A 72,089-nucleotide genomic window follows, 5' to 3' on the forward strand; every position below is an offset into this window, starting at 1 on the left:
TGATAATCCATTAAACGCCCTCCCTTACGTCTCCCCCCCCCCCCTTTCTCAGCGGAATTCTGTGACGCACTTTGTATCAAGAGTTGTCAGCGTTGTGAACAAAGCCCTCGTGCGGTTGGGCGTATGTCAGAATAGAATAAATACGAGCGTGCTAATTATCACGAAACGTTAAGGAAGAGGAGAGGAGACGCAAGATGTTAACAGGTGCTTTTTTGTATAATCAAGATCGACCTTATACAGATCACCTAGGCACAATACAACGAATAATTTCTTTTACAGAACGGCTCATTGCAGACCACTGATACGACCTGACGCCTTATGGTAATCGCGTGACCTAGTATTTATTTTTGAATCTCTGAATTGTTACTTAGAACAAACTGATCAACCAATTTATTTTTATTATTGGCTTCAGGTGTGAAGTGTCAACAAAAAGCGGTTGCTGATCGTCTTGCAAGACAACTGACTGAGATGCCAGTGTCCCCACGTCGTGTGTATTTGCGGGTACACACTGGACATGTTGTCACCCACTGATGAACATCCTGGATGAGCGGCCGGTCAGAAGCTCTTCTAATTATGTTCCCCCAAGCTCATGTGAGCCATAGTTTCAAAATGAGGACCCAGCGTAGCAGTCTCATGCGCATATATAACACGTGACCAAGGTCTAAAATAGAATCATATTCATTGACTACACGACAGTTGCATAGCAACAACGGACACGTAGCGGCGGTGGTCGAGCAGCAGAATTCAGTCCTATACTTTCGTTTTGTATATACCATTCCAATCTGGCGAGCACCGACGTCTTACTAGTGTATATAAACGACCGCACTTCTCCCTTCTCGGTGCCACGCAGTGACAGAAGGGGAGCCAGGCAACAGGTCCTGTCTATCAACTGTATACCGCCGCCGCCAGGCAGCTGCGGTAATCCCAACGATTGCTGCACGTGATTATAGTGTCAATGCTCGGTAATTGATCAATGCATCAGCATTGCCTCATTTTTTTTTTCAAGTGCATTCCGCTGCCATCAGTCGCATCTACCATCGGGCTATGCCCTCCATATCATCCAGCCAATAATATGGATGATGGATAATCCGTCGGTGCGCCTACATGTTGCCGGGTACAGAAGAATCTATATGGCGCGAATTATTGGGTTCTAACAACTACTCTGGCGTACATCTGGTTAGAATAACAGAACTATACTGACTTTTACACTGACGAATCAATGTCAGTACAAGCATCGACTGCAGCCGTGGCGATGCGATAGCCGCCCAGATGGCGACTCTCCGGTTCTTTTTAGGGCATAACTCTACCTCAACCCGCTGCTTAGGTTGTAGCCTTTCGGGGATCGATTTGCTACATTTGTGGGGAATCACCTCAAAAGTGTTGTATATTCAGTGTTTCAAAGCTTGCATTGCAAATTTTAAAGTATCTCCTGCGTCATACGGCCTACCAATCTCTGGCACTAAACATCGCCGAGCGCCTTACGCCTATGCATGCTCATGGTCGCAGAATATATTTCGGTGGATACCTGCACACTGTGGGCTCGACGGAAATGAGCATGCAGACTGAAGTAAAGATCGCCCTAAGTAGTGGTCTCCTAGTAGTTGTGTACATTTCAAGAGCGGATAGAAGGCGTATTCTTTCTAACTGTATAAGGAGTGCGACAGCGGCTTACCGGGTCCAGCGACGCCCGAAACATTCATCTCAGACGAGTAGATCGGACACTTGTTTTCTGTTCCGCGTGTGATTTCACGCTACCATGCTTGCGTGCTCCTCGTAGCTTTCACGAGCAAATCATTGCATTTATTTGGAGAGGCAGAATACTCGGAATGTTTCATTTGTGCAATCACGAAGACCATTCAGCATACTATATTAGTGGTGTTTACAGGGTATACGCGCGAAAGGATAACGCTAGCCACTTTCTTGAAAAGTTTGGACGGCAAGTCTGTCTCGAAGGACTTATTAGGGGCAAATGGAAAGCTGTGCAGGCAGTGCGGGTTCCTTGCTTTTCCATGAGCGACACGGGACTGAACTCGCACTTTTCAGACAAGTTACTGGACCAGTCTATTGGCATCATACCGTCTATCACCACATCTTCATCAGTAACGTTCCTCTTTTTTCCCATTTCCTCCTCCAGCGCTGAATAGCGGACCAGATATTAAAATGTCGGACTGACCTTTATGCTTTTTCATTCAATGAACACATCTGTCTATCTATCTCCCTTAACGCGTGATAATTATGTTGTCGTGAAATAGGGCATTCAACGATATTTAGTAAAATAGTTCTCTCTGATTGTGTTTTAGGTGGGTAAGAAAGACATTCACCTTCTGGAGTGGCAAAGGCATCGTACACCTTTCTTTATGGCAGTATCTCCGTTTTTCATATGACATCTTTACGAAGGCGAGATATAAAATTACGCTTGCCTCGGGGAAGAAAAACAAATTTAAGGGAATTCATATTAAAAACTTACTTAGTGCATGAAAGACGTTTGAAGTCAAAATGGTGTGAACGGCATATTGATGTGAGAACGATATGCTTACGGTAAAATGCAGATATCTTATATGAAGAGCCACTTTCTTAAGCTGCTTTTTTACAGAATGAAAATGAAGGTTACGGCATTACATTATAGCATATATTGCACTTGAGAGAACTTGAAGGTTTTCAACGATATCGCAATCTATTTAGCCTTCAGTACACAATTTTCTAAAATCATATCATCATAAACAATAATAGTTTAGGTGTAGTATTGAGGAGATGCGCGTGAAAGGACATGGACAATATTTAGGAATAACAATGTTAATGTTGCTATTAGGGATGTAAATATGCACCAGCCTTGTGTAGAGCGCTCGGGCAGGGAGAACCACATAACCAAAATGTCTTGTAAAACCAGCACCTGTTTTTCGTGTAAAGTGCGAGTAAACAGCTTGCCTGATCTTTTGTTTTAGTCGGCTCTGCGTCGATGGAAGATCTTAATCTAAAAGGTGGAAGCGGTGACGGGTTATTGTTTTTAATCAATTGTAATCGAGAGAAATATATATAGGCCGCTCGAGCGCTCTGCCGAACGCTGATGGAGACTGTACACTCTAGCACTGTAATAATTTACTCAGATATGTAGGAGTGGATATTTTGAACAAATATTTGGCGGATTTTTATTCCTTGCTTTCAATTCCAGCCACTAAATGAGGTGCTTCTCCGTTACTACAAACGCTATGGTCGTGTTTATGGGTAAGTGTACCACACCCTAACATTCGTACATTTCATAGATAACTAATATCAGTGTGTCATTGCCACTCGTGCACTTCAGAAACATGAGGTCACTTTTCACTGTCGAATGCTCTGTGAGAGAAGCTTTTTGTTTCTTAAGTATATTGCGAATTTATTCGGTTAGAGTTAATCATTTTAGAAACACAGGGACTTTTTATGGCGGCAACTTCCTTTGCGACTTAAGCATATGATATCCTACTTAAATGCACTACTTGCTACTTTGAACAGATCCTGACTTTTAAGTTGCTACTACTGAATCGCTGAGGAATGCGTTGAATTCGACATCCTGCAAAAGGCCTCCTACCATAACGGGCAAGAAATTACAGTCAGCGTGGTATCAAGAAACAAGAAACTTTTGGCAGTCACGACTTATTCACAGAATTTCGCCTCAAAATTCTCTCAACAAAAATATGTTATAAAATAGGCCACAATCAAATCAAATCAAATCAAATCAAATCCGCGCGGCGAAAAAGGAAATAACCAGGATTTGATCCATTATGCTTCCACAAATAGTATCGATTATATTGGTAAACACTGGAGAGTGTGTGCATGCAAGATTTCAGATAGGGTTTCTGTTTGACAGTAACTTGTTCATTATGTTTCAAAACTGTGATTCAATAAGTTATATAGTATCAGTCAGTACGAACCTGTATTGCAATAAATTCCACTTTATCTAAGAGCAAAACAGCGGAATTAGTTTTTGTTCAGTAATCTTTAACTAGGGATTACCCTTCCGACAGCTCGTACCAAGGTCCGGCGCCGAGCCTTATGGTGGGAGACGCCGAGATACTGCGAGAAGTTCTCGTCACGCAATTCCGGAACTTTTCCGACCGATCGGTGAGTGTTTCAACTCTATTTATAAGCCCACAATTTAATAAGGCGTCTGTGATGATTTACCTTCTGTTACTTCGTAGGTCCTTATTAACTATATTTCTTGCGGGTGCTGTTCGATTTTTTTATGTATTGTAACAGTGTTTGTTAAAAAGTGTGTTGAGTCTTAATGTGGCTTTTTCCGCTATGAAAAAGAAAAAAGTAGCTGGACCCCCTGCCAAGGATCGACCCCTCCTTGCGTGCCCTTTTAATTTAAAGAATGAAATTTCAAAGAACCTCCACGCCATACACATCGGGCATCGCATCTCGTCTTAGGGACAAGCCTTCTTCTTATGTATCTAACAGGAATTCTTCAAAGATCATTTCAGTGCCAGTGAAGCAGCCCTAATAAAAGATGTGTACTGCTGACAAACGATCTCCTCTGGGGACATGGTTTCACTTTCTTATACTTGTATCGATAGAAAATCAAACTGATCCTAGGAAGGAATTCTGATTAAGGAGCACGTTACACATGAAAAAAACCTGCACGCGTCTTGAAGAAAAATGCGGAGTAAAATTTTGTTCAAATTTCCGTAAAACAGAAAGCTACCTTAATGTCCGGGATTATTCTTTGCAAGCCGTAATCGCTGTAATAGGATAGCTGAAGTGGTTTGGGTCATTGGAAGCGTTTTCGCGGTTAACCAACAGCGACATCAACAGACCAGTGCTGTCGGCTGTGTGGCTAGGAAAAAACGCGAGACTGGTCGCACAGCCTGTAGTGTGCGTTCAGGCGTCGTGCGGGTAAGACTGGGACGGGAGCTCTGTGCCGCATGAGGCCTATTGACGTGCATTCTCTTGCTTGGTGAGCTATTTACATTATTGCGTCAATGAAAGCCTTCATTCCTTATTACTATAATTTTCTATTCGAGGAAGGAGCAAGCTAAAAAATGAAAAACTGATTCTTTGAGCAAGGAAAGAAAAAAAAAAAACGGATTTCTGACTGAACAAGTAGTTTCTTCCCCCAACTCCTTTTTTTTTTTTTTTTTCATACTTCTGAGCTAACAATTGCTTCTCTCGAAGATTAAATGCGTTGAAATAAGCATAGGCCTCCTCTAGACTAACTAAAGGACGGTTAACCATTAGTCAGCTACGAATAATTCCTGGACGCCGCTGTCGTTTGGAGCCGTGTACCTTTAGCTTCCTGCAGCCGACGCACTGATTGGGTGCAAACTTTCACAAAACGAAGTGGGCCTAAATAATTGAGGGATTAGGTCTGGGCCGAGACGATCGCGTTTCGACGAAATGAAAACACAAAAGGTGTCCCTAGCAATGCAATCACAAACAACCTCAAAGAACCCTAGGTGTTTTAAATTAACTCGGAGTTCTCCACTACGGCACCACAAGAGCCTATACGGTATGCCTTTTTTAACGACTTGAAGCAACTCAGGTTATAAGGAATACTGTTGCGGAGGGTTCCGAAGTAATTTAAAGCATTTGGGGTTTTTTGAAGGCGCCCTAAAAGGTTATAATGGTCACGTTCTAATGAGATAGCGGTGTACAGATGGTCGTGTGATTATTCAAGTTAAATTTAAAAGGTCTGCGGTGACAGCATACTTTACAAATATCTTTTTTGTTTTTAGTTCTTCTTCACATTCGCTCGCAATCGACTAGCGCGAATCCTCACCACGTCTTCGTACCCCCTTCTTTTTCACATCAAACTGGACTTGTTAGTGAACCCTCTCTCATTGAACCAAGTGCGCGGGCGACCTTGATCCCGGATAGTATTTTTTTTTTTTTCCCTTAAGAGTCGCAGTATGCTGAGGTGAGGTTGGATAGGAGGAGGTTTATATTCGATCGTCGATATGTCCAATGTTAGTGAAACTAGTTTAAATATTCTTGCTTTGTGGAGACCACAGAAGGGATATCAACTGTGGCTCTTGCGCGTTTTATAACCTTAGTCAACATCTCTTCATGGTCCTTTTAACGCGCACTAGCATCGCACAGCGCGCGGGCTTTAAACATGGGACCTCGTTTCAGCAGCCGACCTTCTAACCACCCCTGTGCCACTTCAGGGCGTTCCCTCATCCCTCCAGGAATGAGGGAACATGCGAAGCCATTGCGGTAGCGATTGGCTGCTGCGTCACTTTACTACGGCAAATCACTTTTCCGACAGGCACCTTGCGCATGCAGTAGGAAGCCCGCAAGTTTTCGGTGGTGATAACGGAAGCTACGGTACCACAGAGGATTTTGTTACACACCCCGACAGACTGTAACTATGCCGCTGTTACAGAGTGGAAAAAAAAATGTAATTACACCTGCAGATCAAAACGGTGTTGTGAGTAGTATGGCTTAATAGTAGGGCTTCAAGAATATTTACGTACGTTGAAATACCTACTTTAACGGAGGAAACAAATATTCTAAGGAGCAATTGATTTCGAATATGATGACTGCACCTCTCAGCGGGGCGACGGCGGCTGAATAGAAAGCTAGATAAATATTTCCTCGAATTTTGGCTGCAGCAACGCACTCTTGAAAAGCATGAGGGGACTGAGACATGATTCATAAGCATCCAGGACGTCAGTATCCTATTTAGGCTTTTCCGTAGCAAGCCACATCGCATTGGCCAACCTTCCATGAGGCATGACAATGTGCAAGTACCATCGTGAGACTTCGTTTGCTGCGATAGCTTTAATAGGCTAGCGGAATGGACTTGAGTGTAATCCTAATGGAGCATCCGCCGAGCTTAGACGAAAAACACCGTCAGAGTGCAGTTGTATCTAGGAATTTTTCTTGGCAGCCGGGTACGGAATCCCGTATCTCTCGCTGTAAGCGATCACCCTGTGTTTTACAGCCCCTCTCAAGCGCTGTCCATTTCATGTCTTCGTCTTCATCGATTTCTATTCGTGCTCAGTGGACACAGACACGCTGCTATTACACTGCTACCTTAAGATACGCTAAGCGGCCCCAAAATGTTTTATAGTGTGCCTCCGCTAAGCTTCCCAGTCATGGATTTCGCCTACTTTTGCCCGAAGTCTAACCTTGAAAGCCTAGCTTCAAACCGAAACCGAAAGGGACCGTTACGTACTCTTGCAAATACTTCGAATTTGACCAACTTCCTAAATGTGCTGCAGGTTTTAGAACGTTAACTCTACTCCTCCAATGCACAAGCATCAAGATCAATAGTGGTTGTTGTGGTTGTTATTGTTTAGCAAATAACATAAATTGCACAAATCCACACAAAAGGATCGGACAAGAATTGGACAGCGCAATTGTTTCTTTGAATTCTCGCGCTTTACAGCAAACATCTTCCTCTTCATTGTCGGGCCCAGGCACGACAGCACTATATGCTTTCGCCGCAGCTAGTCACGCCTCGTGTAAAGCTGCAACACATTCTCGCGCTGCCTAGTAAACATCGTCGTCATCAAGTTCCAACTGCAAAGCTATCTCGCGCTGTGCTTTCAATGTCGTCGACTTCATAAAGTTCCATCTGCTCCGCTTCTACACTTGACCTAGGTAAATACGAAGTTGGAAATGTAACTAGAAATGTTAAGCTTTCCATGAGCGAGGGCAGCTCTCGTATAAGAATGAAAGCAATTGGTCCCATGTGTGAAAAACCATGTAGAAATTGTGAAGCTAACAGGCAAAAATAAAAATAAAAAGAGCAATGCTGGTTAATACCACTCCTGTATAATGGCTTTTCTCACTTCTGCAGGAGAGCCAGCGTTTCGGAAGTGACATCTGGCAGAAGTCCATTTTTAATCTCTCAGGCGACGAGTGGAAGAAATCAAGGAGCATATTTACACCGGCGCTGACAGCCACGAGGCTAAGAACGGTAAGCGCCTTATGAGGGAAAATTTCTCCAATGAAACAGCAGTGAAATCTGCATGGCCAATGTTTCCTTTTACCGTTCGGATGAAGTTTCGTTAAGCTGAAGGATTTTGCATGCGTGGACTCATTCTGTATGTAATATTTTTTCGCCTCTTATATTGTTCTATGTATTAGAGGTTTGGTTTAATATTCAAATAGATGGTCGCTACTGAAGAGAAAATCAGCGTTGGCGCAATGGCAGCTGGAAAAAGCAAGAAATTGACCGATAGTTGTCATATGATAAAAACTTGCGAGATAACGCAAGGAGGCTTTGCATAAATTTCGAACTGGTATAATGTGCGGCAAAGCAATTATCGCAGCAGGACGGAAATAAATTCTAAGATTTCAGTTTGATATTTGGAAACCAGGAATGAAATGCTTGCTTAAAATCATCAGTGACGATAACGACGATAAAGAATAGCGCAAAATACTTGAATTTCGTTCACCTGTATTGAACCTCAAGCCGCTTCTCCCATGGTGTCCAAATAACTTCACTTGGTATTAAAGCGAGCCTTGCTTTCCCGTCAGACGAAATTCCCCTCAACGAACGTTGTTGTTGAGGCCGACCAGTGGTCCCACAAATATGGCGTCGCCAGCACCGTCATCGGACCCCACCGTAACCGACGAATGCCTATGTTTTACCCAACCCGAGAAGGCCTAGCGCCACCTCCTTCTACGAGCTCCTACTCGCCACTAGCTCGAACGGCATAACTGCCACCCATTGATGAGGCTTCAGTTTCCACATTTGTAGCATCAAAATTGTGACGATGTAGTCAGATTGTTCCGGGTAATATCACACAATTTCCAGTTGCGCACAGCACTCTTCTTCAGTGAACTTAGATGCTAGCGCGCGACAGACATTCCAACCAACAGCACATAAATTCAAGTTCCAGGCTCTGAACCTGGTCAGGTCAAGTACGCACCTTTTTTTCGGGGTCCTTTAGTTTCTGTATAAGGAAACTAAGAATAAACTTCAAATGAAAACGAAAATAAAAAAAAAATTAAAATTGGTTTTAAAGAAATGTAGCCATATTCGCCTCACTTATAGGTGGAAACTGAGCCGCACCTTGATGAAAATGAGGCGCGTAAAAGGAGTAAGAAAGACGGAAAGGTCAAGGTGCCATAGTGGAGGGCTGCGAAATAATTCAGGCCACCTGAGAATCTCTAACACGCACAGGTATCGCAAAGCACAGGAAGGCTGTTTGCATTTCACTGTGATCCAAAACGCGGCCGCCGTGGCCAGGTTTGAACCCGGGTGCTCTGGGATGCTCTGGCTCAGCAGCTGAGCGTCCTCTGAGCCGCCGCGGGGGTGACAAAAGTCATGCTTTCGCCTTCATAGCACGAAAGCACCAATTAGTGCTCTCTGTATTCTCGTTCACTGGGAAATGCGTCTCTTATTACCGCATTCTTACGCAGCGAAAGACAATTAAATGAGCTTTTAATTGTCTAAAAGAGCGCCCATTTCAGATCGTGATGAAGGTCAAAACCATCGCCGAGAAACTGACCACTCGCATCGTTGACGCAGCCAACAAACACGAGCCTGTGAACTTCGGCGAGTAAGTATCGGTGCTGGCCTGCTTTTTCGCCACGTACTGCTTAAACTGAAAAACAGGAAGGTCGCATTCATCGTTTTCTGCATTACTATGAATAGTAATTAGCAATTAACAATAGTTCAGACAGTAAGTAAATGGGTTATTGTACTTCGTGGATAAAGAAGCCATCCTTTGGATTTCAGGGGTTTACGGAGCTTCTCCCAAACGCAAACCCCTGGAAAAGCCGAGCGCCAGGCCGGGGGACGCTTGTCCCCATTTTTACCGGTGGGTGTCCGGCGGTGGGTTCCGAACTAACCACCTCCCGCAGCCGAGACGGGCGCTCTAACCACTAGGCCACGGCTGCGGTTAGAGCCCATCTTAGTTTAACGTATCGTTGGCTCTGGTGATCGTCTTCTAGCGTGGACCCTACAACAAGCGGTAGCTTTTCTAAGACTCATGTTTGTAAAACAAGACATATTAAGTTTTGTGCTTCGTTCTTATGAAGTAATTTAGGAGGTAACTGTGAGGCCAGGACTCATAGCTATAGCAAAATGATGTGTTAAGCCGGACCACAGTAACCAAAGTCACTGTGCGGTGCAAAAAAAGGTTGAAGAGTGAATGGGTCAATGATGCGCCACGTGCTGTCTCGGGTACAAATCGGCAAAACTCTGCTCAGGAGCGGTTTCTGAACGCAGTGTAGAGGCATTATATGTGTCGTTATGAAGACAAATTGAGCCAATTGAAGTGTCCTTCGAAAAACAATATTGGTCTCTTTTAACGATATTCACAGTTCTTCAGGAAACCAAATTCGTAGCATGGACAGAAGAGGTGGCGTGTAAAAAAAAAAAAAAAAAAAGTTTTCTTTTTTTTTTTTTTGCAGATTGATCAGCTACACGGCTCTCGATACTACAGCTGCTTTGAATTACAGTATTGAATTAGACAGCAAGAATGACCCCAATCATCCACTTATTAGATGTCTTGAGGGCATATACGTGAACACGGCAGGATGGAAAGCTCTGATGCTGTGTGAGTACTCGCTGAATTCCTCTCGGGGAAGTACCACTTTCACGGTTTCAATATTTGATTTATGTGGGAATCAACTATTGAAACACTGAATTGAAGCCATTAAAGCTTTCAATTCACAATTGTTGTATCGCAAGGTAATTTGAACCACGTACGTAATGCATAGAGTGATCGCTCCAAAATTATATACTTGTAACAGCAATTTTGAAACTGGGCAACCTTTAAGTTTGTACTTTAATATTTTCCCGTCCTTGAGACGTTGAGTGCGTCATTGTTCTGTAAGAAAATTGAACAGATGTCAATATTGCGACGGCCTAATAAAAGGAATATATTGTATCCGCCAGTATGGCAAATTCTAATCAATAACGAACAAGCCAATTAAGACTATTAGACGCACAGAAGTGCAGTAAAATCTAAAGGAACAGTTGGATTAAAGAATGTAAGTCGCATGCTTTCATATTAATTACTTCAGTGTGCAGAGATTGATGCAACCTTCGCTGCCGCGAATTTCCGCCTTAAGTCCCCTTTGTTGAATTTTGCATGTATGTTTGAATAGCATACAAATATATGCTTAGATCACTGTACAGGTATTTCGTAGTTTTTGGGATAAAGCTTAATCTCTACAGTGTTTTGAAGAATTGTCTTATACCGAATTTCAGCAATGGAAACTGTATAACTGATTTTAAGAGGGCACCTCCAGCAAGAATGTCTCAGACAAGCACATGCGAGCAATTTCTTTCAAAACTTCGTATTGCTTGCAACCTTGTGGACAATGAAGTTTTGCAAATGCGTGTTCAGCAAGTAAGGGCGGAGTTACGAGGTTCTTGGTATGGAATACATATGAAATAAACCTATGGGCATTGACGCAACTGAGACCGTTGGCTTCTTTAGATGGATTTATTGAAAGGAAAAGGCAGAGAGGTTGGCCCGAATAATTCAAATCTGGCCTGCTACTCTGCACTGGGGAAGGGGAAGGAGAGAAGAAAGAAGGTCATGATGGGTGACGATGTGGGAGAAGGCTTCTTTGATTTGTATGGGTGTTTCTTGGTATTTCTTGCTTTCCTTTTATCACTTGGTTTTCTTGTTTTCATTGGCGCTTTGATTTTAAAGACTTCTCGTTTCCTTCATATCAAATATATATGAAGCTTGAAATAAAATAGAATGGTCTGAACAAGAGTTTCCACCAAAGAGAAACAAATAACGAAGATTCTACTTTTTGGTTTTATTGCTGCAGTCCTCATGCCAAGAGTGTACAAGGCATTGCAGCCTGATTATCCAACGAAAGCGAGCACAGATGTGTTCAGAGCATTTGTTTCACATTTGATAGAAGAAAGGGAGTCCAAAAATAAGGTAGGTGATTTCAGGTTGTTTATGCACAATAAATTATTACTGTGTGACTTTAAGGAGCTGAGCACTTCAAAGAAGGACGAGCAGTTTTTGAGTTCAGACACTATCCGGATTTTTCGGCCCTTAAGCATAAAATAAGAAGGAAAGAATTTATGGCAACAAACGCAATTTGTACAGATTTCAGCCAGCGCACGAGGAAGAAGAGGGCATAAAGCTCACGCAGCACTTCAGCCGTCGTTACTGTAGAGATAAATGCTGGCATTTCCTTCATTAAACATTGAGTGTCGTCGTGAACACAGCATGGCGCATGCATATTTGATATTTATTGCTTGCTTACAACAGCTTACAGGGGTAGGAGAATTTCTGCAGAGTACCGAACCACTTGTTAGGTAAATTGTTAACTTCGGCCTATCACGTGCTCCGCATTTCGCTCACTCTTTTCAGGAAGAAGACGACTTCCTTCAAGTATTCATGAATGCAGATTATGACTGGGAGCGAGCTGGAGAACCCAAATCTGAGAATGCTGAAAGAAAGAGTGAGATCAGACACTTAATTATTCGTCTATTCTCTTTGACCGACCTTCACTGTCAAAAACACTTTGTGCCATATAGCACTGTTTTTTTAACGCTCCCTTCGCGTTATTTTATTCATTATTATCATATTTAGAAACATTTTACTTTCGGCTAGTATACGGAGAGAGGCATTTGGTTTGCATCGAAAGTAACTTCGTTGATGAAGATGAGTGTGACTATTAGACAATCATCAGCCGAATTATGCCAACTGCAGGGCGAATGCCTCTCCCATATTTCTCCAATTAACACGGTTCTGTGCTAGCTGCATCCACTTGACCCCTGCGAACTTCTTAACCTCATCTGCCCACCTAACTTTCTGTAGCCCTCTGCTGCGCTTTCCTTCCCTCGAAATCCAATTTGTTATCCTAAGCATGCATCGGTTACCCTCTCTTCGCACTACATGCCCTGCCCATGTCCATTTCTTCTTCTTATTTCCACTAGAATGTCATTGACTCGAGTTATTTCCCTGACCCACTCTGCACGCCTCATATCTCTTAACGCAGAACGTGGATAAAACGTGAATAGAACGTGTAGAACGTAAATAAAACTTATGGAATGCCTGAATACTCTCAAATTTGGGGCGATATAAATGCTGCATGGACAATACGCACTGTTTCTTAGTAACGGCCCTAATTATTTGCTCCTCAGTATTCCCATTGGCAGTGTCAATTCCTGCTAATAAACAGCTGAGGAAAGTAGCAGAGCTAACTGGTAGTGGTATGCAAGAGTGCTGTTTAGTGACGCTAAATATTAGTCTTAATTAAAAAAAATATGCCGCAATGCATTGTCTGGCAGCTGTCAACTCCATGGTACGCGAGACGATTACATGTGCTGGCGCAGTGGACGAATGTTCCTCCGTGTTTCGCCGATTGACATTGAGGTTTCGCTTTATATAGAACAATTCCTGGCTTGCTAATCCAATTGTCAAAAACCGTCATTTAAGTTTCAGAACCCCTGCAGGTTTATTGTGACCAAGGAACTCATGGGGGTTCTGAAACATCAACTGTTATGTAACAATTGGTCAGCGCCTTAGGAGTTGTCAGACGGTAGTATGTAAAACCCCGTATTAGATCTCACCTTACATTATAACGGCGATTTCTGCTGGTCGGTTGGAGCTGGGCGCCCGAATCAGGACAGAGTGATCTAAGCATCTACAGAGCGAATCAGCCTTGGTCTACCAGCGGAACATGCATAGTGCACGGCAGAAATAATGCCGAACCGCTTCCGCAAGTTATCCTAGCTCCAAAATTCGTTGCGATTGATAAAAAGGCGCGGGGGCGCAGTAATCGGCAACTTGCTTTCGTGCGCTTTTAACGCAGTACATGTTTTTAATACATGCACTACGATATATGCGCACCAAAAAAACAACGGGGATTCCGAGTGATGTCTACCGATATTTCTTAAATTACTATAAAACAGTCTAAAAAATCCCGCAATCTCCGGAAGTGACGACAACGCCAATTACAACTTCCGACGAGTTTCGGCTCTGGTCGGCAAATTGAGCTATACGTCTCTTTTTTACTCTTAACAACCAGCGGAATATACGCAATCTAGCCTGATTGACCAGGGGAATTCGAAATCGCCATCGCGGAATAAGAACTGCTCTGGCGCGACGGTTCCAGCCGCTTTGATGTGCAGGCGGATGTGCCGGCATGGTTATGCTTTACTCGTGTATGAAAGGCATTTAACCCCCCAGCCTGACTGATATCCCATGCCATACTAAAAAAACAACAACAACAAAGCTGCTCCGTCGTGCAGGGCACCCACCACTCGCAGCTTGTGACGGGAATGGTGGCGGTTCGATTTGGCTTTGCCACCTTTTCTTTTTTTGCCCATTATGAGCACTTACATTTTCTTTCTATCCCGTTTAAACTCAATAATTTAAATAAACTGCTGAAGGCAGAATAACTGCGTCATTTCTGCTGCTCGAAATGAAATGAAAAAATTCGTTGAGGTTACTTAAATCTCTTTTAAGTGATGTGAGGCGAAATCCATTCCCGCGACTCTTTGCACTCCTTTGTCGTTTCTTCACGCGTTTACTTTTTTTTTTGCTCTTTTTTTATCGTTTTCTCTCTCTCTTTTTTTGTTTTTACTCATTTATTTTCCTGTTTTAGTTGTTTGTCTCTTCTTTTACTATATTTACTGTTTTTCGCTTTTACTATTTTTTCCCTCTTTTACTCTTGAGTGACTGCTTGCGATGGTGTAACGCAGTGACGAGGCCTGACATAAAGCTTTGCAAAGTTTTTGCACATGTTTTGCGCAAATTTGACATAATTTGCACAATTTCGACGTCCGTGGCTGTTTTGATGCCGGCACACTATATTTATTTATTTATACATGCTGCAATCCGTGGAGGGGTTTTAGAAGGGTGGGAATACATAAAGAATACCATTGATGAGACGGAGATAAATAAAAAAATACCGTAGGTTTCAAGAGCACGAAACAAGATAACATCAAGCCCAGTAACACATGTCTTGACAAGAACCTACAGAGGACCTACAGATGGCATTCAAATAATTTCAAGATGGCTGAAGAACTTGACCGCTGCTCAGTAGATTCCACTCAGTGACATTTCTTGGGAAAAATTAGTACTTAAAAATGTTATTATTTGTGCGAAAAGGGGTTTTTGTGCGATTATGACGCTGTCTTGTGGCATATCCTGATGAAAATGATATTAAGTTTGCAAAATCTACTTTGCAATGTTCGTTAATTTTTTAATACAGAAATTGACGCGACACTCGATATATGTTAACTAATGAAACTAAAAACGTGCTCTTGTTCGTACGCTTGCAGATGCTTTCCAGAAGGTATTACATACGAAGCGAACGGCTTTTTTTGCACACCTTCAATTTTATTGATATTAGTTTTCGTGTACGGGTCCCAGATGATGGCAGCATAATCGAGTATTGGAACTACGATGGGTTTATTTGCAAGTAGCCGAACTCTAGGAGTGAAAAGTTTAAGTGTCCTTCGAAAAAAAAAATAATATTGTGTTAGCATTACCTATAGCTTAATCTACAGGCATATTCCGGTTAAGTTTATTCCTTGTGTAAATACTTATGATGAGAAACTTCTTTTCTTATGTTTTTTTTTTGTAGCAGTACTGAAATTATATAGTTACTTTTTTCGAGTTAGTTTCATATATAGATTTCTCAAAATTTACATGCATTTCCCAACTGTTTCACCAAGCAATTACTTTACTGAATGCATTATTTAAAACTATTTAGTCCGTAGCACATTAAATGTCAGAGTAAAGAACGCAGTCATCAGCATAAATTTAATTTTAACAGGTATGTCTTGCACAATATCATTAATATATTATACATACAAAAAGGGTCCAATAACTGAGCCTGGGGAACGCCGGAGTCAGCCTAAGCTGCATTAGAGTGTTCGTTACTGAATACAATGAATTGATGGCGATCGTGAATGTAGGCAGATATCCATTGCACGAGCTGAAATTTTGGAGCAATGTATCCAATCAAAACAATGGTCTTTTTGTGAGAAACCTTGTCGAATGCTTTGTACAAGTCCATGAATAAGCATTTGTTTGTTTACCGTTATTTATGATGTGGCAAAACCGTGCACGGGTTTTACTAATTGTGTGCATGTGTCTTATTTATTTTTCCTCAAAGGTCCCATTCGGGACATTACATGAGGGGTCTTCTCCTGAATCTACGTTGAAATTTAGTCACCCCGTTATGCTTCTAAATATTCTGAAATCTGTTTATGTATAATATCGGCGTCCTTGGCTATTCGGACGTCTTAGGGATATTATTTTACTCATTTGTTTTCCTCTTTTAGCCTTTAGTGGCTATTTTCGATGTTGTAACCCAATGCCAAAGCCTGCCATTAAAGCTTTGCAACGCTAGTGCGCGTTTTTTGCATTAGTTCTATTTCCGTGAGTGTTTCGACGTCTGCTGAATATACCGACGTCCTTGGCTATTTTGACGCCGATTTGACTTTTGGCTCCAATTAATTAACTACTGATTCTATACGAACGAAGTTTTGCACAAAGACATTTTTTTTACCCCTAAACGTGCACAACCATTATTTTGCTCGTCATTGAATTCATTTCTAGACAATAATGACACCCTCGTCGGACTCACAAATCTTGTTCGCGTACTCTTTAGCCTATGAAGGCCTTAAACGTTTTTCTTGCGAATGTTAAAGGCGCGTAGAAATGTTGTTTATAAGGGCTTGTTTTAATTGGAAAGTGAGATAATGGGTGTGACGTGTTTAAGAGTAATCATGTAGCTGATCAAAGGATGCATGCGTAGTTCTTGTTATACGGTTGTAATACGTTTTGCAAAATTTCTTTGCAGAAATGTCGCTGGACGAGATAGCAGCCCAGGGCATAGCGTTCTTCGTCGGCGGTGTTGAAAGCGTCTCGATAGCCCTTGCATTTTCCACTTACTACCTGGCTCTTCACCCGGAATGCCAAGACCGTGTGATTGCCGAAGTAGATGCGGCATTATCAAAGGTACCTTTGAGTCATCCCGCTGCTCTTTCGCGCAAACATTATTTAGCAAAGAACATAGAGCTGACGCAAACCGTCCTTTCAGGCTATGGGATATGTAAACTAAATATTTGAGTGAAAGAAAGGAGATCCTAAACTATATATATTGTTACGTACTGAGTACGTAACCAGGCTTTTATTCTAAGCTGCAGAAACCGAGCGTACAAGCTTCCGCTTCTTCCTCATTTCTTCCACCTTTTTTTCCTCCTATTCACTCCCCCCCCCCCCCCCCCCCTCTTTTCACAAAGCCCCTAGGGCGAGTGAAACAGGCTGTTTGGGATGAAACGTTTCGGGCCGAGCGGCACGGACCACTTGTGTCTTTCGTGAGCATCGCCCGCTTTGAGTGCGGCATGATATGGGATAGTTCAGGTCACTCAGACGCTCCAACATAACAAAAGAGCCAGTATAGTGGTACTGGAGCTTCTGGGATAGCCCAGGCTTATGCAGCGGCATCCACTGACACACTAAATCACCAGGTGCATAGCAGACAGGCGGGCGTCGGTTGTCGTAACGTTCCTTGGAGCGATCCTGGCTGTTAATAATGCGGAGACGAATAAGGCGGCGAGCTTCTTCAGCTCGGCAACGAGTAGCGGCGACAGAAAGGTCGTCGTGGAAGGTGAAAGGTAGGAGAGTATCTAGGCAGCTGCGGGGAACGCGAGCTTAGAGGAGGTAGAACGGACTGTAGACAGTCGCCTCATGTTGCGCGGTATTATATGCGCACGTGATAAAAGGGAAGATGTCATCCTTGTTCTTATGGTGTTAATCGACGTACATTGCCAGCATAGTGGAGAGTGCGTTTGGTGCGTTCAATGAGGTCGTTTGTTTGAAAATGATACAGCGTTAAATGATGGAAATCACATGCACAGAGGCGAAGACGTTCTTCAATAACATCAGCAATAAACTGCCGTCCGAGGTCACTGATTAGAACTCGAGGTGGACCGTGTCGAAGAGCGAGAAACCGCAGAAGTTTGGACACTTCGGAAGTAGTGGCTGACGGTGCTGCAGCTGTCTCTGAATATCGAGTGATGTGGTCGACACACACAGTGATCCATCGGTTACCGTTGGAAGGCCATGGAAAATGGCCTAAGAGGTCGATGCCCACTTGCTCGAAAGGTGCGGTCGGAGGTGCGACAGGATGTAGCGACCCCGGCAAGCGCGATGTAGGGAGCTTGTAACGCTGGCACTGGACACAACTGGCTACATAGCGTTGAATGGCTTGACGCATTTTTGGCCAGTAAAATATTACCTGCGTCCTGTGAAGGGTCCGGGCAAAACCCAAGTGAACAGAAGTGGCGTCATCGTGCATTGTTTCAAGAATTAGAATTCGGAGATTTTCGGGAGCGACGAGAAGACAACGCGCAACTCTGGGGGTGAAATTCCGCTTATAAAGTAAGCCATCGCGAACACAAAAACGGCCATCCCGTTACGAGCAGCTTCAAAGAGCGTTCCCAAAGTCATGTCATTGCGCTGTTCATTCCGGAACTGGTGAAGATCAGGAAACGGTAGTGATATAGGCGCGAGGTAGTCTTCAAAGCTTACGCCATTGCAACGTCGGGAGCGGCAAGAGCGAGAGGCAGTCAGCGTCGGCGTGTTGACGCCCGCTCTTGTACACCACAGTGAAGTTGAACTCTTGTAGGCGCAAAGCCCATCACGTGAGACGGCCGCAGGGATCACGAAGGCTTACATCTGTGGGTCGTCCATATTCAGGGTAAATTTGAGAAACTGAGAAAGGAGGAAAGGACAAGACACACTGGAAGAAGGTACGAATCACGGCCGCGGCTGGTTTCGTTCGCTCAAACTATGTTTGAGAGCACCACAATCGCGGCAATGAATGCGCTATAATAGTCATGTGTTTCTTTTTTCTTTTTTTCTATTTTACCCTGAAGAAGGACGGTCCACCATCCAAAACTCTCGATAAAATAAAACAGGACATTTAGGAAAGTTGTGTGATATCCTGAATATATATATATATATATATATATATATATATAGAGAGAGAGAGAGAGACAGCCTCTCTTTCCTAGCATTCAACAGATCCCTCATGGCCGTCTTTCTTCTCCTCCTCGTTTTTTTTTTTTTTTGTTAGTGGTCTTTCTTTCCTGCGTCTGTATAATTTTTCAAACCTTTAAAACTGAAACACAAGCAATGTAACCACAGTCTTGAAAAAGACCGGACCCCGGTCGAAACGTCGACGAAGAATAAATGAAGTGTTAATGATCTTCGCTATTTATTTCTTCTGCAGCCAAGAACGTCTTTTTCGCAAGCCTATATATATATATATATATATATATATATATAGGAGTAAACGATTTTTTTTTCCGAGAAAACTATGCCATATCTCACAAAACTAAGGTTCTTTTCTTTGTGTGAAGACCTTTGCCCACCAAATATAAGAATTTCATTGCAACCCAAAAATGGTCATGTGTGAGCGCGCGCGTGTGTGTCAGCTTTTCGTTGCCTTCTTCTCTCTTCGACGTAACGAGGCAATCCAGCGGCTCGTGGTGTCTCCTTAAAACTCATTATATTTGACAACCCGAGAGTACAGGGGTAGCTGGGGTTCGCACTGTTCAGCGAACGTCGCCAACTGATTGACCACTACTCACTTCAACAACCACCGCTACCCAACCCCCACATTTCTGATTTCTTGTTATCCTTCCTCTTTTACTTGTGCACTGTAAAGAGAGGGAGAGGGGGAATTCTAGCTCTCTGTCTTTGGAGGAACACACATCGCTGAATACGTAGAAAGGACGAAAAGCAAGTCAGCTTCCGTTGATTAAGGGCAAGAAATGCAAGAAAATGAAAAGGGAGGACACCGTAGCGGTGATGGAGAGCCGACGAATGTTACATGCGCGTGGTGCTTCCACAAAGACGACATTAAAAGCAGGGCAAGCTTCTTTCGGAAGAAGGCAGAAATTGACAAAAAGTTAAGAACGACAACATAAAAAAAAACACAAAAAGCAAGAACGAACTCGAAGAAAGATAACGTGAGCGTGCATACCACACCTGGCCGCTCCCCAGCTGTGCAGGTGTTCAAAATCGTTGATATAAGAGTTATGTGTTTTATACCCGGTTGTTCCACCCCGCGACGCGCCAATGATCGGTACAGTGGTAGCGTGCCGCCGCGGCATAGAATGAGCGTTCGGCCAGTGTTCCAAAACCAGATCATGCATCCGGGCATTCTCGCGGCAAGTCTTTCCCGCGCATATTCCATGTGAAGGTGTTTGCAGTAGGACAGGGAACTTGCCTGAGGGAAAGAGAGAGAGAGAGAAGGGGGGGGGGGGTGTAAAGGAGCTAAGAAACGAACAGTGGAGCTTGTGTGAAAAGGGGAATATTCTTAGGAGTGGACATATGGAGATAATTATCTCATCTTTTAGTTAGGTAGGCCTTTGGGAAAGGAAAAATCATCCAAGGTTTCATTAATTACATGGATCAGTGTCTGAAATTTGTGTATTAAGTACAATTCCCTTTGTTCACTTTGTCGACTTGTCTAGAAACCCTACTGAAGGAGGATGACCCGAATGCTTTCGAAAGTATGGTGTGGAAGGCACAGGTGCTTAGAAAAAGGGAGATTTGGCAGTGTGTGAACGTGGACCTTGTGGTTATTGAAGCTAAACGTCAATGGTGTTTCCGTCTGGCCAATGTATTCCAGGCCGCACACACCGCAGCGTAGTGTGTACCCCACAGTGACACTGTCGCAGTTCAATGTTTCTTTAATCTGAATAGTGAAATCCAAGAAGTTACCTCTTGCAATGTTTGCCGCCTGCACATGGCAGAAAATGTTACAGCGTTGTTTTCCGCATGGTTGACAATCGGGTTTAGTAATAGTATTGGCGGTAGCTTTAGATTTTGCCTATACTGTCCTTTAAGTTTCTGGCTGTTTGAAATGGGAGACAAGTGACTGCTTTGCTGGATAATATTGAAAAGTTTCGATAGGTCCATCGGCTATTATTAACCTGTAGCATGTTTTAGGAATGAGTAAAAACGAAGTTTATTGTCCTGTCGCTCTCCTGTGATTTTTGGAAACTGATTATTTTATTTCTAGCTTACCCAATAGCTACATCGACAATGGAGGGGGGGGGGGGGGGGTAGAAGATTTGCCTTTACTTGCTCCGCATGGCGGTCAAAGTCCATGGGTTCACAGCAGATCCCCGGAATCTATGGGCCTGCGAGTAAGGTAGGCTAGTTTTACAGTGGTGTGGGTGGGTGCTTTTGAAATATATGTATTGATGGCGGTCGGTAGATTTCCGGAATAGAGTTGTTTAAAGCAGGATGCCTTTTTTTTCTGTATTTTAACGTCCAAGAAGTTAATTAGGGATTTAGAAATGCTGTGTGTGAATGATATGGATCGGTGAAATGAGCTTTAATTTTATATAAATGTTAACAGGCTGGCTTCGTGGTGGGGCCAAATTAGGAATATATCATCCAAAAAACGCTTTTAGAGAGGGGTTTCAAAGACTGAGTGTCCAGGAATTGCGTTTCGAGGGCCGCTATGAATATATTCGTGTAGGCCGGTACCATCTTTGTTCCCATCACTTGAAGGTAGTGCCTTCCCTCAAATTCATAGTTATCGTGAGTAAGCACTAGGCTAAGAATAGTGGAGAGGATTTCCTCATTCAGGTGCACGTCTTTAGGCATGCATTCACTGTCGCGCGTATGCCGTCTGAATGGGGGATATTTGTGTATAAAGATGTTACGTCCATTGTGACTAAACAGCTTTCCTCCGGAATTTCTCGGTTGGACACTCCCCTGCGGGAATGAATTGTGTCCTTAATGTAGGCCGGTATAGTTGGTATAAAATAATATTTGCATATTGTCTCGTTTAGTGAGTGGCAAGTTGCTCTCTGGGCGAGATTCTTTGGTTAGTTGGCACTTGGGCGTTCCGCCAAGGCCTTGTTGAGAGGCATGCACCTGAAAGTTTCTCCAGTGCCAGTTACTTGCTGTTGGCTTGCTCTCCTTGCGCGGTATCAGATCGTTCTCCTCGATCTGGAACTTCTCTCGTGAGGCATCCACAGTGGTGACAGAGATTAAAGAAGCTGCACCGCAATACTTGTTGCTGCTGCCACCGCTTCCAATGGAAGCACCGTGCTGTGCACAGCTTCCCTGCGTGCACCTGTAGGTGTGGGCTCGTTCTTTCCCGACGAACTGATGACGTTTCTACTCGGCCTTCACATCTAGCACACTGACATTGGCAGCAGTGAGTTTTTTTTTCTCCTGGAATCACTTCATATTCAACCTCCTGCCCTTTCCGGATGCGGCGAAGTTTACGCGAGTGTTGTAACGTGGTGCGGTGGACAAAAATGTCCTCGCTAGTGTCAGTACGGTGGATGAAGCCGTAGCCGCCGATTACGTTAAACCACTTCACTGTTCCACTCACCCGCCCTCAGGAAACAGAGGCTTCCTTCGCGTGCTGTACCGCTTCCTGTTGGTGTTGCATGCGGTTAGCCTCACCTTCAGGATGCTTGTTCACGGGTGGGCTAGGGGCGGTATGGCATGTGCGGAGCTGCACTTCGCCGTTTTGAATGGATAGAGCCATGCATGGGCGGGCAGCAGGCTGAGGTGCTGCTGATGTCCCGGCGGCAACAAGAACCCCGCGGCGATCGGCAATGTCATGCAAGGCGGCCGCTCGGTAGACAAAGATGGACAGGCTGTCGGTGTACAGTTTATTGTTCAAGGTTTGGCCAGCACGGGAACAATGTGCTCGTTCGGAAGCCTGGGTCGCTACTGACTTCGGATGCTCCGGAGGACTTCTATAAATTTCAACTAACCTGAGAAAATGTATGCTGTTTTCTGTACAAGCAGTCATTGAAAATTATTTATCTGCTCTCAATGAAATATGATAGGCCGCTAGGCTTAGCGGCGCTGGCTTGGTCTGTCCCGAATCCCTGGTTACGCGCGGGCATCGCTGGTTCTGCTCTGGCGCTTCATTGCACTTGGTAACCTTTTAGAATTTCATTATATAATAAGTATGCTTGAAACCCTGAAGAATTATATAACTTAGATTCTGTATTCGTCAGTGGAGGTGTAATGCCCCGCTTGACCAGAAGTAACTATTTGCCTTGTTATATCGCGACTGCTAAAAGAAAAACAAAGCTAATCTAGAAGTTCCCCTACAACGTTAACGAAATCAGAAATACTTTGAGCATTAAGCTTTTAAAAAGATTACCACTGCTCAGTAAGTATCAATAAAATTGCAGCTGACTGGAAGCGAACTGAGGCACGGCCGTAGTCTTCTCCCTGGCGTTTCAACGCAAACAGTAGTGTACAAACTGGGCCGCTTAATGTTAGTTGTATATTGCACTTCCAAATGTTAGAAAGGAATCTTCAGGCATACATTTGCGTCATGCAATACACGTCAATGCAAATAAATCAAACGTTGACGTGCATTTTCTTACCGACAAGACCATTAACACAAGCGGCTAAGTTGATGATTTCTCTTCCAGGGTGGCATAACGTACGACGCTCTGCAAGAAATGCCTTACCTCGAGGCTTGCATCAAAGAAGCGATGCGCGTTTCCACGCCCGACTCGATGTGAGAATCGCATCAATTCTATATCACATGTGTTTTTGCGGGCTTGGTGAAGCAAATGTGCGACGATGGCGCAATGTCCTGCCTTGTATTGAAAGAGCCTCGCATCTGATTCAACAAGTGCGAGATGAAGGCACCGTTTTGAGATTTTGTCTTTAGTATGATGCAGCTCTTTTTCTTTTTTGCTGTTGTCCACGTACCAGCGAAAAAAATTGTATATTTTGTGGTAACTGGGCTTTGACTGCTCGTTTTACAACAAGAGATATGCTTTGTATATGGCTTTCATGGCCATCAACATAAGTAGGGGCAGGCTTGTTGCTTGTGACCGATCCTCGAGGTGCCACCCTCGCCCATAGTGGCGGAAGTGAAACATGCTGAAAATGTGTTATCGTTGGTTCACGTTGAACGTGATCGATAGGGCGAGAGAAAGGTGTGCGAGAGCCTTTTATTGCGAAAGCAATACTGCTCGCAGTTTGAGCCATCAGCGTGGCCCGGTGGTGACCACCAAGCTGGCAGGAGCTGCCAACTTGGGTCTCTCGTTTCACATGGGACGGTTATGTCAGAATCAGCCTACCAGGACCCTGCCATTCACGTTACTCCTAGAGCCAATAAGGCACGTTCTTACGGCTTGGTTAAAGAGGGGCTTTATATGTGGGCTGGCAGGAGCTGCCAACTTGGGTCACTCGTTTCACATGGGACGGTTCTGTCAGAATCAGCCTGCCAGGACCTTAGCATTTCGTTACCCCTCTAGGCCACTAAGGCACATTCATACGGCTTGATTAAAGCGGGGCTTTATGTGTAGGCTGGGGAAGAAGAAGAAGAAGAAGAAGAATTAGAAGAATGCTTGGTCACCCGCAGCTATTGCTTTCGCTCAATATTCGGTTCAGAAGCATTGAACTCTTCAAATTTTTTCTTACGCTACCTACGGTTTTAAAAATCCGAGAGCACTGTGGAATCTACAGTGCAAAATGCGAAAGCCTAACGTTGCTGGTGCACACGGTGCATCACGTTTGTTCTCATTATCATTATCAGCTGAACTCACCGCTATTATCATTGCTAATGTCATAATTGTCATTATCATTAATTGCAGAGTCATTGTGATTGCTACGATTATCCTCATGGTAGACAAAGAGAATTATCATGTGCGTTTCACGATCCTGGTGCAGGGTGTATATGCTGCGCAGGATCGACCTCCTGCCTGGTTACCCTTACTTGATGCATGTATATGTATCCAGAAATTTTTATGTGTGGCCAAAAGAGCTTGATGCTGGTGTGACTGTGTAGGACAGGTTGCGGGATGTGACCTGGTTAAATCGGGCTTGAAGTACTTCCATGCAATAAAGAAAAAAAAATTGTGGGCGTGGCGCAGTTGGCTAAAGCACTCAGCTGGGGATCCAACGAATGGAAGTTCAATTTCTGGTGGAGACAGGATTTATTTATTTAGTTTTCACTATCTTCCTCACGGTAGACTGGCCAATGACGTCGCCAGGGGATACGGTCGAAATCTCACAGTATCCATCGGAATCTCGCGAAGAAGTGTGGCACTTGTCGTGGCTCGACGGACAGGATCATGGCCGCGACTGTGAGCCATCATAAAGAATTTCTCCTTAAAACTGCCAGAAACAACGTCTTCACAAGTCATTAGGCGAAAAATTAAAGTTGTAATGAAAGCCTCGTTATGACATATAAAGCAAAGAAGCCAACAGTCGGCGAGGCAAAACAAAGCGTCGGGGATTTTTTTTCTTGTTTTGCTTTTCCGAACCGTTTATTCTCGACCGCTAAAGAGTTCAAGGAGTTTTCCTTTTTTTTCCTTTCGAGTCATAGTTAAATGCTTTGTGAGAACAATCGCGAATCGAATAAATATAAAATTTTTGATCATTTCTGCCCACTTTGTTCTCAATTTATTTCGTGCAGAATGTTGCGGTTGTGCACTGAAGAAACGATGGTCGCTGGCATCCAGTTCAAGCCAGGGATGTGTGTGGACATACCCTTGGTGTGCATTCACCACGACCCCGAATACTTCCCCGACCCGGAGAAGTACAACCCAGAGAGGTATGTATGTCTAAGTGTTGCTGCAAGGACTACGTGTAAGATATACGCATCATGACAGGACAGACAAAATACTTGCTCCTTGCCTTGTGGCTGTTCAGCGCCGCAGTACAGGTAGTGCTGCGGCGCATTACTCTGCCGTCCTCTGGGCTGATGAGTTCTTTGCCAACACAGACTGACTAGCCGGAGGACACATTGCGTACTTAACTAATCAATGAAGTGCATTTCCTTTCGGTCTGTGTTTAAGGCTACTTAATGTAGATATGTACTATATATACTTTACGGGTAAACAGTAGTTGCGGCCCTCGCATGACCTGCTGTATATTGGAGGCCCCTTTTCCTGGATTCGAACAGTTCTGCGTGGATACCACTGCTTAAGAGAAGGGTTCCCGAGTGTGGATTAGCTCACGCCCTTCTGAATAGGGAAACTATTGGAAATAAAACAAATCTGAAAGTAAATAAATGTGCGAGTATGTCAGGCGCTATATTTTAGCTAAATGCTAAGCTGACACATTCCGTGGCTATTATCAGGTCAGCGGTTTGGCATGTTTGGTGGGTTTGAACATATCCCCTTATGCTCTTAATACAGCTGCTCGAAGCCCATTCAACACTGAAGGGGTAGAAAACGGCGATAATTTTTTTTTTATTTTTCTTTAGCTCGTAATGACTTCTTGGAAATAGTGAGAACACCACCGTTTGCGATCTAATTATTTCAATGTATTTTCCGGCATATCCCAAGGTGGAGCAGATTTCAGCTAAAGGAATGAAGGAATGTAAGCTCTCAGTGGCCTATTCTAATGATCAATTAACGCATTTCCTGTGGTTGGTTGGTTGATTTGGTTGGTTTGTGGGGTTTAACGTCCCAAAGCGACTCAGGCTATGAGAGACGCCGTAGTGGAGGCCTCCGGAAATTTCTACCACCTGGGGTTCTTTAAAGTGCACTGACATCATACAGCACACGGGCGCGTTCCTTTTCGTCTAAATCGAAAAGCGGCCGCTTGGTTTCCTGGTTAAAAGGCACTGATGACTTTTTATCAATAGTTACCTCGTAATTTCTGCCTGACTATTTGGCTTTCTTAAGCAGTAAAAGTAAAAGCGATAACTCTACTTAAAGTGTTTTGGCATCATAGCTGACCCAAGCCATGAGTTCGCGGAGATAATTTGACAGTGCGCAGTTATGATGGACCTTGCGAAAGGGAAAGCGGGGAGAAAAGGGAGCGAGTTTCAGCGGATACAGTTCAAAATTCAAGATTTGAAAATTTCATATCTCAACCTATATTCCTTATAAGTATATAACGCGTAAGAAAGAGTCACAAGGTCTCGTATCATGCAGTTGCCAACAAATCTGTTACCTTTCGAGGCGTGTACGCAACTCTACTTGATAGGTTTCTGCCGGAGAACAAGGACAGCGTGCGGCCCTTCACATACATGCCTTTCGGTGCCGGTCCGCGGAGCTGCGTCGGCATGCGGCTCGGCATGTTGCAGGTCAAGACGACCCTGGTTTCACTTCTGCGCTACGTCAGGTTCGAGACCTGTCCGGAAACAATGGTAAGCGTTGGAGATTCAGCTACAGAAATAGTCTTAACGTTTCGAATCTCATCACTGCTGCCACAGCGTTCAGTGCAACAAAGCCTTAGGTCAAAATCAGTGCTGAAATAGGATGTGATTAAAGCTCTTCATTGGCATGTATCCTGAAGACACGGGGATTCCGTTCAGCCGCCGTAGCTGCTTCTCGCACAACCGGTACGAGTTGGTATTGGAAATTAGAACTCTCAGAACTCTTAGAGGTCCTAGAGACGTTTCCGTGGTGCCCATCACTTGTCGAAATTCGTAGCTGATGCTCGTGAACATCATCTTCTATCAAATGCCATGGTAGTATAGCAATTGTGTTTCCAGTTGAATGAAATTCTAATCTCTTTTAAATACACCCCAACCAGCCATGCTATGACCATGATCTATAGGCATGTCATGGCAGGTAACGAATAAAGCATGTGAAGAAAAATAGCCCGGCCTAAGCGAGGCTAAGCAGGTCATATATATATATATATATATATATATATATATATATATATATATATATATATATATATATATATATATATATATATATATATATATATATATATATATATATATATATATTTACAGACAAGTTACAAAAGCAAGGCAGCCTTCTTTACATAACTTTTTCTTGCCACTCAGACTTGCACACATTTGGTTACTTTGGGTTGGTCATAGAAAACCATGCCTTTTAGTTGGGCTTACTCTCTGCGTGCTCAATGAGGAGTAGTTATCCATCAGCATCTACCTGGCCGCCTCCACACCCTTACAGTGGAAAGAAAGCTTTCTGAAAAGCTTCTGAGCTTAAAAAATATCGCCATTTTCCGGGGATCGATTCAGGCACAATGCCTGGCTTGTGCCTAACTAAGCTAATTAGGACGTCTAGCAGATAGTAGGGCGGGGGCCTATTGATCAACAAATGCAAACAGCAAATACGTTTTGCTCAATTATTTTGGGGTCATCCCCTGAGGTAAGATTTCCATTAGCGACCATGACGTAGCACGTGACCGCCGTTATACTGCTACAACAAAAAATTACATCTTAGATTTTTGCTATGGTTACGTGAATTTGACAGAGTAGACTCGAATCACTTTGTAGGTGGAAAGTTTAAAAAAAAGGAGGAAGAAAGTAAACTAGTCACGCGTTTTCTTTTGAACGCTCACTCTTTGCCTCGAATAATCAACTCTACACGCACTTTGTCGAGTTCACTTTGTCGAGTTCATGTATACGAAGATGTGTGTTGGATGGTCATGTTGAATCCCATATGTGGTATGTCGAAGGTTGTATCCAGCTTTTGAATACGTTAGGACGGATCTCTGGTTGAGCCTAATTATTCGCTTTGCACTGCTTAAGAAGGCAGCTTGTGTACGGTGTCAAAAATTGCTGCCTATATCTTTAACGTCTTACCGAAGGTAACTAGCTGTGGCAGGATGCCAGGGGAATTTAAGGTTCATTTCAGGTTGGAATTTCGCTAAGGAACTTCGGTTTTTCATGGGGTATGCTGTCTCCTGCTATAAACAAACCGCCTCTCACCAGGAAACTTTTTTTCCCATTTCGCGCTCATGGATAAATATTGAATTACACATATATTATATCGCTGCGCATAGAACGAAGGAATGCTGCAAAATGTGCATAATAACAGTTCTATTTTATTAATACCAGTGAAACAATTACTTCCTTATTATGATGGTGCCTTACCTTACAACTAAACTGCTTTTACTGTATACTTCCACTTATGTGTTTATTTTTCTTCGTTTTTCAGGTTCCGCTGAAGTTTAAAGCCTGTCGCATTATTCCTGAGTTTGATGGTCCACTGGTTCTTCGGGCCGAAACACGTCTTCACTAGATGCACTAAGCCGCCATAATTATGCAGCTTTAGCATATAACGGCACATAAGCGGTTAAGGCGTTTTAATAATTGTAAATAGAAAAAAATCAAGAAATGAATAAAAAACTGGCGCCTGAAGTGGAATCGAAGATAATACAAATTTTCTGATTTTCTTGCCAGGAAAGAAATGCATAGAGGAACATTTTGTTTTGTTTTGGTTACTACCATTCTAACGTGTGCGCAGGAAGGACAGGCGACACCACAGATCCGCCTTCCTATCGTATACTCATGAGTCGTAGGCTTCATTCCCGGTTAATTAAAGGGACCATGAAATGGCTGGAAAGGCCACAGGTAAACGTGTTCGAGTTTGATTTGTACAAGTATAACTCCTCAGAACAGTACCAGTTATTTACTAATAACTAAAAACAAACAGCCTGTTTTTCGAAAATCGCGGCCCTATTGGTCCGAACGCAGTGGTGGGTTTTAAAACTGTTTTCCTTATATTTCAAGCGTTACAACTATGGTTGTGTCATGATGAGCACTGTACGGATAGGCCACCAGAGGCTACTTTTCGCTGCAGCCATCGCGGCCACGACGTCAACTACGACGTAACTACGAAAGTCAACAGCTCCTGCACTGCGTGAACTCCCGAGCTTAGTGACCCCGTTTCGCGTCGTTAATCGAGCGAATGGCGGCGTCTGTTGACTGAAGCTGCGCGTCGGCGCCTGAGTGAGAAAAGCGCCTAAGCTGGCCCGCGTCAACATCGCTACTTTAGATCACGTTTCAAGAGCAAGGCATAGAATTGCCGGTGTCCGTAATGCCTCCCAACGCCGCTTTTATGCAACCTTCGAGTACCACCCGACTAATTGCATTAACAACGTAGTCGTGTCCTTTCTTTGCAGCCGCGATCGTTTGTGCGGCGTGTTGTTAATTAAATGGAATGTGCTGCAAAAAATTCTGCTCACAGCTGCATCGCAAAAGTTCGCAACGCTCGCAGCGCCGGATGCCGCGAGTTTACGGCAGCGGTGACGTCCGCGAGCGTTGCGTGCGATGGAGCTCTGGCAACGCGCTCCAACCTGGGCGTCGCTATAGGCCTTGTTTCGCATTGGAGCTACGATGGACGCTGTTTTGAAATTGGCCAGCAGCGCAATTTCAGATAGTTCACGCGTGGCACTGCCTTATTTTAAACCTTATTACTCAATAATAAGATAAAAACATGATTTTGTCCAGCGATGCCGCAACAGCTAGCGTACAAACTCACCGGCTAAGCCGAGCCAGAGCCTACGCTATTTTTACAAGGGAGGCGCTGGTCAAGCCGCATCACAAGAAGTCTGTCGAGCCTCACTGGCAGTAGCATGCTAAGCGGCTGGGAGTAGAGCGTTTCTTGCGTCGGTATGTGTCAGCGATCGCTAAAAGGATTCATTTTTTGACGTTATTATATCCCAGATTTTTTTACGCGAACAGCAAACTTCTTAAACGCTTTTCTGACGCCAGCGCTCAGGATCCACTGTAGAGGAATTGTTGGAAACAGTAAGCGTTTTTGATGAACAGAGTCGAAGAAAGTTTGTTGTGAGAACGATACTGCGCCGTCATTGATTATTTCCGTTTACGTTAATTATATGTCCTTACAATGTAAGGCTACCATGTGACCAGATGCTGGCGTATATATCTCGCTCTTTGCACACGCAAAGTGCCTTGGGAGAAAGCGCTTTAGCGAAGCGTGGATTTCATTCTTTGAGGCGAGCCTTTGTACGCTGATGAAAAATCACTGTCGAATAGAACCATCTTTTTTTTTTTTTTTTTTTTTTAGTGTTTTCGCGTAATCAAGGCCTGCGGAAAAGAAAATTTTACGTAAACAATAGCCTGATGCAAACATTTCAGTTAGCTGTTTTTAAGCGAATCTACCACTTTTGCACGGTCACTTTCTTCCTAAAGCCACTGCATAAAATATTATTCAATTTATGTTATCTAATTGATTAACTTTGAATACGAAACAGATATTCCACAGTGACTCTCTGGAGCTCTCAGTTTTCTTAACTGGGCTAGAACATTGCGTTTTTTTGTAATGCTTGAATACCTTACCCCTTGATGAAATGCGCTGACTATGTGCATTTCGTCTTGATGTTGTTACGACCAAGCATCCGCAATTGCGCGCTCTATTGTTCGCCTGTGGGCATGGATAAGTTTTGTGAATATGTGGTGATGGTCCAATGGCTCTAAGTGAGCCTGTTTCCAGGAATCCTGTTTTGTAAGCATGTTTTGCTTTGTGGACAACCTGCAAATGCCAAATTGACCCTGTCAAGAGAACGTCTGGAAAAACACAAAGAAACGTCCCCCTGAGGGAAATAGCAGGAAGTGCTTTCTTTCTTTTGTTCACCCTTCCAGTCGAGAAGTGCTATCCTCCAGTGATGAATGCCTCCTATCCAAAGGAGACGACAGAGTGACATGTCCGCTGACGTGCAGGACAAGAAAGGAGCATGACTCATACGGCCATTAAGTGATTTCCCGGGAATGCAGGAAAGATTTGCAATTGTCGAAAAGGGACCATGTTGGGAGCCCTATGCGGCGCCACGTGCACTCGGGTTTCTGAGAAGTAAAACCCCTTGTCAGAACCAGCCTGTGGTTTCTTTGCTGAAGAATAGAAATGTACCTCCTCTCCTCGCCGTTCCCAAGCTTTTCCCGCCAACAAGTGATCACGCCCAACGAATGAATGCCGGACCAGTCAGTGCTTCAGACCATCAGTGCAGTGATGTGTTCGATTGGATGCCGATACCTGAGGGGCGTGCCCTGGATTTGGTTGGTCAGCATCTTCAGAGAGGGGCTGGACATAGGGGGTTTTTAAGGACGCTGCAGAGCACGAAATGTCGCTCTGGGCCCTGGGTAAACGGCTCATCCAGTCGCTTCTCGCTATGAACTCTTAACGCTTGCCGTTTTGCTGATGCACCCTTCTTTTTCATGTAAATATTGTAAATAAGTTTTCTCAAAGTGCCATTAAACCTGCTTGTACATATTTCACCAACTTCGAAGATTCAATCCTACTTCAACCCCGAGTCTCTGCACGCTACCAAGTGAAGGCCGGGTCGACGTATCCCCAGCGTCACGACAACTGGTGCCCAGCGGTGGGATCTGAATCTACAAGCACGACAACTGGTGCCCAGCGTTGGGATCTGAATCTACAAGCCACAACATCTGGTGATTAGAGGTGGATCTGAAGCTACAAGCCACAACATCTGGTGATCGGAGGTGGCATCTCAAGCAACAAGCAGGCGCAACAATCGGCCAACAAGAGAGCAGCTCGGAACATCGATCGCATGTGTGGGTGAGTGCTTGGCTTTTCTTCTGATGTGGACCAGGTTCTAGAACAGGGTTAGATTTTAGAACTGGTAAAAAAAAAGTGTTGAAACGCCTTTAGGTTTGGTAGTTTGCACTGTTGTTTTGGAAGTAGCCGACACTCGGAGCGATCATGGACCTACAAAAGCTGCAGAAACCGGACCTGTTGCTATTGTGTGAGGAATTGGGAATTGATACAAGTGGTTTGGCACGAAAACCCTTGATTATAAAGGCAATCACTGATCTGGGAACCGATGATGAGGAGCTCAGTGAAGCATGGAACCTCATCGGTCAAAAAAAGGAACAGCTCAGACAGCAGAAAGAGCGTGAAATTGAAAGAGAAGCAAAAAAGCGGGAGCTAGAAATTGAGCTCCGGAAATTAGAAGTAGAGTTGAGCAAGAGGTCGGGCAATTGTCCCCAGCTAGCGGTACCTCTTCTCAACAAGGAGGCAGATTTCAAGATGTCAAAGTACATGCAGCCATATGTGATATCAGGGGATATCGGTCTGTATCTGGGTAACTTTGAGCGAACTTGCGAAGAACTGTCCTTCCAGCGAGACACGTGGTCTCAGAGATTATTGACGGTTCTGCCCTGCGAGGCAGCGGAGGTTGTCGCGCGGCTAAACAAGGAGGACGCGGACAACTACGAGAAGGTCAAAGCTTGCCTTCTGATTTTCGGAGACAGAGATGTGCAGGCCTTAACACGTTCAAAGGCGCGAGAACTAGCTACACTGCCCATACCAGAAAATTCCACAGCGGAGGAAACGGCAGTTAAAACAGTGGTCTATGTGGAAGATAGCGGGTCAGAAAACTTTGAGAGCGAGGCATCTCAGATAAATCAACTTGAAAGTGAGCTTGATGAGACGCGGAATGAGGACGTTCTAGAGAGTAACCTCTTGCCGCCGGTGTCTAGTAATCTCACGAGACTTCTAAGTGTAACCCGAGAGGACTTAGCTATGGAGCAAGCCAATGATCACAAGAATAAGCTCGAAGTACAGTGGGAAGGACCTGCTAAAGTCGTTGCAGAGCTTTCTGACACTAACTACGCAGCGAAAATCCCCGATAGGCGTAAAGCAGTGCGCATTTATCATTGCAATCTTATGAAGCCTTATGAGCAGAGGGAAACCATGGTAAATCTAATGTTAAACCTTCCTGAGGAGATTGGGGATAACTTGATTTGCCTCAGCGGAAAAGGAAGCAACGCTCAGGAGCTTCTCAAAAAGACGGAGCAGAGAGCAGAACTAAAGAAATCCCAGCTGTCCGATCTGGGCGAGATAATAACAGAGTTTGAGGCCAGCTTCGTGGACAGGCCAGGCAGGACTGATTTGACTGAGCACGATATTGAGCTGACTTCAGACGTGTCAGTGCGATCAAGGTGCTACCGATTTTCTCCAAGGCAAAGAGAAATTCTGGATAGGGAAGTAACTCGCATGCTGGAATTGGGAGTAATAAAACCCTCGGAAAGCGATTATGCTTCGCCTATGATCTTAGTAGAAGCTCCAGGTAAAGACCCTAGGCCTGTGGTAGACTACCGAAAGCTAAATTCTCTCACCAGGGATCAAGTGTATCCTATTCCGAATATTGAGGAGAGAGTAGAACAGGTCACTAGAGCGGCATATGTGACTACGCTGGACCTTACTCGAGGATACTGGCAAGTACCGCTCACTGAACGCGCCAGCAGATACGCGGCTTTCGTCACTCCGACGGGCAGCTACCAGCCAACAATGATGAGTTTTGGGCTCAAAAATGCTCCATTTTGTTTTTCCCGACTCATGGATAGGGTTTTAAAGGGGTGTGAAACATTCGCAGTGCCTTACTTAGATGACATTGCGGTTTTTTCCGACTCATGGGCGGACCATATGGTACATCTAAGAGCTGTACTGAGCCTTTTGCGTCAAGCTGGACTAACCGTAAAGGCCGAGAAATGTTGCCTGGCAAGGGCGACCGTGGACTACTTGGGTCACAATGTAGGTCAAGGTTTCAGGAAACCCAGCGAGATTAAGATTTCTGCGGTAGCAGACTACCCGCGGCCGAGCACGAAGACGGAAATTCGAGCATTCCTGGGTCTGACTGGGTACTACAATCACTACATCCCTAACTATTCAGCTTTGGCTAGCCCTCTGACCGACGCTCTCCGCAAGACAGAACCGACAAATGTAGTCTGGGACGAACAAAAGGAAGCCTCCTTCGTAAACCTGAAGGCTGTGCTGATTAGCCGTCCGGTATTGCGAGCTCCAGACTATGACCGAGAATTCACGGTCCAGTGTGATGCCAGTGATCGAGGGTTAGGTGCTGTTCTCTGCCAGAGAGATGACGACGGTAATGAGCACCCCGTGCTCTACTTGAGCAGAAAACTGAGTTCTAGAGAGAGGGCTTATTGCGCGTCAGAGAAAGAGTGCGCTTGCATTGTATGGGCCATTCAAAAATTGCAGTGTTATCTTGGAGGGGCCAAATTCACCGTAGAGACGGACCATTGTCCCCTGGCTTGGCTGCAAACTGCGACATCAAAGAACAGTCGCCTTCTTAGGTGGAGCTTGATTTTACAGCAGTACAATTTTGAAATAAGATACAAAAAAGGGAAGTTAAATGGGAATGCGGACGCGCTTAGCCGCTCTTTCTAAGCGGTCCGAGATGTTCCTCACCATGTATCCAAATTGATAATCAGGTTTTTTTTTTTTTTTTCGTGCGCTTGTATATGTGTGACTATGTAAAGCAGCACGTTTGGTTTTCTAGGAATACGTGGGTCCTGAACGTCTTGAGAGTGGGCTTTTCTCGAACAACAATGGCAGTTTTCTTTTGACCTGGTCTCTTCAGACGGGAGCCGAGTGCTTGCTTCGACATGTGGTTGAGTTTCAGACAGCTCGAGCAATTTGGCCTACAACAATCAAGACAACGCGACAAGCAACAGCGAGCTTCAAGCGTTCACGTGCAGACCATTAAGTCGTCTCTTCATGCAGCAGCTGGGACTGCTGCCCTCCGAGACTCTTCTGGCGGGGGAGGAGGCTGTTACGACCAAGCATCCGCAATTGCGCGCTCTATTGTTCGCCTGTGGGCATGGATAAGTTTTGTGAATATGTGGTGATGGTCCAATGGCTCTAAGTGAGCCTGTTTCCAGGAATCCTGTTTTGTAAGCATGTTTTGCTTTGTGGACAACCTGCAAATGCCAAATTGACCCTGTCAAGAGAACGTCTGGAAAAACACAAAGAAACGTCCCCCTGAGGGAAATAGCAGGAAGTGCTTTCTTTCTTTTGTTCACCCTTCCAGTCGAGAAGTGCTATCCTCCAGTGATGAATGCCTCCTATCCAAAGGAGACGACAGAGTGACATGTCCGCTGACGTGCAGGACAAGAAAGGAGCATGACTCATACGGCCATTAAGTGATTTCCCGGGAATGCAGGAAAGATTTGCAATTGTCGAAAAGGGACCATGTTGGGAGCCCTATGCGGCGCCACGTGCACTCGGGTTTCTGAGAAGTAAAACCCCTTGTCAGAACCAGCCTGTGGTTTCTTTGCTGAAGAATAGAAATGTACCTCCTCTCCTCGCCGTTCCCAAGCTTTTCCCGCCAACAAGTGATCACGCCCAACGAATGAATGCCGGACCAGTCAGTGCTTCAGACCATCAGTGCAGTGATGTGTTCGATTGGATGCCGATACCTGAGGGGCGTGCCCTGGATTTGGTTGGTCAGCATCTTCAGAGAGGGGCTGGACATAGGGGGTTTTTAAGGACGCTGCAGAGCACGAAATGTCGCTCTGGGCCCTGGGTAAACGGCTCATCCAGTCGCTTCTCGCTATGAACTCTTAACGCTTGCCGTTTTGCTGATGCACCCTTCTTTTTCATGTAAATATTGTAAATAAGTTTTCTCAAAGTGCCATTAAACCTGCTTGTACATATTTCACCAACTTCGAAGATTCAATCCTACTTCAACCCCGAGTCTCTGCACGCTACCAAGTGAAGGCCGGGTCGACGTAGCCCCAGCGTCACGACAATGTTAACGACAAAGTTAATGACAAAGATATCATTAACTTACATTTATTTCCTGAACCACTCTACTCCCTTAAGGTCTGTTGATGTCACACCTAGCAGTTTACCTTCCAGAAATCGCTGTTATAATGAATTTATGTTTACTCTTTTCCTTTTATGCCCTTTCGTTAGCGTCCACGTTCAGACCCCAAAAATCAGTACCGGTAAGATATAGCTGTTACTATCATTATGCATCACGAAATGATTGTAGTATAAAGGTTAGCGCGCCATCGTCTGCTTAATGAATACGTTTGGAAAGAGGTGAAATGAATAAGGAATAAAATAGGCCAGCTGGCAGGTCAATCGGGTGAATTAAGGGGAATTTGTTACCAAAGATATTTGAGAAAAACGATTTGGTTGAATCAGATCTAAAACGTGCCGAATGTGCAAGGGGTAAAATAACTACCACAATTTCACACCAATAACGTCTGTGCATAATGAAAAAGGTTTCACAGGCATTGCGAAATCAGGTTGTAGAGAATCTAGCCTATATATAAGAGTAACGAAAGGGATCTGCGGTGGCTGCACAGTCACTGGTACTATTCTTTACTCGCTTAGAGGAAGTATTCAGGGATGCTGATTGAAAAGAGTTAGGCGGTTGAACCGGGTTAAGTGGAGAAATATGGGAGACGCCTTCGCCCTGCAGTGGGTATAGTCAGGCTGATGACGATGATGATGATGATATGGGTTGGTGAAGTGAGTATGGATGGGTATTAAACTGCGATTTGCTGATGACCCTGCCTGGATAAGTAATTCAAGGGACGAATTACGAAGGGCGAGTAACGACATATAAACAGGAAAAGCGGAAGAGGAGGTCTAAATTACTAAAATAGTGTGCAACTCGCTCTCAGCAGAAAGTGAGTTCAAAATGAGGTGCTGGACGAGGTGTTGGAATACTTCTACTTGAAGAGGTAGTGGCTGCAAATACAAATCATGAAATTGAAATAACTAGAAGAACAAGATTGGGACGGGGCGCATTTGGCAAGTGCTCTCAGACCATAAATAATACTTTACTAGTATTCTTCAGGAGGAACGTATAAACAGCTGTATAATACTGCTACTCACCTACAGGGAAGAAACGTACAGGCTGACGAATGCCGTTCAAAGTAAACTGAGAAGAACACAGAGAGCTACAGAACGGAAAATGGTAAGTGTAACGTTCAGAGACGGAAATAGTTGAGACTGGGCTCAGCCAATGAATGCCAGTTAATAGTGTTCCAGTCGAAATGAAGAAAAAAGATAAAAAAAGGCATGGGCAGGGCATGTAATGCAAAGGCATGATGACCGGTGTCTCGTCCATAAGGGTGAAATACTCGATTCATGCAAGCGTATGAGAGGGCGACGGCAGAACATTAAGCGTGTGGATCAGGTTGAGAAGACGGGGGGGGCAATTTAGATGGAGAGAATTTTGTCTTGCGGTGGGTCTAGTAAGCCCCATGGCGATGAATTACAACTGCCCACGGAGGTGTGTAGAAATTACTACGACCATTAGCCATCTTACACAAGCCCAAGCTGTTTTCAGCCAAGGATCATTTTCCTTCACCTAATGCTTTTTCTCCACTTATCTTTCATTCCTTTTTTCTTCTAAACTGTGTATTGTATTTTATTGTTGAAGAGGTATAAAACGGTAACGTAGAGGTTCGGCGTACTCGGATTATCTTTCTGTTGATCACTTATGACCTACAAGGAAGGCACGCATAAATATGGCATATGCCGCTGTTATTTAAAGACTAAAAAGCAGTGAGAATTGTCAATATTCGCGATCACTGTTAAGGCTCCAGGAATCTTACGCTGGCTTATTAAACAACTAGTTAGGGTTCGAGTGGTTCAATTTCGTGTGTGCATATGTCCACTATGCGGTGAAACATTAAAGTGAGAACTTTTAATAAGTTTATTCTTTAAAGTTGTTTGCAATGTTTTCAATCTTTTATTCATTGCCGGTAGCGCACGGCGAGACAATGGAGCTTTCTAGGTTGTTTTCGTCTGCCTATATGGAACTTTCGTTGTGGCATTTAAGGGAGTGCACACAAGCGAGGGACGTTAAGATATTAGTCTAACGCCTAGTGCTCTTCCTGATATCATCACAAACAAGCACAGTTTCCTTTGTGGGCACGAGTTCACCCCAGCGTTCAAGTTTGTTTGCTCGCGCGTGCATTGCAGCTTGAGCACGATCCTTATACTTTGTAATATTATTCGCAGCTTGCCCAGAGTATCCGGCTATGAATCCGAAACACGTATACAGGAAAGCTACTACATTTGTGTAAATCTCTGCCACCGGCGAACGCTTTTTGTTGCAAACGATAGTGCCCTGTTTTCCCGTAGAGATATTGGGGATTTTTATGAGTTGGCGCAATGTTGCGACGGGGACGGGATCTAGGTCAAGAAGAATCAACGCATTAGAATTCACTTAGTGCTCTGTTGCCTTAGTGATTTGCAGGGATATTACGGCGTTGCAGTCAGAGGTTTGCTTTAAAAATGCTCACTTCAGTGCCACTGCATGAATGTCTGAGCGCTAATGCTGTGGGGAACATGCACTGTCTAGGTATCACTGCAATTGTTCCATTCGGCGGCTAAAAACTGCTTCCGTCAGCCGCTTGGGTCACTGCAAGCGCGAGATTAAATTTTGGCCGATTAGAGGCCCACATTTGGCAGATAAAATGTTTACCCAGCTTCCCTCAGCGTAGCCCAGATAGCTGACGAATGTCACGTGCGATACAGCGCGGAAGGTGATGCGAAAATGTTTACCCAGCTTCCCTCAGCGTAGCCCAGATAGCTGACGAATGTCACGTGCGATACAGCGCGGAAGGTGATGCGAATTAACGCAGAAAGGTGGCGTAAACAAGCACCTTGAGTGCACTAAATAATACTTTCTCCTCTCGTTAGGATATGTGTTATGGCGCTTCAATCGGCATGGCAAACTTCAGCGCAGGTTTCTTATAGAACAGTTGTTAAGCGTCAGTGCGAGACTTTCCTGATTTTGAAGAGAAAAGCTTCCCTAAGCTAGGTCTCGCGTGTGCTCAGTCATTAGAAAAAGCCACTGCTGCGCATGCGCAAGCCACGTGACGTCACAGAAGAGGCACAGGTGGTTGGAGCCGCCACTGCCGCCACTGCCGCCGCAACCGCCGCAACCGCCGCCGCGACTCCGCCGGTTGACCTTACGTGATGTAAGGCTGTAACCAACGTTTCACCGTGATGATAAGCCATGGAATATCTATAAGGTGCAACCGTGAACAACAAGGTAAGCCACAACTACGCCAAGGAACCACAAGCTAAGCCATGGCATCGCCGAAACTTTTCGCTTCTGATATTCAGGCTTAACCAAGCTAAGCCTTCACCAATATTTTTTGATGGCACTGGAACAGGGCGTTTCCGCACTATAGGGGAGCGCTTCCAGCACTCATAACAGCGCAGATCTTGTCAAGTTGTTTCCAAACAGACAGTTTTTCTGGATGGTTTGTATAACACTCAGCGCAGTTTTTTTTACAGCAGCGCTGTTTACGCATGGCTAACGGGCCCATCTCAAGCGCGAAGAGGGGACTCTTCTTTGAGGCACGGACGCTAGCAGGCGCATTCTACATGCGTTCCGCGTTCTTCCAGCAATTTCGCCCGTCTTTTTGCCACCGACTACCCCCGAATTTGCGCCAGACCCTTCGCTACATATCAGGCGTGGACTGTGAAAATTCAACAATTTCAGGCGAGATTTGTTGTCTCTACGATCAATATCCTGCGGCTAAACCTGACCGAGGGAGATAGGCCTAATGGCTGCGCACGCTTAGGGCGTGCCCGCTCCCAGCTGTGGTGGCTGCGGCCGCCTCGCTTCGACTCGACTCCACACCCTCAACCTCAGAGATGCATGTATTCCGTCACCGGCACGGACATTTCGCCTGCGGACCTAGCCGACGGCACATGGACCGCGCTTGAAATGCAACGCCGATACCGCCGACCGACACCAGCGGACACGCCGCCGGCCAATGCTTCGGTGTCTGATGCCACTACAACTCACTCAATCCAGCGTCCCCGTAGCCGCCCACCGCAACCTTCCAAGAAACGACCACTCCCTCGCCTGCCGACGAATGACTATACAAAATCGTTCTTCGCCCTCAAGGTACATATACCATGGTGAGGCAGACCAAAAGTAAAGAAAAGTAAAGTGCCAGTCGTCCTGAACTCCGTTGGCCCCGCCAAACTGGCCATATCTATTTATGACGCTGCTAAGATTGACGGCCGCGTGGCCATCACCGCCGACTAAGTTAGAATCCACCCGAGCAACAACATCGTCACGGTCAGTACTCCGGACAAGGATCACACTCTCCTCTACGCCAGGGTCCAGACAATCCCCCTAGACAAGGTCACCATCCCGGTCTCCGCGTACGCCCCAGCCCCCAACAACTCGGTGAGGGGGATAATCTACAGAGCCCACAGCCACGAGACCGACGCAGATTCAGGCTGAGCTCAAAGCCAGGAACCCGGACCACACTGTGGTAGCCGCGTGCCGCATGAGCCGCATACGCCCCTCCGCTATTACTATCGCCGGTGCCAAATTATCCAGCTACATGCGGTACCTTGGCTTCACTTTCGAAGTTTTTCCGTTCAAAAACCGCCCGGAGGCGTGCTTTAATTGCCGAAAGCTGGGCCACAGAGCGGACGTATGCCCCCATCCAAGAAAGCCAACCTGCCGCCGCTGCGGCACTGCGCACGATCCTCCCCCGGACGGCCAACGACCGACCGTGATGCCAGGCGTCGTGTATTGTCTGTAAGGGAGGCCACCATACACGCAGCAGAAGCTGTAAATACCGCTTCATACAATCCACTCCAACCAAGTACTCTTCACCAACCACCGACACTGACAACGACGCGGATGAGACAAACCCTGGACGCCAGCCTCGGCCCCGCGACCGTACCCACAGTCGCCACTAGCCTCCTCGGGATCAATCCTTCCCCCTACTCGGCAGCGACAACCATTCCAACCACAGCCGTTCTGTTTTCGCTTCACGAAGCCCCCGGGCCAGATCCCAGACTGAACAGGCCAAGACACCGAAGCAGGTCGCCTGAAAACCCCCCACATAACTCACCGCCTCGTCTCCCGTCTCGCAGGTAAGGGAACTGGCAGACATGGTAAAGAAACTACAACTCCAACTAGTTCAAGCGAATGCGGAAATTCACACCTTAGAATCTGCGCACGTAAACCCAAAGTTGGTAGGTGGCTCGCTCTTCTACCTCTGACGCATTCAGGGATCCAAACATGGATACCGACGAACCTAAGCCCACAGAACGTAAAGCATCTCCCCCGTCTTCATTTGCAGACATCAACCCTAAATTAGAGGCCTCCGCTGCGCGTATATGCAAATTTGAGGGCAATATACTCCAACTCACTCCCATGATCGACCGGCTCGCAGAAAGCCACGCTATAATGGCAGCAAATATTCAAGCCCTTACGGCCCGTCTCGATGCCATCACGAGACCACTACAGCCCACCGCCCCTCTGAAATCTGCAACCCCTCCAAATCCCGCTATCGACCAACCGTCATTGTCGCTACGTCGGAAAGTGCAGATGCTCGCACCTGTGCAGGGGGTATTTTAAAATCACCTATGGCGCTCTCGCAGCGCCCCGAACCGTACGCCACGATGGCTAAATCCCCCATCATAGTTTGGCAATGGAACTGCAGGGGATTCAAGGCAAAGCGGTTGGCCTTGGAGCACACCCTGTAGGCCCAGCGGCATACCCTTCACATAAGAGTACTCCAAGAAACAGACACAGAAACTAAACGTGTCAGTTACGCCGCATACAACAAGCAAAAAACCCAAAGCCAAAGATCCAACACCGCCATATTGGTCCATAGAAATATAACCACTAATCAACTGGATTTGAACTACTATGAGGTCTCACACACCTTCATACAGGTCCTCCCAAATACCCGATCACACGGCCCTATTCATATCATAAATGTCTATAACCCCCCCCCCCCCCCCCCCCCCCCCCCCCCGGCGACAAGACCACACAAGTAGCCACCCTTGGCCGCAAGGCCTACATGGTCTCATGCATAGGAATGCTCCTCATACTTGGTGACTTTAACGCGCCGCACGAGGAGTAAGGCTATCCCACAAAACATGCGGCCGTAAGGGAGCTAAAGTGTGGGAGCCAGCCCAGACACTGGGACTTACACCACTCACTGACCGCGACAGACCCACCCGCATAGGTAACAGCATCACACGGGACAGCAGTCCTGTCCTCACTTTTGCTCAAAACATCACAGATGCGCGATGGGAAAATCTTGGCATGAACATAGGCAGCGACCATTACGTTCTCAGCACGACATTCACAGCCACACACAGCAAAGCCCCTTGCCGCACAGTCAAGCACCCCAACTGGGACGCATTCAGGTACGTACGTGCTAAACGTGTACTCATCCCCATCGAGAACCTGGACGTCTGGACAGCCTCAGTACTCCAGGATGCCGAAAATGCCACCTCCACGACCACACAGGAGGAGGATGGCCCCAACCCTGATGCCAAACTCATCCACATGTGCGAAGCGCAGCGTAGCCTTCACGCGCGCTGGCTCCGACACAAACATTAACCACCCTGTCAAACTTGGTCTCGCACGCCTTGAACGAAAAATCGAAGCTTACGCCGCCAAGCTTAGCCGGGAGCAATGGCATCAAACACGCGACCGCCTAAACGGACAGCTAGGCTGTAAAAACACATGGTATCTGCTCAAACATCCCCGTGATCCGACCCACGCTAAGGCCACATCTCACATGAACCTCGTCCGAGTAATACACGCTTTTCAGGGCACAAACGAGAAACTGTTTGACACTCTGACAGGCAAGTACATTAACACCTCGACCGAAATCCTCATTCCCGCGGCACACACGCGACTTCCAAACACCGACATGGACAGGGACATCACAACAGCCGAAGTTCATGCAGCCCTCAATCACATCAAGACCACCGCGCCACCGCAGGTAACGATCATATAACTAACAAAATGCTCCGTAACCTCGATGACCAGTCCATTGAAGCACTCACGGAACTTTTCAACACCCACTGGCATGATGGTCGCCTTCCGGATACCTGGAAGCCTGCCAAAGTGATCGTTATACCTAAACCGGGCAAAAAACTTGAGCTGGGCAATCTCCGACCTATTTCCCTTACATCTTGTCTCGGTAAGGTCATGGAACACGTTATCCTTAATAGACGTACAAACCACATAGACAAAGATCTCCTTCCGCCCACTATGATCGGGTTCACAGCCGGGCTCTCCACTCAATATATTATGTGGCAAATACAACCTGACATACTCGACCCAGGTCCTACCCGGGCCATACGGACAATTCTCGGCCTCGATATTAGCAAGGCGCTTGACAACGTATCACACGCCTCCATTTTGACAAATCTCACTCACATGAATGTAGAGACCCATATTTACAATTACATCGCAAACTTCCTAAACAACTGCACCGCACAACTCTACATTGGCAAACTCATCAGTGACAAGATTACCCTGGGCACCAAAGGAACCCCACAAGGTGCAGTCCTCTCCCCTTTCCTCTTTACAGTTACCATAAGGGGTCTTACCCCACTTTTAAATGCCTACTTCACGTAAAACACTCCCTTTACGCCGACGATATCACCCTCTGGACCAACTCTGGTTCAGAAGGGGACATCCAGAGCTCCCTCCAGACAGCCATTGACACCGTCCACAAATATGTACAGGCAAACGGCCTCACATGCTCCCAAAAAAAATAGGAGCTGCTTGTCATTCGCGACAGGAGAGTGCGCCGACCCGCTCCCGCAACGCGTGAGCTCATCGCGCTCCACATCGACACACACCCTAAACTTTCCGTCCAGACCATTCGTGTCTTGGGCATGCTAGTACAGAACAATACACAGAACTCGGAAGTAATACAACGCCTCCACATCACTGCTCACCAAATAATCGGCCTTATCCACCGCATCTCCACACGTCGTAGAGGCATGTTGGAGGATGACCTCTGCCGGCTAATACAGGCATTCCTCGTTAGCAGGATAGTATACTCCTATGCTTACTATCACCTTCGCCGAAAAGATGAGGAGGCAGTTAACATCATCATCCGCTAGGTGTACAAGGCTGCCCTAGGGTTGCTAGCACCCAACACCTCCTCCAACTGGGCATTTAGAACACCCTTTCCGAACTTATAGAGGCACACAAGAGAGTCCAAATTCATCGCCTCTCCAGGACAAATCATGACCGTCTCATCCTTGACCGGTTAAACGTCAACCCAATAGGCGATCCCCATCCCACAGCCTCCCTCCCGACATGTGTACACAACCGCCTCGTTGTCAAACCGCTACCAAAAAACGTGCTCCTGACGTGCGCTGTCAGCATAAAGCCCAAGCACTGGATGACATTTACCGTACCGAGGAACACGCAACGTACGTGGACATGGCAAGGCAAGATGCAACAACCTATGTGGCCTGTGCTACCACACCACAATCTACCCTTATCTCCGGCGCCACGGTGCGCGCCTCCTCCTCCACCGCAGCGGAAAAAACAGTGATAGCGCTGGCCATCGCTGACCCGCGTACGCGTACAGTCCTTAGTGACTCAAAAAGAGCTATTCTAAATTTCTCGGCAGGCTACATCCGCCTTCCTGCTGCACGCATCCTGCGCGGCTGCATTCCCGAGCACAAAATTAACCTAACCTGGGTACCCGCCCACGGGGGAAACTCTGGAAACGATGGGGCCGACCAACCTTCCCGAGGATTAACAATCCGGGCGGTCGGTCTCACGCATCCAAACGCACTCTCTGAAGACCCCTAGACGTACGCCGAAATTACCAATTTTCCCAAAGAGACGCGGCGCCTTTTCCCGCTTCCCCACCCCAACCTCTACCGAGCACAACCCACCCTGCTCCGCAGATTACAGACACACTCAATTCTTAGTCACTCCAGGCTATCACTAATTACTAACGGGGAATACGACCCCGCATGTTCAAATTGCAAAAACGGAGAACCCGCCACTCAGGCGCACATCCTCTGATTATGCGAAAATAACCTGCCCCCAAAGGCCCTCCTGCCAGCTCTCTCTGCGGAAAGCTGGCACCAACTCATCACCAAGCCAGACAAAAACACACAACTTGCACTTCTTTCGTGGTCCCAGGATGTCGCCCCCACCTGTTGGCCACACAGGACCCACCTGCCCTAATTCACGGCATCTAGGTCAAATAAAGTTGTTTCTCTCTCTCTCTCTTAGGCGCGAAGAATTTTGTACCTTTATCTTTCCTATAAATCAATCAACCTGCATCTTTGTTTGATTTAGAGGAAGACGAAGAAGTCAGGGAGCTGTCAGGCTGCCTGCTCGTCTCTGCGAAATCTGTTTGATTTTCCATTTAATTCTCGATATATATATCCCAAATAGCCTATATTGCAAGATCCTGACATGTTATCAGCGGCGGGTGCGGCTCCACCGATGCCGCACCCTGGATCATCACCTGAGTGTTCTTCTGGCATCGCGTCAGGCCTACCTCAGCAGACTGTGCCAGCTCTGCAATCATCACCCGTCATCCCAACCTGTGTATCATGCGGTCACCTGTCATCACCAGGTACTTCAGGACTCTCACCCTTTGATGCTCATCTACAACACGCATCTGGTCCTTCCACCGCAAGCTGGGATCGGCTGATGCCTACAGGTCAGGATGATTTTCCTGATAGCTCAGATACTTCGTCTGCCATTACCTGTATAGATGCTGCGGCGAAGTCTGCTCAAGAGCCAGACAAATTTATTCAAGTGCCATCGAAGCGTCGCCGCAGCTCGAGGAGGTCGAATTTCAGTGTCGACGCAACTAACGCTTCTAAAGCGCCCAAGTGCAACCTCACAGTAATCATAAAACCAGTAGATACCGGATATCGTATTACTCGCTTTAATCCGCTGGCAATGAGGCAAGCATTTGAATCTCTGGGTCCAGATGCCGTCCTTCAAGTTCGCCCCACGAGCGGCTTAATCTTCTGGCAGTTGACACCCGAACCGCGGTCGCTACTGAACGCTTTTTACAAATACGATCAATAGCAGGAATTGCAGTGCAAGCATACGAGCCCCGACCAAACAACTGTGGCGTAGGAGTAATCAAGGGTGTGCCCCTGGATCTTTCTCAAGAAGATATCTACTCGGCACTATTACAGAGAGTTCCAATAAAATCGGTGCGCCGTCTGGGAAATTCCGAAAATATCCGCATTGTATTTGTGACAGAATCTGCGCCAGAATACGTTATTCTTGGATATACAAGATACCGTGTGCATGAATACATCCAAAAACCACGACAATGTGGTAGATGTCAGCGCTTCGGCCATGTGACTACAGCTTGCCGACTAGCCTTGCGCTGCCCACGCTGTGGGGGAAATCATGACCGTACCACGTGCCCAAGTGACATCCCCATTTGTCCCAACTGCGGAAAGCAGCATGAGGCAACGTTTTCCAGCTGCACTGCCTACCAAAAGGAGAAACTAATCTATAAGTACAGGATATCCAACAATACCGACTACAAGTCAGCAAAAGCTGCTTTAATTGACCAAAATCAAATCAGGAGTAGTCATCACAGAAAAAAACCATTGACGGGAAAGAAATCACAAGGACAGTCACAGAAAGATGATGCTCGTCATCCGAGAATTGATGACGTGGTTGAATTTCCTCCTCTTCCACAACAATCAGAGGTTCAACAACCATCTGTACCAAGCCCACAAAAAATTACTGTACAGCAGCCTCATTCGAGGAGTGCATCCCGGAACCGCTCATGCGAAACCTCTATTCGCAGAAACTCTGACATTTCTAGTTCCCAACTGTGCTCACTTGTTGAGGCTGTTCGTGCTTTTCTTATACCACTCTCCTCGCCGGTGGCGAAAGCCATCCTTACAATTCTTGATTTCATATCTCCTCTCCTGGCACAATGGCGGTAGCAGACAATCAGTCGTCTGCTCCACCCAGCGTGCAAGCCATCCGAAATAAGGCCACCATCTGTCAATGGAATGCCTGCAGCCTCCGCCTCCGTCTCTCTGACTTTCGACACTTCGTCTTCAAGCATCGTTTCCCTATAATTGCTATATCAGAATCTCGGCTTAATACTACAATCCGTCTCTCAGGCTACACAGTACTGCAATCAACAACTGGTACAGACCTCAGTAAAGTTCTTCTGGCTATCCGGAATGACGTCAACTTCATCCAGCATCCCATACAAACTGATCCACATAATGAGTACGTTGCAGCCACTTTAAAGTGCATGAACATGCAGTTTACAGTAATTGCTGCCTACATACCACCTCGTGCTAATTTCAATATTGAACGCCTACAAGATATCATGCGAAGTACCCCTGTGCCACACATTATAACGGGAGATTTCAACGCACATCATCCTGCTTGGGGAGGCGTCAGATCGACAGCCAGAGGCCGGCAGCTATTCGACTTCGCACTTTCCAACAATTTATTATTTCTCAACGACGGCCAAGCAACTTACTATCAAGGAGCACGGTCCAGTGCTCTTGACATCTCCATGATCTCTGCTGATCTGTCAGCTTCAACAACCTGGTCTGTGGACATCGAGACTCATGGCAGCGATCACCTACCTACATATATTGAGGTTTGTGGCTTTTCTCTCGCCTCTCAGCGGCATAAAGTTCGCTACACGAACTGGGAAGCTTTCGCTGATGCCGTAGAAAAGCAGGATCTGTCGAACTTAAGTTATGACTCCTTCATTGCTGCAGTAGCACATGCTCAAACATTGCACACGAGAGTCCTCCACCTGCCAAAGGTGTACTCAGCTGTTGACGCCGAATATGAAAAACTTCGAGCAATACGTCGCAGAGCAGAAAGACGAGCGCGCAAGACACTTTCTAGAGACGATATCCGGACTTCTAGGCGAGCACAAAAACACGTTCAACGCCATTTGGACAAGCTAGAAAGAAGGAAATGGACATCTTTTTGTGCAAAATTAGATCCTAGAAAGCCACTATCTAAAGTGTGGAGTATTGTGCGAAGCTTAAGAAGTCAGCCTTCACAACTACATCCTTTCGAGTGCGTGGCTCTAAATGCCAATACTACTTGTCTTCATGTAGCAGAGACTTTCTGTTCAAAGATGATTGCTCCATTAGCAGCTCCTTCACTGCAAAATGTGCTCCCCACCTTTGTCCCGTCGCCCAACACTTCTTTCCTAGACGAACTGTTCACTATGGAAGAACTTCAAGCTGCGCAAGCAGTTACCAACAAAAGATCTTGCCCAGGGCCTGACCATGTTAGCTACACTTCGCTGTCGCGTCTTGGAAGAAAAGCCAAAACTCAGCTGCTTACCATCTATAACAACTCTTGGATAGCTGGCAGCCTTGTAGAGAGCTGGAAGACTGCGCGCGTAATACCCGTTCTTAAACCTGGTAAGCCATCAATTGATCTAAACGTTTATCGTCCTATTGCACTGCTAAGCTGTGTTGGGAAATTGATGGAAAAAATGGTTCATTCACGCCTTACCTGGGACTTGACGAATAGGGGAATTTACCCTCCATCAATGTCTGGCTTCCGAAAAGGCCGAAGCAGTATTGATAATGTTGTTGCTCTTGCCAACTGTGTCAGGCGCAGCAAAGCTGAGCGGTCTCTAATTATTGCTGTTTTTCTTGACGTTAAAGGAGCATTTGATAATGTCACGCACGAGGCGATTCATTCAGCCTTGCGTTCAATTGGCATTGCTGGACGAATGTATAACTGGCTTTCTGACTATCTTCGGGATAGGACCATTTACATGTCAACGGATCAAGGTGACACGTCCTTACATCATGTGTCTCGTGGCGTTCCTCAGGGAGGGATTTTAAGTCCAACCCTCTTCAATATATCTCTTCTTGGTTTGGACAGGTCCTTGCCACCTACTGTTCAAATCTCCCTCTACGCAGATGACATCTGCATATGGTGCTCCGGAAGAAACAGGCGCATTGTGCATGCTCGGCTACAAAAAGCAATAGTTGGCATTGCATTATTTTTAAACAAGCGAGGTCTTGTTATATCTCCAGAAAAGTGCGCAGCAATTTCATTTTCACGACGTGATCTCTCCCGTTATGTACTGAAAGTTGCTGGCACTCCTATACCGTATGTCAACCATCAAAAATTTCTAGGTGTGACCTTTGATACATCCCTTTCATGGTCACCACACGTTCAACAACTTAAGACCAAACTCTCTTCATACGTATCTATATTCCGTATGCTCTCAACGACCAGAAGAGGCTGCTCTACCGATTCCTTATTACGGCTTTATGGAGCACTTTGTGAAGGTCTTCTGCGTTATAGCCTCCCTGTTCTTCAAGGCCTCTCGCAGTCAAGCATTAAACTACTTGAAGCCATGCAGGCCAAAGCTTTGAGAGTGTGCCTTGGTCTTCCAAAAAACACTTCCACAGTGGGCACTCTGGCGGAGAGCAGACGTCTATCTGTAACCGTGCTGATACCGCAGGAGCTGCTTCGCGCCCAGCTGCGCTTTGCACGTGAACCTACCCACCCGTTTTCAGAGCAAAGCATGACATCACTCTCCAATCTACTGCCTGCGCAATATCAACGTGCAGTACTGTCATCTTTCCCACCATGGAGGTTTGCTTCATGGCAAATTTCGACAACTATACCTGGCATCAAAAGAAAAGCCCACACCCCAGGACCCGCACTTAAATACTTCGCCCTTGAGCACATCTGTGCACGCTACAGTCATCATTGCCACATCTATACTGATGGCTCTGTCACAGCTATTTCGTCATCCATCGGCGTGTGGATACCATCAATGCACACCACAATCTCGGCAACACTCAGTCATCGCACTTCAGCTGTGGCTACTGAGTTAACAGCTCTGCGAGAAGCAATTATATATATTCTACAACAACGCCCTGCAGCATGGGTTATCTTCAGCGATTGTCGCGCTGCACTACAATTGCTTAAATCATCAAGAATTCAGGAAGAGCTCGTCATTGACATAAATAAGCTACACACAGAGGCCTATGACCTCAGTCACAGCATTGTACTACAGTGGTTACCTGCTCACTGCGGCATCGCGGGCAACGACCTCGCAGACGCCGCTGCAAAAGAACTAAAAGATTCCACAAGGACAATTTCAATACCATTCTCACGAAGAGATGCAGCAAGACTTGTAGCAACTGAATCGTGGCGATTGCAACGCTCTCTGTGGTGTGACCCGAACCATCAATATCGACCTCTACACCGAATAGATCCCACTTGCGTCTTTCGAATTCCTCACAATTTGAACAGGTGGCATCGAAACTGTCTACACAGAATCCGCTTAAATGTGTCATACACAAACTACTTCCTACATAAAATAGGCATAGCGAGCAGGCCTCTGTGCTCTACATGTGATGTGTGTGAAAATTTTGAACATTTGGTAACCTCCTGTCAACGGTTTACTGCACATCGCAGGACACTGCGCAATAATTTAAGCTTACCTAAAGAAACAACCTTGCGCCTTGAACATGTCCTGGGTCCTTGGTGCGACGGATCGTCTGCTGCGAGGGCTACCAAGGCCTTAGTAACTTTTCTGAAGGACACAGGGTTGATTAATACCCTTTAAAACTCATCTGTGTGTGATTATGTGCGTGTGAAAGTTAACTTTTCTTAAGGACACAGGGTTGATCAATACCCTTTAAAACTCATCTGTGTGTGCTTATGTGCGTGTGAAAGTGTGCGACACCGATTCTCTTTTTTTTCTCATTTATTTCCCCTTCCCCTCCCACAATCTGTCACCCTTATCCCTCAACCCTCATCAGGAGTAGCATGCTAGGCTTATTACCAGGCAGACATCTCCTGTTGCCATTAAAATATATATCTCTATCTTTGTTTGATTTACTTTATGGTGTTTAACGTCCAAAAGCGCATCAATCAGATTATGAGAGACACCGTAGCGGGGGGCTCCGGAATTTTCGACCTCTCGGAGTTCTTTAACGTGTACTGACATATTGCACAGCATACAGGCGCTTTGCTTTTCGCCTCCATCAAAAAGTAGCCGGAGCGGCCGGGAATCTATCCCGCGTCCACAGGATCAGCAGTCGAGCGCCCGAAGCGCTATGCCACCGAGGCAGGACGCCTGAATGTAGGCTTATTGCGGCATCCGTTTGCGGCCGTGCGGACGTTTTGTGTTTATTTTATTTTTTTTATTTATTTAACGTAGTTCTCGTGGAGAAATTTTTATTTACAATACTGCCAGTCTCTAGTTGAGACCATAGCAGGTGGGCATTGTATTCATAATATCGAAAAAATGATGATGACAAGAAATAAAGCAGCTCTACAAAGATACAGTATTAGGCAATTCTTAAAGCACAAAAAACTGAAAATGTGTTATCAAATTCGCACAAACAGCTCACAAAATAAAGAACACATACAAGTTCAAAAACGAAACAATGGGATAACAGGCTGTCGACTGCGTTAAACAAGCGAAAGAAAAAAGAAAGCGAAATTTGTAACCGAATAATGTCAGCTCACACCGTGGCCTGTAGTTTGGAACAAAAACTTGAAAATGAGTCAGCGTTAGTAACAGATGAGTGTAGGCAATTCCATTCGCTTGTTGCCAACGGGAAGAAAGAATGTTTAAATGCATCACTGTGACATGAAAATTCGGTTAGCGTGAACGCGTGATGGTTTCTCAACTCTCGCTTATGTGATAATGAAACATACTGTGATAAGTCGATGTTAAAGGCGTTATGTAGTAGTTGATATAAAAATTTTAATCGCGCCAACTTTGCTCTTGCTGATAGCGTTTCGAGCCCGGATATGGAGAATGGAGGGGAGTGATTGGCCTAATTACAATTCATTCTGACTCTTTTTGTACGTCAATTGCCGCATATCTTGGTTGTCGCAAGAACCATCCAATCAGACGGGCGGATGCAAGATACAATAGAAGGTAATGAAACATTTGTGGCATAGAGGGCTTAGATTCCCCTCATGCCTGCTGTCATTGCTTATGAACATATCTCTTGGTGCACAAGGAGCAATTAATAAGGCAGCCCACTTAAAAAAAGTGTCCTCGTTTTCTCGATTCCCAACTATGCACCCGATTAGAATCTCAACCAGTATTACCAGTAGCACACCGGTAATAAACTTGATAAGAACTAAAAGGGAATAAAGGATGCTGCCTATTAAGTTAACACGGAAGTACACTAAGTGGTAAAGTTTATTTTCTGAGAAGCAGCCTTGACAAGTGATAATCACTGGTCTTGCTTACAAGACCTTGTGAACTTTCCGTTCAGCCGTATTGCAAGAGTAATCACCGTTAATATCAGGAATATTTATTTCTTCCCAGAGCACACATCCACCGCCTCTCCGCCCGCTTTCACGACAGTTATATTCTTTCAAGCGAGACAGCGATTTATTTCAAGTGTTTCCTTCTATCCTTTCACATCCACGAGAAAAGGAACTGCCCAGCTAGAACGAGGAAACCACCATCGACTTCATCGTCATCATCAGCCTGACTATATCTACTGCAGGGCGAAGGCCTCTCCCATGCTTATCCAGTTAACCTGGTCCTGTGGCTGCATCCACTTGACCCCTGCGAACTTCTTAACCTCATCCGCCCACCTAACTTTCTGCCGCCCCCTGCTGCGCTTTCGTTCCTTTGGAATCTAATTTGTTACCCTAAGCGACCATCGGTTGTCTTCTCTACGCGCTACATGCCCTGCTCATGCCCATTTCTTCTTCTTGATTTCCACTAGAATGTCATTAACTCAAGTTATTTCCCTGACCCACTCTGCGCTCTTATTCTCCTAGTTATTTCCTTTTCATGGTCTGGATCTGCGGTTACTACCGCCCTAAGTAGACATATTCGCCTACCCCTTCCAGTGCTTCGCTACCTATTGTGAACTGCTGTTCATTCTCCAGGTTGTTGAACATCACCTTAGTCTTCTGCATATTGAGTTTCAAGCCTACCTTTCTGCTACTCCTGTCAAGGTCATCAGTCATTCTTTACAATTCATCCCCTGAGTTACTTAGCAAGGTAATGTCATTAGCGAATCGCAGATTACTAAGGCATTTTCCATCGACCTTTATCCCTAGCTGGTGTCATTCCAAGTCTCTGAATACTTCCTCTAAGCAAGCTGTGAATAGTACTGAGGAGATTGTGTCTCCTTGCCTAACACCTTTCTTTATGGGAATTTTGTTACTTTCTTTGTCCAGAACTATGGTTGCTGTACAGCTACAATAGGCATCTTCCAGCACTTTCACGTACGGCTTGTCTACACCCTGATTTCGCAGTGTCTTTAATACTACCAAGGTTTCTACAGAGTAAAATTTTTTTTTCGTAATTTTCGTAATCAGTGAATGCTATATGTGTAAGGGCTGGTTATATTCCGTGCATTTTTCTATCACCACCTGGTTGATGGTATGGATATGATCAATAGCAGAGTGCCCTTTTCAAAACCTGCTTGATCTTTGCTTGATTGAAGTCTGAGATTGTCCTGATTCTGTTAGCTGTTACCTTAGCGCCATCGACTAACAAGCGCCAGTTTATTGCAAAATTTTAAAACAAGCGAGAGTGGACACAGGCCAACCCCGTGATCCAGCCAACCAGAATGCGTCGCCCAACCGAGAGCGCTATATCGTTGTTGATCTATTTATCTTACCTGCACGAACCGAACACATATCAGCTAATGAAGCATCTATGGGACAATAGGCGTCGTTTATTTATGAAACTCCAGAGTTTAATAGGGATCTCCAGGTACAGGTAGAAATTGATTAACAATACACCTACACAGCTGTTACGATACATTGCTAATATTGATAACGTACGCACCGGACCCTGGCGATCCACAGTAAATACATTCTCAAGACTCGTTGACACCCAGCTACTGTCGCTTTGCTTTGCACAAAATAGGCACACAAAAACGTTCGTTTACTGGTGTAGACTTCAGGCCGATGGCATGAGCCATGATAACGAAAACGATACGCCCTAATATTAGGTGCAGATAAGCGCAGATCAGGGATATTGTTGATGGGTTCCAGCGTTATCAACAATCCAGCCGGCTGGTAATTGTAATCAATGAAGAAAGGAGATGCATAGGGGAGTGCTTGCAAGCGTGTCAGTCTTGGAAACCTTAATTGAAATATCAGTGATGAAACAACGAGAGTTAAGTTTGTCACTGACTCTACCATGATAGGCTTCTAGAAAAGTTGTACATAGGAGGGCATATCAAACTGACCGATAACAAGTTTTGCAGATCGCATGTGGTGCGAAAAAGGTTACATCTGCTTGACTGTGCCATCTAAAAACACACACACCAAACACGTTGAAGACATTACCACATAATTCTCTATTTCGATGTAGTAAAGGCTGAATTATAAATGACTATACTGTTAATGAGCTGTAACAAAACATAATGCACAATATTATGTCATGTTTCAATGGGATGCAGCTCAAGTATACAACATCCTAAGTAAAGTGTTGAAAGAACAATCATAGGGAATGTTTCGGTGAGAATCAACGCTTTATAAAGTGTACCAAAAAATTACTTTTGAAGACAATCAAAAATTTGTAAACACATTCCAAAAAATTCAATAAAATGACATTACCAACTACTGCTCGCAAAAACCATTAGCACTATATAGCAGCTACTTTCGGGAAAAAAAATGAAATCATCACTAAATCCCTTCCTGTTTTTCACTCTGCCCCAGGCGGCGGGCCAGTGGTTAGGCAGCTCACCTGCTGGTCAGGAGGACTGAGGTACTATTCTGGCTGCGGCGACCATTTTTTCATATAAACGAAACGTATCACGTCCTTGTAACACGCGCTTCCCGTCGAAGCTTAAAAAAAAGAAAAAAGAACGCAGTTGGTCCAAATTTTCGAGGCCCTTCAGTACGGCATTATCATAGCCTGAGTCTCTTCGGGACGCTAACCAGAACAAGATTTTTGTGTTTTCATAGTACAAAAGGCAAAGTAAAAAGAGTAACGAAAAACACAGCGCTTTCTGGGAACGGTGCAAACGTTATTCGGTCTGGCCACCAAATTTCCTTCCAGTGGTCTATTTCCTCATCACGGCTCATCACTAAGGTGAGATACCGGCAGCAAAACAATCAAAACAGAAGCGGTGCCCAATGCTCGTCACGTTCACTGTCGTTTTTAGGCAGCATTTGGATAATGTTTGAGGCGATGCTATTAGAGATCTAACAAACGAACAATCACGTAACAGTATTCTCAGAGATCTGGTATCAATGTACTCGCATTTATGCCACTTCTGATCGAAAGGACTGGGGACGACATGTTATTTTTTTTCCTTGGGCACGTGATAGCCGTGCAAAACCCACAAAAACGACTTGGAGCCATTTTTTTTTTCTTTTCAAAGCTCGCTGACCTCGAAGATGTCTAGCCAACACAAACCTTTTATTTTCTTGCCAGAACGGACCCTTCATGGGTCATTCTTTCCGACTCGCCCAAATAAAGGTTTTGGTCCTATGGAACCATTTCTAGCAGCTTTATGGCATTAAAAGCCAGAATATATATCCTCCCTGTTTTTTTTTTTATTATTATTTAGCAGGTGGCTATCGGCGCGGTTAAGAAAGAGTATTTTTGTCAAGATCTGCTTTCACACTACACTGACATCTTGTTACGTGCTTGATTACATTAAGGACCTGAAGTCCGTCTTATCCCGCCATACCGCAAGTGGCGGACACTCAGTAAAAATATCCAAGTCGTGCATGTCACTCGGTCGAAGCGAATCCAGCCTCAAACGTGTCCAAATAGCACTGGAGCCTTCATCTTCAAGCAGTTATGCTCCAGTCAGGAAATTTTTCCTTCTTCAGGGAATTTCTATGAGTAATATTCAAGTAATATTTATATTCAGGGACTCCTAAACTTCTCTCATTTCCACATTTTCTCCAAATGCCTTCATTTTAGAAACTGCTACGTCAGGAAATGTAGAAGCATTCAGACGTTATGATTTAACAAAATCATCCTTAGTAATATTTGTGGTGCATTTCACCTCTACATTAGACCTGTTGCATTTGCATTTTTAATTTGATTTCGTCGTAACTTTATCGTTCCTGTGGAGTGGGTGCATGCTTTAAAGGGCGACGATAGGTGGATGATGGTGGAGGCTGACCAGACGATGGGAAGAATACTTCCGAGAATGCGAGGGGGTAATGAAAAGCGGCTCGAGCTTCTGGACTGTGGATGTGAGTGGTTAGGGAGGTGGTGGAAGCTCGAACAAGGGAAATGAATTTTGCTGGTGCGTGCCCGGAGATGCACGAACAGACTTTCGACTGGAAAAAAATCTGTACCTCCAAGTGTTTAGAAGGGCCCCAAATACAGCTTTCAAAGCCTGATTAAAAGCTTTTCTGTTACGGAAATGAACATGACGGGGAACTCTAACGTCGAAAAAAACTAAAGAAAATTTTCTGATGTTAGACAGAATTTCTGTGCGGTTTTTGACGGGAAACCTGTTGTGACAACAGATCATTTTGTAGTAACATCGGAAATTTCTGTAGTTGCAGCAGAAAAGTGGAACAGAACTACAGACAACAAAAATATACTACAGAAAAACTACAGAACTACAGGAAAATACTGCAGCACTACAGAAAATTCTGATGGTTACGACAGAACTACAGGATATTTTGTCGTATTTTTGACAAATTTGTGTAGTTTTTTTTCGACTGGCTAAGGGCACGGTTACGTCATAGATCAGGCTAAAGAGAAAATGCAAGGAGTCTCCAGATAAGCCTCACTGTGATAAGCTCACATTTAGTGACACTGTGAATGAATATCCACCGCGGAAAGCATATGTTATATACATACCGTTTTCGTACCATTCAACGCTCGTGAAAAGTCATGTTTGAAGTTTCAATATCCATTGGATAGTAGACATTACTCCAAAGAACAATAGTTTCAGAGCACGCAACTCAGGGGACGCGTCGGAGGGTGGGGGGGGGGGGGGGGGGGAGAGAAACAGCGTCGACGAGATACGGGGCTCGACATAGGTATTTTCCTGCCTTTCCAGCAAGAAATTTATACCTCGGGATATCAGCGCGACAGCCTAGATAGAATTGACTCTAGCTTTTACTTATTCTCTGCTTTCTTGTCGCCGCCTGGGCCAGTGTGACGTTGCATCGTAATTGGAGCCAATTGCACGCTGCTCACGAGGAGTCCCCTTTCCTCTTCGTCTCACCCCTTCGTCCTTGGCTGCCAACATACGGCTCAACAGGGTGCCCTTTGCAGTCTGCCAAGCATCGCTCGCAGCTTCGCTCGCTTCCATCAACAATACAATAGTCGCCATATCTGATCAGATGATGTCCCTCCCACGAGCTGATCCTTAAATTCGTAGCCGAGTTAGTCAGCTTTTAACGGAAGGCAGTGTGTGCGACGCCCACACTACGAGTTAAGCCTTCTTTCCTGTGAGTATCGGTATCAAAGGAAGCAAACTGATTTAAATATTACGGTCTTTTTAACTGTCGTAAGCATTACTAAGCAACCTGTCATTTTTATCCCTACTAGTGCTTGCGGTTCAGGTGCGTAAGGATGCTGCACGTGTTCGCCACACTCCTGGTGTTTGCGACGTCGCTTTTGGTATGGTAGGTGCATTTCACTTTATTTTTAGTTATATTAAAAAATAACACAAAAGCAATGCCGTCGCTTTCTCGTAAGCTTCAACCTAAATTTATGTTTTCCCACTTGAGGCGGTCCGCTTCTGCTTATTCTTTAAATAACGTTGCGTTGCCAATTGCCTCTTTTTTGTACCGTGTGAATGCTATGAAGTGTCTGAAGTGCTTGCCGATAAGATGTCTGGCTCCCGCCATATATGTCCTAATCGAACCGTCGTGATCAGTAGCTCTCTAAGAGTTTGCCTTTGTAGATTATAGCTTTGGGCTGACGCATATATCGGCGCGGTGTAGTGTCTTCGGTATGTCCTGAAAATGTCCGTAGTGCAACTGTTGTACCCTTAAAACAGTCTTCAGCATCCTGTAATAGAATGGACACTGGTTGTTGTACCTTCGAGGCAGTTTGAAATGCCACTATACGTTGTTACCACTTCTCTCAGTTCGGGTCCAAGTTTTCATCTCGCACTTTTGAGAGCCCACGTGGAGGACAGTCCTCACTCATAACCGTATGTCCTAGGAGAAGGCGAGTCCTCTTGTCGAAAGGTTGGCTTGCGAAATGAGGCTCCTACTCGGCCTTTGTTCGTTTTTTTTTTTTTTTTATAGTATGTAGCCTTCTTTCCCTCGTTCTACCTGCCATGTTATGTATTGATCATATTCACAAACACGCAATTGCTTTAGTTCTCGAAGCGCTTAAACAATTTTAATGGTGTATAAAATACTACAGAGGAGCCTCTGTAAAAACGTGCGTGCAGAAAAAGCCTGTATTTATTTCTAAAAATGATTGTACATTTCGGAAACTAAATGGACCATAAAAGGCAGTTTTTCGTTAGTCAAGAGATGGAACCACCAGAAGTTACCTTAAGGTAACTGTTGTTGAAACCCAAATACCTCCATATTGTATGAGCATGATAATTTGCTAGGAGCTGCGAACAGAAGTTTATCCATTGTAAAATCCCGTCGCTCCCTCAGAAAATCACAGATCAGCGCCTTTACGCTCGGCTGCGCTCGGCTTAACACTGCTATCATTCTCACGAGGTTAAAAACGGCGCCGGAAGCTGAATTGGCATACAGCTGAACCCAAAATAAAACAGAGCGTAAGCCTGCCAAATAATTACGCTGTTGTGCCCGAGGAAGCTAACAGGACCGCCTTAAGGCATGCAGCTGTTGCCATCTCAATATGTCAAGTGCACCTGTGCTATACACAAGCTCATCTGAAGGTAGAGCACGGCGTAATGAAGCTTTTTCTCAATTCGTGTGATCAGCTTTTCTTTACAGGCCGCTGTACGTCAGCGGAGATACCTCGGTAGCTTTCCTTCGCACGGTCTTTAGATTTTTCACCGCGACCTCAAAGTAATTCAGATAATCGATGTGTCGTTAGAATTTGCACCATCGGCGAGCCTGTGACCTCGCATTCGCCATGCACAACACATACTGCTACCTTGAGGTAATCCATAACATATGTTATAATAGCTATTCTCATCATCCATTCAATCAAGTAGGATGAGATCATTAATTATACCCGATCACAAATGTACATCCCGAAACTGTCTACGCCGGTACAGAGGTGACGAGGCCGGTTAGTGCGCCGAGGGGTATGATGATAGGGTACGGTATGATAGGCTATGATGCATCAAGGATACGAAGCGATAGCAGCCTGTGGGCAAGGATGCCAAGTTGGGTGGGTTGGAACATTTTCATTTTTCGAAACGTAGAGGGGGGGGGGGGGGGGGGGGACGAGGACAAAGTTAAAAAAACAGCCTGGGGTCCTCTCTGTGAGCTCACATACACTCAATAGAATACAAACATTAAATTCCACCTTGCGTGAAAGACCGCATGACATCATTATCAAAGCCCTTTTGTTCTCAAACCTCCCGAGCCTCTAGTTACCTGGCCTATTCGATAGCGTGCCTTGCTCGCAAACCAAGAACTGGTTTTTAGACTGCGCCTGGAACATGAACCTCTTATAATATTTATTGATGAGAAATCAATCTTTATAAGGTTTAATCATTCGAAACACGTGTTGTTATTTAATGTGCACTGTATATCTGTCTCCTCTCAATTTAACTCCACGCGTGACGTCAAGTTTCAAGTGAGCGTTGTGGTGGCGTTCGAAATTCCCGCTTGAGCTCATGCAGCAGTGGCGTCATTATCCTGTTGGTCAATAGAGCTACAACAGCGAAGCTGAATTTTCTGCAAGACAAGTTTGACGTTATCGCGTATAACACTGCTCGAATACATCCAACGTACTCGGTGAGAAACAATGCCCCCTGTCCATCTAATGTACAGTCAAGAGGGCATTTTGCGAGATTCCGGAGCAGCCCTTTAATATTGTTTGGCGTTACTAGACGTCGATATGATAGTGTCCAGGCTAGATGGTGGAAATTGTATTGGCCATTAAAATGCAGGTGAGGACAGAGCCCCCCTAGTGACCTATGGGAGGGGCCCGAGCAACGGGTCCTCCCTTACAAACGGTGTGCCAGCCCCTGAAGGGCCAGCCTGTTAGTGGCACTGGTGATTGTCAGTCGCTGATCTAGCGATGAGCTCGACATAAGCTGTTTCCAGTAAGCGAGTGCTACCTCTGGAGAGGAAGAAATGTGGGTATGTGAAACAGGTAATGAAATTCAGGGTTTGACGGAAACCCGTCTGGTCGGGTATATTCATGGCATAAAGCATTGAGCGCCGACCAATCGTTAAAACAACAATGACGTTTCGGCCCCGCTACGGGGGCCTGGTTCACAATGAAAGAAAAAGAACTGAAGGTTGGTTATTTATTGGTTTGGTTTGTTTTGTCGGGTTTAACGTCCCAAACTTGACTCAAGCTATGAGAGATGCCGTAGTGGAGGACTCCGGAAATTTCGACCACCTGGGGTTCTTTAACGTGCACTGACATTGCACAGAACACGGGTGCCTTGCTTTTCGCCTCCATCGAAATGCTGCTGCCGAGGCCGGGATTCGATCCCGCGCTCTTGGGAACAGTAGTCGAGCGCCCTAACCACTGCACCACCCCAGCAGGGGTTGGTTATATATGTTTCATGGTTTGACGTAAGGTAAGTAATACATGGAAATTTTTTGCCGCATAGTCTGCAAGAGGCGGAGAAAAAGTCGGGGAAACGTCCGTGCATGACTTTCGGGTATGGGAGTGTACGAGTTAGCAGCAGCCGCCAGAAGTTTATTGCATGTTGGATAACGAGTGCTCAGGTAGTCATACAGGCGAATATAGAACGCGCATGCGCCTATAGGCATCTCCCAGCGTAGCCTCGACGCGTATATTGGTCGAATGCTTAGTGGCTACGCTGGGAGATGCCTAAGTGCATGCGCGTTTTATATTCGCCTGTATGACTACCTCAGCGCTTGTTTCTTATTTGGGGAAGCTCAGCAATGCGGCCCTCTTGCTCGATTCGCGGCCAATCTGCTGCACTGATGGCACACATTCACGGGGCATGACACCTTTTTCGACATCTTCAAGAAAATAAATGTTGCAGTGTCGCTTTTTTAACTTTGGCAAGCTTCATAGCTAATAACGGTGGCTTCTCCTAGTACCAGGCAGTGTCCATTGAGAAGGACCACTAATTTGATTTTTTATCCTGCGGTATTTGTTTGATGCCAGTAAACACGCTACCCAGGTTTCAGTTGTTAACGCTTTCCGCTGGCACATTAATTATGTATTAAGTTTCAGAGTAACGCTAGCAGTTGAGTCGAACAAACAGAACTGCTTCATCGAGAGCCATTTCGCTAGCGGCGAGCAGTTTGTGAAAACTATACAGTCCCTCCCCTCAGACACGCGTGCAAACTAATCAATGAAACAACAAGATAAAACAAAAACGGGGCTGCAATATTTCGTTTCATTAAATGCGAATAAAGACGACGTGCCCTGTGAATGTGTACCTTTAGGGCAGTAGACTGACTGCGTATCGAGCAGGGGGCCACATGTCTGCTGGCGAGCGTGAGCAGCAAAAAGCACCCACTAGCCCCTAAGTTCAGAAAAGACGCCCGGAATCACTCGACACAAGCGCTCAGCAAGTCATTCAGGCGAGTCTATATAGGACGCGCATGTGCCGAGTCATCAGCGTAGCTCCAACACTATATATCTCCACCTAGTGACGAGAATGAAGTTTTAAAATGCTACTTTGGCATCTCGCAAAAGTCTGTCAGTGGCTGTAACTTCTGCCACAGCTTCAAAAAAATCGTACCACTCAATATACAGCAACACATAGCGCTTGCAATGCTTAGTTTACAAACTTTTGGAAAACGAAAGTCAGTTGGTCTACCTCTGGAAAATGCACATGTTAAGTATAGTAGGGAAACCCAAAGTGCGCAAACATGTGGTCGCCATCACCGCTGTTGGCGCTGCTGCCTAATCAGCCGCAAAGTTAGAACGTTGTGGGGCTCTTATCAGACATGGTGTACTGTCAGCCCAGTCTGTGCAGAAGGACTGCTTTATCAACATGGAATGGAGAACTGTAGTTACTAAAAATAAAGATCGTCCCGTAGCAAGAAGATACCACATGTTAAGACTGCTTGGTTTGGTGCCTGCACGGAAATGATTTCCGGAGCATAGAAGTTGAGCACTTCATTCTGCTGCGACGACCACTTGTACGGTCGGGAGAAGATACGCGGACGATTGCAGCTTAAGGTTTACGTGGTTCAGAACAAAGCATAAAATTTATATTCACAAAAGAGCAAAACATTGTTCTCTCACATGCAATTATTGAACTTCTAAGCTTGAAGCGCGGGCTTGATAAATATTGATCACAGACATAAGTGCTTGCTTGCAATCTCGTTTGTGCAACATATGTTGTTTTCAAACTACCAATTAACTTTCACCGTGTCGACATTTCAGGTGGGTTAGAAAGATTTTCACATTCTGGAGTGACAAGGGCATCAAATACCTCAGCTTCTGGCAGTATCTCCGCTTTCTATACAACGTCATAACCAAGGTACGTTAACAGTCGTACACAGCCTGGTTTATAGGCAGGAGGAGAATGTAGGTGTAAGAAATGGGCAACGTACGTTTTCTTGAGCAGGAATATAAAAGCAAGTCGCGAATTTGCGTTTTAAAATAACCGTGAACCTTCCCTATTCAGCAAAGCAAATGGTCAATCATTACAATTTCTTTAATACACGGTGTTCTGTCTCAAGTTTTAGACTTAATAGACGATAGCTTTTTTTTTTTCTTTCTGCTAAGTTACCAACCTGAAAAGATTAATACGTTTCGTTTAAGTCTTAAAAGGTACAATACGGGATGGTATAATTATATCATGCTAACAGTAGGCACCACTTAAAGGCTTGATTTAAAGATATCTCAAGAAAGAATACGGAATATGTCCAATATTGGGACTAGGCGCACATTATGGCGCCCCCGAACTATACTTATAAGGAGTTGGTTTCGCTGACTTATTTCTCAGCGTACACTATTCCACTACTAACCTCAGTTATCTCTTTAGTAACAACCCACACTGAAGCTTAAATGCGAACTAAGGAAATGCGAACAAGCGTGCCATTTTTCGGATTTCTTATTTTTTCAGCCAGTCGGCGAAGTGGTCCTTGCGAATTACAAGCGCTATGGTCGTATTTACGGGTAAGTAGACAGTCTCCTTTCCCTCCTCTACAGTGCTAGAACATTTTATATGAAGGATAATACTGTGATGATCGTCCATGTCCTTCAAAAGGCCCTGATAATGGAAAAACTTGTCGTCCAGGTCATGTATCATTTCTATATACTCCACTTCTTCAGGCATCCAAATCTGCCAAAGGTGAACTGAGTTATCTATAGCAAGACGACTATACGGTTAGAGTATACTGCAGGCAACGAGTGTAATGGCCTGCGATAGAATTCCCGCCCGTATGAAACACGAGCGAGCTGGCATGATACCGCCTCAAAACGAAAATAAACTAGCATGGCACACGGCCATGACCTTTCACCCGAGTAATGATTTTATTTTTCTTTTGTTTACAAACTTCTCTCGCTACAATAGTGTGTTTTAAGAGAAAATGTGGACTTTTTTATAAACACACCTTTTTCTTCATGTAATTATCCGCTTCATTTATTTATACCACGTGTGTAGCTATGAATAATTCAAAATTATAGTAAATGCTATGTCATAAATAACGTGCAAATTTCCATATTATCGGCATGGGCAGCGCAATGGCTATATGAGCAAATTAGAGTTTTTGTTCACTGCTCTGTGCGCAAAGCCATGTGCTACAGAAAATACTCGACCTCTTAAGCCATATATTGAGTTTCATGCACCTATTAGAACCTAGCTCATTTAATTACCAAAATAAATTTATCATCTCATTTTAGATTGTCTTGAACGCGCTTCTGAGAGTCATGCGCATGCCTAAGAGTTCCCACAATTACTCGAAGCTTTTTTAGTTTTCTAATAAGTAATTATTCATAAACAGGGCCGCTCCCAAAAAGAAGGTGTCAAGACATTTGCAGATATCAGAGGTCTGTAAACTGTGTAAGTCTGAAGAAATGGTTTTCCGTTTGATTAATCACGTGGGTTTGTGAGCGGCTGCTTTCTCGGTCCCTATTGCATCCGTGAGGCCACAATCCGACAAGATTAAATGTAGGATATACAGGAAATTTTATTGTAATGCAGTGAGTTTGAAATATATATCGTGTTTCACCACATGGTCTGCTAGATTTAATAAATTTGCATCTTACTTTCGGGTTGCTAGAGCGGTCATGATTTTAATTTTTTAGCCTGATTGCAAAGGAGTGGCCGCTGCCACATCAGAAGGCGCATTCTTTGGTTTGTGAGACTAGACGAATTCTACATTGAATCACCTGCAAATATCTCTTCCTTTGTGCTGACTGGTAGATGTGAAGGCTGCTATTGTTTAATGAGGACACGTACATGCGATGGTCGCTATCTCATGACTGGCTGATAACGTTATTGGTTAATTCAAAGCTCTCCTTTATGAGATATCATACAGCTGTCTTTTATTTGCAGGATTGAGCCGTAATTAGCGCGAGCAAAATATAGCCCTAGGTAAGTTGTTAATAAAACTGTGTGAAAGGCAAAAAGTATATATATATATATATATATATATATGCCGGTTTGCTACCTTGTCTACCTGAAGAGCTTTTACAGTGGTCTGTTTCAGTCGTGAGAGCGTTGGGAAAGAGGATATAATTCATTCGTTTCTCCTTAACTCTCAAGCTACTTCTGGAGGCTAACACGATCGACGTGCTTTATCTTCAGCCAGTATCAACGTGAACAGCAAGGATTAGCGCTACGAAAAGTCTGTTTTTAATACAAAATAAATCAAACTTGACCACTTCGTAGGTCCTACCAAGGCACAGTTCCAACGCTTGTGGTGGCAGACCCAGACATAATACGAGATGTGTTCGTCACGCAGTTCAAGAACTTCTCCGACAGATCGGTAAGCGCAACGGCGAAAAAGCCGGATGAGTTCCTCAATTTTGAACAGACATGAGTATGGTTATACTCATCGTTCCAGTGGATGTTCTGGAACGAGTGAACAGAAATATTAACTCAGGTGTATTGCTAGGAGTGAGGAGCTACCCTGTACGCATTTTTTTGTGTTTTTTTTTGTATTGGTAAAATGAGCACAAGCGCAAATAATATGAATCAGACGCAGTATATTAACTTTAAAATTTGAGCTTTTTATCCGCAGAACTCTGCTGAAGAGATTTTGATAAGAGTGCTCTCTTCTGTTTGCGCAAGATTGGTTGGCCATTTTAAATGCCTCTTTCTCGACAAAAGCAAATTTCGTCTTTAGTGCAGTTAAGGTAACCCATGGAATACCATACATATAGTTATTCGTAATTATTTACACTTTTATGAGTAAGAGTACCAATGCAGCGAAGCAATAGATATCAAAAGAGGAACACTGTGCAACGTAATAGCCATGTGTCTCTTTTCAGTAAATATAATACCTTCAAGACATTCTCCCATTTGAATCTAAAAAAAAAAAAAAAATATCCTCCCATAATTACTCCTTGACGTGGCATAACAAAAAAAATTGTTTATCATTAGAACTTATAGTATGAAGAAACCAACATTCCTAAGCGCAATACAGCTCCTTAGCAAAAAGGGCACCGCTCCTATACCCCCAGTATAAAATTCCGTCATCCCAATGGAGAGCCGCTAGCCCCCAAAGAGGTGCCATGAATCTCTTAATAACGTGAACTATCCCTTGCTTAACGAAGGGGACAAGTAAATAAGGAAATCCGCCTTTCAGGACTCACACAAAGGCGATATACGACACCCGTCAGTGGTTCCTATTGCGTATCTTGGTTCATGCACGCTATCGCCCCGCTTTCCATGACCTTTGCTACTCGCTTTATCACTAATCACTTATTTATTGCCTCATTAGCACACTGTCGTAGGCTTAGGATCACCAAACATCAAGTCCCTCTTTAACAAAGCCATACAAACGGGCCTTAGTAGCGTGTCTAATTTCAGGCTCCAGGGTTAGATTTGCTTAATTTTCTTTTCAGAGTAATTAGCTCTCTGTATAAACTCGCACTTTAATTGTTAACAACTGCAATGCCGGCCAGAACTGCTAACAACTGCACTGTGCTACGTCGGCTCTGTACCTCCGACTCCATGAAAGCACCGAGAAAGGTACTGGGCGCCATACGAGAAAACCGCGGTGCAAGATAGAGAGATCCCAGAGAATGTCATTTCAACTAAAGGCTGCGTAAAACGGAGCATACGGAAGTGCTATGGCGTGACCTTCTACTAGCAAGTGATATTATTTAGTCGACTTGAACGTATTACGGGTAAATGTGGGCTGTTCAGTACGGCGTCGGTACCCGCTTGGGGGGAGGGGGGGTTAGAATGTAATGTCATTTGTCCCGCGAAAGGCTGAACTACTGAAAAATGCCTACCAAGACAACCCTTCCGTGGTCTGCAGCCCTGGGCAGGCAATAGCGCAGAAAACCGAGAGTTTAGTTGCGTGTGCTAATTAAGAAAGCTCCATGCGCTCTGTTCCGTGCAAATGTAATTATATGAAGTTGGCACGGAGGCGTATCCGCAGTGCCAAAGATGTAATAAATGATAGTAGGTAGTCCCTGACAAGTCAAACGAAAGGAATGAATAGAGAAATCATGCCCTGTTTTCTTTCTTGATGTAATTTGTCTATATTTCATCGTACTGGCTTTAACATCACTGCAGGAATCTCAGCGTATTGGGAGTGACGTGTGGAAGAAGTCAATCTTGAACCTCTCCGGTGACGAATGGAAAAAAGCCAGGAATGTTTTCACCCCCGCACTCACAGCGATCAGGCTCAGAACGGTAAGCAACTTGTCTAAACGATCGTCTGTTTAAAACCGGATTTAATACCGGCTTCGAATGCAATGCAGCTACCATCTTTATGCCCTTGGCCTACCACTTCGCATAGATAAATTATTTCCCATCAATAGAGTTCTGTTGTGTGTAATGTATACCCTCAAGCGCCGATGCATTACAGAGGAAAGGGGGCAAGGAAACAATGCAAGAAAATGTTTCTTGTTTTTTTGTTTTTGTTTTTGTTAAAGGCGGCACAACAACGAGTTAAAATGTAGGAATAATACACTATTCCAAGCAGTCAAGGAAATGCAGACAAAAAGTACAGAAACATGAACAGTAACAAATGCATCGCAAAAAACTGAACAGTCATAGCAGAAAAGTAATAAAAACGAAGAAAATAACAAAGCACAAAGAACTAACTATTCGCATCAGGTATAAGTGTCCTCATTAGAGACTGTCGATAGGCTGCATAATCCCGTATACAAGCCAGCGCAGCGGGAAGGTAGTTCTACACTTTCGATGTGCGAGGAGTGAAAGAATGCAAAAAACAAAACAAAACAAAAAAACAAAAAAGTGTCCGTACGGCAAAACTAGGTCCAGTCTTATGTTGATGGTCGACACGAGAAGAGTTATAGGGGGGTGTAGTGACAAAACGAGAGTGCAGTAACTGGTGATGGTAAATTTTATGAAAAAAGCATAGGCGTAAAACTTTTCTACGTTGTGCGAGAGACGGCAAGGAAGGATTAGATCTCATAGCTGTGACACTCACGGTCCGGTTAAAATTAGAAAATATAAAACAAACTGCATTGTTTTGAACAAGTTCTAGTGAAGTATTGCTTTACTTTTTATGCCAGGCGACTCAGATATAACCTGATTAAAACAAGGTGTATCCAAACCACATGAAACGGCCTGAGAGCTGGTAAAAAATGTCAGGCGCAGTATGCATTATGCGTTTTAAATTATTCTAAGTGAGCACTAACGAACACATTTTATTGATTAACTTTAGGGACAAAGTTTCAACAGAGACATTGCAGATAATCTCGATAAGCGGCTTACTGAAATGTATTCGCAAAGCTACCTACACACAGTAGCTTTTTTACCACCTTTCACAAATAACTCCCTCAATAAAAACCTTCCACGTGACAACGGTGCCCCTTCAGCGCCAAAAGACACGTCTCAGTGATAAAAAAATAATCATCTTTTATTTGGATCGCTTTTCCGGATGGGGCTTTACGTGAGCACTAGGTGACAGCAACTGGTCACACGATAGCTTTCCTTGAGGGCGAGGTACTAAACTGTATAAAAAAAAAATGCATGAGGCGAAACAATGCACCTAGTTGCTTTTTAAGGCTCTCTATAGCGTTTCAGTACGCACTTCGTTCCTTATGACAATAACGAAACAGTGAATTTATTTTTATCTTTGGAGGACGAAAAATACGGGTTATTAGGCTAAGGCGCTTTTCAGTCGTGGACATGTGATTTCTGAACGCTGTGTTACATCTAGAAGTTATGCGCATGAAAACATTTTTGCGATTTAGTATCACCCATCAGTCACTAAACGGCTGGCCCAGGGACCAGATATGCGCCAATAAAAGAGATCAAACATGTTGCATGTGAATTGTCTTCAGAGTCAGAACAAAATGAAGGCAGCCTTCCATAAGGAAATTAACATATATTTCAGTTATCTCGTAAGCTAGAATATATGATGACATAGAAAACAATTCTGTTGAATATAATCGCAAGTTAAAGCCAGCCTTTTCATAAGAAAAGAAACTAACATTGGTTCCAGTTATTACCAAAAATAGAATACAGAATAACGTGGCAGCGGGTAAGGAGCGTAACCTAATTGCGCACTGCTTCGGCGCTGCGTCAGATGAAAAAAATCCCTCTCAAGAAATTTCCTAATCGTAATTTCAACTCCAGTCAGCCGACAGATTTTCCTCCGATATACAAGTTGTACGGAAAGTGGTCGTTTGCACACCAGATGCGCAACATGCTCCTAACAGCGAAAGAGACCATAAACCAAGGTAGAGAACAGATGTCATTCTCTGGTATTCCAACTTTAATCACTAGAACATTTACCCGTTTTGCACGCAGTTTCATTCAACACTTTTCTCAATCGATATGTATTTGGCTTGTCTTCGACGAGAGTGCTCTAACCAAGAAGCGGAATAACTTAGATATGAACTTGTTTATTTCAGATCGTGATCAAAGTCAAAACACTTGCTGAAAAGATGGCAACTTGTATCGAGGAAGCAGCTACCAAAAACAAGCCTGTGAACTTCGGCGAGTGAGTTACCGGAGCCGCTATGTTGTGAGCTGCGGAAATAGACCAGGGATGTTTGTTCTCATCAACCGTTTCAGCAACTCCATATAACAAAGAATGGTTCACATTCACATTTCTCTGCAAGCACTTACTGTGATCTTGTCAGAAAGGATTGTGATTGGCCAGCAATCGTCTTCTTATGATAGGCTGTCAAAGTAGGCAAATGGACAGGCCTAGCTCGAAACACCACAGTGACTGTCTCACCTGCACTGTCATTGTCTGTGGTGGTTAGGTTTATGAAATGTACCGGTAAAGTTTATATCTTGATACTAATGCTCATAATGTGTACTTTTTTTCTGACTGTATATTTCGAGTCGTTGCTGCTGATATATTCTACCTGAGATGATAAGGCACTGAAGGCAAGAATTGTAACTGACCAGGTGTGGCATCAAAGGTGGGATTGAGTAGTAGGAAAGGGGCGATAAAGATCCGGCAAGATGAGGTTAAACAGCGCACCTCCGTAATGAATAGAAACAGTTTCAACTAAATGGGTATATATTTCAAACTAAGAAAGTGGTTTACGGACACAGAACTGGCATGATTTGAGCAGAATGCGATCGAATTTAGGTCTTAGTGCTCAATTGATTTCTACTTCTGTTCGCGCTCTGACAGGAGTTCTGGGAGAAATAAATTAGCAGCATTACAAGCGAAATAAATTCAGCAAAAAGAAAAAACTCTTTGTTCCAGGCTTGTCTATCACTCGGCACTGGATATTACGGCTGCTTTGAACTACAGCATTTCTCTGGACAGCAAGAATGAACCGAACCATGCCTTAATTAAATGTCTTGATGGCATTTTCATGACTCTTGCTGGTTGGAAGGTACTCATGCTATGTAAGTAATCACACCGCACTTATTCTTTGCCGCAGTCCTTTGGAACCATTCTCTCGCTTACTACTTCTTATAGGATCCCTGAAATGCTACTTGCTGTAATATTCTGATGCAAGAAGTTCGTAGAAGTTGTCCTTGTGAGTATTTGAGTCAAATTTGAAAGCTTTGGGGGGAGCGTATAGTTTACAAATAAGTAAATAATGTGCTCGTGATGAGCGACTGTGGCGACACATAGCCGCGCGCACAGCGCGAGAACTTTCCCTGTAATGTCAAATGGGCTTGTTGGACGCTCTCAAGCTACATGGAATGGGTGGGATGCCATCGTCGTTTTGTTTACTTCTTATTTATTCCTGGCGTGCCGCCGTAGGATAGGTTGAGGGGGGGGGGGGAGGGGGAGGAAGAGCGTTACTTTCGATCACCCTTATCTTGAGTGCTAATAAATGTAGCTTAAATATTGTTGCGTTGCACTGACGATTGATAGGAAATCTGTTACTCTCCCACGTTATCTAGTTGTCGTAAATAGCTTTCCATGGGCCCTTTCAGTTTATTTTTCTACGCTACTGCACCGCCTCCCATGTTACATTTCGAGAAAGACTGTGGACATTTGCAAAGGTAACAACGATGATTAGTGATTTATTGATATATTGCTGTTTTTATGGCGTAAAGGGAACTTCGATGAAGGGCGATACGGAGGTTTCGTCTGTACAAATTAAGGTCAAAGAAAGACAGGGATAAATAGCTTCTCTTCACGCAGCAGATTGTAAACAATAAAGTAGCAAACGATATAGCTGGCTTTCCCTTTTAGGAGAAACTGGAGTTTACCCAAGCAAAGAAGCCTCCAATTACTAACCTGGGAGAATGCTTCACAGTTCACAAATGGGCCTTTCGGCTAGCTAGTGTACGGTGGCATAAAGTGATATTTGTTTCTGAGCAGTTCATTTGAGGAAGGCTCGCGCACTTGTCGTCCTTTAAGGAAATATTCTACGCACCTAGAGAAAACTCACAGCAATTATAAAATAAGATGATAATAAAATATATGACATGTTTTGCTAATAGGTTGAAAGTAACAAGTATTCCATTTTCTTTTTTTTTGTCAATCTCTCCACAGTCCTCATGCCGAATATATACAGGCTGTTGCAACCTGACTATCCGACGAAATCTAGCACTGATGTGTTCAAAGCGTTTGTCTCCCACTTGATAGAAGAGAGGAAGGCACAGAACAAGGTAAAGGACTCTAAACCCCGGAGTAGGACAGGCCGCACATGATTACTCAGACTTGCTGTGTATATTACGAAAACCTTTAGACGATGGCTTGAGCACTTATCAAAAAGTACTGAGAATAGCTGAATGCTTTAAACACCATTTCCAGCGATATGTTTTACTTTGTGCCACAAGAAGGGCTAAGTAAAGTAGACTTGTTAATATGTTATTACTTAAACGGGAGCTACACCGAAATGACTAAGGTGGCAAGAAATTCATTAGAACTTGTTGTGTGATCTCAACTTTCATGTGTCGGCTTTCAGGAAGAAGACGACTTCCTGCAAGTGTTTATGAACGCGGACTACGATTGGGAGGAAGCTCGAGACAAGTCAGAAAATTCTGAAAAGAAAAGTGAGGATCAGTTATCACGCAACAATTCGCAGCATTTGATTCTTACTGCTTAACGATCATTCCCCGCTTCCGTGGCACAGTGGTTAGGGCGCTCGGCTATAGATCCGGGCGACCCGAGTTGGATCCCGGCGACATTTCGATGGAGGCGAGACCCAAGGCGTGTGTGTACAGTGTGATGTCAGTTCAGTTCTCGAGTTAGAAAACCCCAAGTGGTCGAAATGGTCCAGAGCGCTCTATTAAT

At 44.8% G+C, this 72,089-nt stretch overlaps 2 protein-coding genes across 2 annotated transcripts in view; both read left to right on the forward strand.

Annotated features, from left to right (window-relative positions):
* The first annotated feature begins 3,173 nt into the window (after positions 1-3,173).
* LOC146196817 (cytochrome P450 3A41-like) lies at positions 3,174-29,239 on the forward strand. Its single transcript, XM_084596409.1, has 12 exons — positions 3,174-3,222; positions 4,002-4,098; positions 7,784-7,903; positions 9,406-9,494; positions 10,351-10,496; positions 11,728-11,843; positions 12,285-12,375; positions 16,735-16,892; positions 23,369-23,457; positions 25,369-25,506; positions 26,889-27,051; positions 28,826-29,239. The coding sequence occupies exons 2-12, from the start codon at positions 4,030-4,032 to the stop codon at positions 28,907-28,909; spliced, it is 1,263 nt and encodes a 420-aa protein (XP_084452535.1). The 5' UTR covers positions 3,174-3,222; positions 4,002-4,029; the 3' UTR covers positions 28,910-29,239.
* A 28,216-nt stretch (positions 29,240-57,455) lies between these two features.
* LOC146196818 (cytochrome P450 3A41-like) overlaps positions 57,456-72,089 on the forward strand; it is a 24,125-nt gene continuing 9,491 nt past the window's right edge. The window contains exons 1-10 of the mRNA XM_084596410.1: positions 57,456-57,611; positions 57,712-57,788; positions 62,656-62,752; positions 63,341-63,393; positions 65,111-65,207; positions 66,968-67,087; positions 69,283-69,371; positions 70,095-70,240; positions 71,346-71,461; positions 71,761-71,848. Of these exons, the coding sequence (XP_084452536.1) occupies positions 57,736-57,788; positions 62,656-62,752; positions 63,341-63,393; positions 65,111-65,207; positions 66,968-67,087; positions 69,283-69,371; positions 70,095-70,240; positions 71,346-71,461; positions 71,761-71,848 (859 nt within the window). The 5' untranslated portion in view covers positions 57,456-57,611; positions 57,712-57,735. The remainder of the gene's footprint in view (positions 57,612-57,711; positions 57,789-62,655; positions 62,753-63,340; positions 63,394-65,110; positions 65,208-66,967; positions 67,088-69,282; positions 69,372-70,094; positions 70,241-71,345; positions 71,462-71,760; positions 71,849-72,089) is intronic.

The sequence above is a fragment of the Amblyomma maculatum genome, chromosome 3 (genome assembly GCF_055883805.1).
Source record: "Amblyomma maculatum isolate TAMU_Amacu chromosome 3, ASM5588380v1, whole genome shotgun sequence".
NCBI classification, from domain to species: Eukaryota; Metazoa; Arthropoda; class Arachnida; order Ixodida; family Ixodidae; genus Amblyomma; species Amblyomma maculatum.

What these genes read in the sequence shown, in the direction of transcription:
- LOC146196817 (XM_084596409.1), top strand. Translation starts at nt 4,030, where the DNA reads ATGGTGGGAGACGCCGAGATACTGCGAGAAGTTCTCGTCACGCAATTC. An exon ending in TGAGAATGCTGAAAGAAAGA is followed by an intron (nt 12,376 to 16,734) that starts GTGAGATCAGAC and finishes ATTTCTTTGCAG; the next exon opens with AAATGTCGCTGGACGAGATA. An exon ending in AGACCTGTCCGGAAACAATG is followed by an intron (nt 27,052 to 28,825) that starts GTAAGCGTTGGA and finishes TTCGTTTTTCAG; the next exon opens with GTTCCGCTGAAGTTTAAAGC.